At 37.5% G+C, this 72,089-nt stretch overlaps 3 protein-coding genes across 6 annotated transcripts in view; 1 reads left to right on the top strand and 2 right to left on the bottom strand.

Annotated features, from left to right (window-relative positions):
• LOC148062950 (intermediate conductance calcium-activated potassium channel protein 4-like) overlaps positions 1 to 7,612 on the bottom strand; it is a 17,133-nt gene extending 9,521 nt beyond the window's left edge. The window contains exons 1-2 of the mRNA XM_087812388.1: positions 7,270 to 7,612; positions 3,438 to 3,527 (exon numbers count right to left, since the gene is read on the bottom strand). Of these exons, the coding sequence (XP_087668514.1) occupies positions 3,438 to 3,527; positions 7,270 to 7,503 (324 nt within the window). The 5' untranslated portion in view covers positions 7,504 to 7,612. The remainder of the gene's footprint in view (positions 1 to 3,437; positions 3,528 to 7,269) is intronic.
• A 4,423-nt stretch (positions 7,613 to 12,035) lies between these two features.
• LOC148062949 (maternal B9.15 protein) lies at positions 12,036 to 25,920 on the bottom strand. Of its 3 annotated transcripts, none has more exons than XM_087813003.1 (5): positions 25,785 to 25,920; positions 19,805 to 19,982; positions 19,606 to 19,743; positions 14,047 to 14,329; positions 12,036 to 12,998 (listed from the first exon to the last, which is right to left on the bottom strand). In XM_087813003.1, exons 2-5 carry the CDS (start codon positions 19,975 to 19,977, stop codon positions 12,777 to 12,779), a joined length of 816 nt encoding a protein of 271 aa, XP_087669129.1. In that variant the 5' UTR covers positions 19,978 to 19,982; positions 25,785 to 25,920; the 3' UTR covers positions 12,036 to 12,776. The 3 variants fall into 3 exon arrangements, with proteins under 3 accessions (XP_087669129.1, XP_087669128.1, XP_087669130.1); XM_087813002.1 differs by lacking the exon at positions 25,785 to 25,920 and adding an exon at positions 23,726 to 23,816; XM_087813004.1 differs by lacking the exon at positions 25,785 to 25,920 and adding an exon at positions 23,114 to 23,284.
• A 38,181-nt stretch (positions 25,921 to 64,101) lies between these two features.
• Positions 64,102 to 71,815, top strand: spaca6 (sperm acrosome associated 6). 2 transcript variants are annotated; one of them, XM_087812993.1, is made up of 9 exons: positions 64,102 to 64,313; positions 65,595 to 65,663; positions 65,730 to 65,798; positions 68,184 to 68,204; positions 68,288 to 68,362; positions 68,714 to 68,817; positions 70,574 to 70,730; positions 70,818 to 70,998; positions 71,063 to 71,815. In XM_087812993.1, the coding sequence occupies exons 1-9, from the start codon at positions 64,103 to 64,105 to the stop codon at positions 71,316 to 71,318; spliced, it is 1,143 nt and encodes a 380-aa protein (XP_087669119.1). In that variant the 5' UTR covers position 64,102; the 3' UTR covers positions 71,319 to 71,815. The 2 variants fall into 2 exon arrangements, with proteins under 2 accessions (XP_087669119.1, XP_087669120.1); XM_087812994.1 differs by lacking the exon at positions 68,184 to 68,204.
• The last annotated feature ends 274 nt before the right edge of the window (positions 71,816 to 72,089 follow it).

Genomic DNA, 72,089 nt, shown 5'->3' with positions numbered 1-72,089 from the left:
TTTATTCATTCATTCATAATAAATGTTACAGTTTACACTTTTATTCATTCATTTATAATAAATGTTAAAGTTTACACTTTTATTCATTCATTCATAATAAATGTTACAGTTTACACTTTTATTCATTCATTTATAATAAATGTATAATAATTGTTCAATTCTATATTAAAAAAATGTTTTTGGTTTGGGTTTCTTTTGTATCATTTATTAGAAAAAAATGTTTTTTTATTTTAAATATTTTTTTGTACACGTAGAGTTTACTATAACAATTAAATCTTAATGAAAAATGTAATATTAGTACCAAAAATACATTGATTTTGAAAATGTTCCAGCTTTTTAATTCAATTGTTAAAAACACAATTTCTATGTTGAAAAGTTTAATTGTTTTTTAGATTTTCTTAATAATTTATTTTCAAAGTTTTTTAATTGATGTGTTTTTTTATACACATAGAGTTTACTTTACTTATTCCAGTTATTCAAAAATAACAATTATAATCTCAATATTTTTTAATGCATAGCCTTTAAATTTGATAAAAATCAAAATATCAAAAATATATTTTTTTCCACATAGAGATTGATAATATATATATATATATATATATATATATATATATATATATATATATATATATATATATATATATATATATATAATCCAATTATTTAAAAACAAATGTTATAAATCCACAATTTTTACATTTGCAGCTTTTGAATTCAATATCAAAATGTAACCTTAACCCTTTGTGTTATCTCAGGGTCAATGTGACCCAAAGACCCGAAAACAAACGTGTTTGTGGTATCCCTTGTGTTACCTCAGGGTCAATGTGACCCAAAGACCCGAAAACAAATGTGTTTGTGGTATCCCTTGTATTATCTCAGGGTCAATGTGACCCAAATACCCGAAAACAAATGTGTTTGTGGTATCCCTTGTATTATCTCAGGGTCAATGTGACCTAAATACCCGAAAACAAATGTGTTTGTGGTATCCCTTGCGTTATCGCAGAGTCAGTGTGACCCAAAGACCCGAAAAAAACGTGTTTGTGGTATCCCTTGTGTTACCTCAGGGTCAATTTGACCATAAGACCCGAAAACAAGTGTGTTTGTGGTATCCCTTGCGTTATCTCAGAGTCAGTGTGACCCAAAGACCCGAAAACAAACGTGTTTGTGGTATCCCTTGTGTTACCTCAGGGTCAATGTGACCATAAGACCCGAAAACAAGTGTGTTTGTGGTATCCCTTGCGTTATTTCAGAGTCAGTGTGACCCAAAGACCCGAAAACAAACGCGTTTGTGGTATCCCTTGTGTTACCTCAGGGTCAATGTGACCATAAGACCCGAAAACAAATGTGTTTGTGGTATCCCTTGTGTTATCTCAGGATCAATTTGAGTCAAAGACCCGATAACAAATGTGTTTGTTGTATCCCTTGTGTTATCTCAATGTGACTTTAAGACCCAAAAAAATGTGTTTGTGGTATCTCTTGTGTTATCTCAGGGTCAATGTGACCTCAAGACCCGAAAACAAATGTGTTTGAAATAGCCCTTGTATTATCTCAGGGTCAATGTGACCCAAAGACCCGAAAACAAATATGTTGACCTATTTATGGAAGCCAGGGAGGTCGTTGACCTTGACCCTGAGACAACACAAGGGATAAAAATATTGTTTTCATTCCTTGGACACAACTTTTGACAGAATTTTTTATTTTTTATTCATATAATGACGAAAAATATGTTTGACTTTAATAACTGAGCTACAGTGACATTAAGATAAATGATACTTTGAAAATATGGAAATATTTTTTAAAAACTGTTCTTAATAAAGTAAATGTTTCCGATTGAGTTTCATGACAAACAACGTGATGATATTTTTTTGTTCGATGAGTTGAAGTTTGTTTACGATGATGCGTCACAGAAATAAAAGACGGAAACTCTGAGATGTTTAACTCGATATTCAACGTTTACCGCGTTCGTCTGGAATGAAGCCTGGAAGGTATTTTTCATGCTTCAATCAATCGAATAAAAACACTAATATTAAAGAAAACAACCTCAAATGTTTGCTCTGAGCCAAGAAACGACTGTGTCTCTGCGGAACAATCACCGCGCCCTCGTCCGCTCGCTATCTCTTCGCTGCACTCGCACACTTCAGTGTCTGCAGTACGAACCCCTGACAACCGACTAGCTTGTGTAGTACACATGAGTGTCCACCAGGTTGAAATAAAAGCAGATATGAGCTCAAGGTCATCATCCCAGGAGATGATACTGGTTATTTTTTCATGTCAAAAGTCAGTTTGCAGCTGAAGACCAGACAGTGATGGAGATCCTTCACCATCAGACTTGTTTCTGTGTTAGAAAAAAGTTGATTTAACTTTGTATTTATTGTGGTTTTAACCCTAAATATGTTGTTGTGTTGTTTTTCAAGATTGTTTTCACAATTTCTTGCTTCTGAGAGTCATTTAATCTTTTTCTTAACGCCAAGGAGGTCGTTGACCTTGACTCCGAGACAACACAAGGGATACCACAAACACATTTGTTCTCGGGCTTTTGGGTCGCATTGACCCTGAGACAACACAGGGGATACCTCAAACACATTTGTTCTCGGACCTTCGGGTCACATTGACCCTGAAACAACACAAGGGATACCTCAAACACATTTGTTATCAGACCTTCAGGTCACCTTGACCCAGAGACAACACAAAGGATACCTCAAACACATTTTTTTCTCGGGCCTTCGGGTTGCACTGACCCTGAGAAAACAGAAGGGATACCTCAAACACATTTGTTCTCGGACCTTCAGGTCACATTGACCCTGAGACAACACAAGGGATACCTCAAACACATTTGTTATCAGACCTTCAGGTCACCTTGACCTCGAGACAACACAAAGGATACCTCAAACACATTTTTTCTCGGGCCTTCGGGTCGCACTGACCCTGAGACAACACAAGGGATACCTCAAACACATTTGTTCTCGGACCTTCGGGTCACATTGACCCTTAGACAACACAAGGGATACCACAAACACATTTGTTCTCGGACCTTCAGGTCACATTGACCCTGAGACAACACAAGGGATACCTCAAACACATTTGTTATCAGACCTTCAGGTCACCTTGACCCAGAGACAACACAAAGGATACCTCAAACACATTTGTTCTCGGACCTTCGGGTCACATTGACCCTTAGACAACACAAGGGATACCACAAACACATTTGTTCTCGAGCTTTTGGGTCGCATTGACCCTGAGACAACACAAGGGATACCTCAAACGCATTTGTTCTCGGGCTTTTGGGTCGCATTGACCCTGAGACAACGCCAGGATCATCGTCTTGACCAGATGATCCTGTAGAAGATCCTCACGGTTGACTTGTGAATTGGATGTCAGTTTGTGATGTTCATCTGAGCATGTGACCTTGAGAAGAGGTGACCTTGAGAAGAACTCACCCTGACGTCCTTGTAATGATAGGCAGTGACGAGCAGCAGCAAACAGCCGGTGGACAGACTGATGCAGCAGTTGATGACCACACTGGAGAGCTGTGGACGTGAGAACAAGGGATTAGAATCGAGCGTGAAGCTCCACCATCACCACACAGAAACGCTCCAGGAGTAGAAATATTAACATCTAATCATGAGAGAAGAAGAAAAACGTCTTCAGAAAAGTCTCCTGAAGGAAGTCTGAGGCTGAAGGTCGTGACCTCTGGAGATAATGAAAGTATGATCTTCTTGTTTCCTTCAGGCTCAAAACCTTCAAAGATCCAGAAGCACAGAGAGAGAAAATTCACTTCAAATGTGGGGGAAAAAAACTCCATAAATATTGTTTTTTAAATGCAACTGTATGACGAAAATCTTGATTTAAAATGTTTTACCAATTAAACCTAATTAACTTATACTGAGTTATTGAGTTATATATATACAGTATATACTGTATATATATATACTGTATATATATATATATATATATATACAGTATATACTGTATATATATATACTGTATATATATATACTGTATATATATATATAGGGTTGTGTATGAGCAAGAACATGAAAAAACAATATGTGTCACGATACCATAATATCACGATATATCAAAATATTGTACTTTTAAATACTATAAAAACAAAAATCAAATTATATATAGGGGTGTTGGGTGCCTTCGGGTCACATTGACCCTGAGACAACACAAGGGATACCTCAAACACATTTGTTCTCGTGCCAAAAGAAACATGTTAATTAAAACAAAAAATAAATGCTGTCATTGACATTTATGCCCCTAATATTTTTTTATTTTTTTAAAATGAAAGCATGATTTATTTTTTTAATATTCTAAGTTCAAGCTCATCCCACAGTTGAAAATGCCACCCCGTAACACTTGGCTATCACAAAGACACTGTTTCTTTAGATGACATCACAAACAGCACTAATATATTCATCAATATGGCTGGAGTGATGTGATTTAACATCTCTTTTTTTGGTCTGTTAAGATAAACCACCACACATGATAGACACAGTTTGGGAATGATCCCCCCGTAACACTCTCTGGCTATCACAAAGACACTGTTTCTTTAGATGACATCACAAACAGCACTAATATATTCATGAATATGGCTCTAGTAATGTGATTTAACATCTCTTTTTTTGGTCTGTTAAGATAAACCACCACACATGATAGACACAATAGGGAAATAACCACCCCATTACGCTTTCTGGCTATCACAAAGACACTGTTTCTTTAGGTGACATCACAAATAGCACTAATATATTCATCAATATGGCTGGAGTAATGTGATTTAACATCTCTTTTTTTGGTCTGTTAAGATAAACAACCATACACGATAGACACAGTAGGGAAATAACCACCCCGTTACACTTTCTGGCTATCACAAAGACACTGTTTCTTTAGATGACATCACAAACAGCACTAATATATACATCAATATGGCTGGAGTGATGGATGTGATTTAACATCTCTTTTTATGGCTGTTAAGATAAACCACCACACATGATGGATACAGTGGGGAAATAAACACCCCGTAACACTTTCTGGCTATCACAAAGACACTGTTTCTTTAGATGACATCACAAACAGCACTAATATATACATCAATATGGCTGGAGTGATGGATGTGATTCAACATCTCTTTTTATGGCTGTTAAGATAAACCACCACACATGATGGATACAGTGGGGAAATAACCACCCCGTTACACTTTCTGGCTATCACAAAGACACTGTTTCTTTAGGTGACATCAAAAACTGCACTAATTTATACATCAATATGGATGGAGTGATGTGATTTAACATCTATTTTTTTGGTCTGTTAAGATAAACCACCACACATGATAGACACAGTAGGTAAATGACCACCCCGTAACACATCCTGGGTCATCACAAAGACACTGTTTCTTATGATGACATCACAGCACTAATACATACATCAATATGTCTGGAGTTCTCAAGATGACTCATAAATAAATGTCATTTATCTTATCTTTTTGCTCTGTTAGGCTAAACCACCCCGCAACACATGAAGGATACAGTAGGGACAGACCACCCCGTAACACTTTGAATATTAAGGTATCATTTATAAACTCCTATTCATAGAGTTCCTCAGAAAATGTTTTCCTATATCAATAGTTTTCGGAGCATCGTCAGTTCCACAGTGGAGTTGCTAATCCCAGCGTTCCTTCCCTCGGGGTCTAATTTCGTGGGAATATCAGGTTCATTATTGACGGCAGTATTTCCATGGATTCTCCACGGATCGCAGTCGCTTACACATGCGAGTCTTTGCTGGCGCTGTAATCAATGGCGGCGTACGATAAAGGGGGTCGGATGCGTGCTCCGGAGCTTTTTTCCACGGGGGTCGGGGAGGGTTGTTGGGGGGGTTAATGATTGTGGGGCCCGGGGTTGTTATCGTGGAGGGATCTGTGCGTACGCACTCACTAATCAGGAGGTCGGGAAGGTTCAGGGCGCAGGTGTGGAGGCGACTCCCGATGCTGGAGGAAACTTTTCCGAGTCCGAATTCTCACGCCTCGGCAGCACCAGACAGACTCCAGAGCTTCCAGGGTTAACGAAGAAAACATCAAGTATTGGCAGCGCTTTGTGTCTGAAAAACTCACTCGTCAAGAAGGTTCAAGGACCAGGAGCAGGTTTTTCCAGGACCGGTTTCCCGATCTGGGAACGATCCCAGATCAAATTGACTTTATAATCGCACACAGAAGAAACTTTTGTCCAGGATTAATGGATGAAAAAAGTTGTGTGTTTTTAATGCTACACACTCCTACACAACCGTGATTAACGACTGAGACGTGTGAGCTTTGATTCTTACCTTTTATATCAGAAAGTTTCTTAAGCTTTTATGTTCTTTAGTTTAACGTCAGAATTATAATCAGAGACGGATAATCCATCCATCTATCATCCATCCATCCATCCATCCATCCATCCATATATCCATCCATCCATCCATCCATCCATCCATCCATCCATCCATCCATCCATCCATCCATATATCCATCCATCCATCCATCCATCCATCCATCCATCCATCCATCCATCCATCCATCCATCCATCCATCCATCCATCATCCATCCATCCATCCATCCATCCATCCATCCATCCATCCATCCATCTATCATCCATCCATCCATCCATCCATCCAACCATCAATCCATGTATCTATCCATCCATCCATCCATCCATCCATCCATCCATCCATCCAACCATCCATCCATGTATCTATCCATCCATCCATCCATCCATCCATCCATCCATCCATCCATCCATCCATCATCCATCCATCCATCCATCCATCCATCCATCCATCTTTCCAGCCATCCATCCATCCATCCATCCATCCATCCATCCATCCATCCATCCATCCATCCATCTTTCCAGCCATCCATCCATCCATCCATCCATCCATATGTTACCATGTCCAAGTGTACATTCACCTACTTTATGACCATCAATCAATCAATGTTTAACTGTGAGAATAAAATATAAAACCTTTATTTTCTCGATCACTTTAATTTCACTTAACTAGAGTTAACATGGAATATTTTTAGATAATTAATGTTTCAATAAACAAAGTATATCTGATCAAACACGAGCTGGTAACGATTGTTTTTATGTGTCTTACGAAATGTCTTTAAAATGCCTGTTTCTACATTTATTTTTAAATAAAAAAGTAGCAAATGAGTCACAGATGACTGTTGTTAACTGAACATCAGATTAAAAGATCAATCGTTTGTTCCTCGGAACACTGGAGCGCTAACGTACCGTGTGAACGTACGGACAGATCTCCGCGTGCACGACCATGAGCAGGATCCCCAGCAGCGCGGCGCCCAGAGCCAGCGCGCACAGACGCTTCTTGTCCTCCAGCAGAACCTTCCGGTCCCGCAGCCGGTACAAGTCTTCTCCCTCCATCGGAACCAGCCGCCTCCCGGGCAGCGACAGCGGCACCGACACCTGCGTGGAGTCTGCGCCGCGGATCTCACGGCTGACGCACTTCATCCTGCGCGTCCTCGCTGCGCCCCAGACCCGCTGGACTCACGGTCTGGACTCACGGTCTGGACTCATGGTCTGGACTCATGGTCCGACTCGGATCCCGTCCAGAGCTCGAGTCCCAGCAACCGCCTCTGCGCGTTTTTACGCACGCGGGATCCGTGAGCGCGAGCGCGTGCGCGTGCCTCACTTTTGCGCGTCTCATCGTTAGAATCTTGAACAAATAGAATCGGAACCGGTGGATTTTTTTGTGACGAACAAGTGAAAATGATCCACAAGATAATAGAATAAAACGATCACTGGAGCGTCTGGAAGGGAAGCGTCAGCTCAGCAGCGACACCTGCCGACCAAGAGAAACATTACAACCATAACAAAAGAACTTTTATTTATTGTCTATAAAGCGAGTTCTTTAGCACTTTGACACGTCCTTGGAAAATACTAATTATAACGAGACGTTATTTATCAATTAAATTATAACAATCATTTAAAATCAATATAAGAAATGTTATTGTTAAATATAGAAGATAAATGTATCTTTATCACCCAGTGTTGTTATAATACACGTTTATCATTCATTGAGATGTGTCAGCAGTTGAAAAAAAACATGATTAAACATACATTATATTACGACACATACAAATAACGAAAACAACTATAATAAAATGATAATTAAACCAAAATGATGAAGTTTAATTACCAAATTAATAAATAAAATAATGTTAAATATATCAACAACAATAAACATTAGTACAAGACATTTTGATGGGAATTAAATTGATCTAAATCTTTTATTTTATATAATTGATTGATCATAATTGAAGTATATTGTTTATATGGTAACAAGGATCATACCAAATTATGTGGGAACCTACATACTTGAAACCTTGGCTCCTGCAAGGACTTAAATGACCACGTCTGATGAGTGTGATGTCGCATAAAGAAACAGTGTCTTTGTAACTACAACATAATATGAGGTGATGGTTTGTAAAACTGCAGGACAAATCATAGTTTTTATAAAATAGATATTTATTTTAACATGAAACATCAAAGGCACAATTATATATTATGTTCTTCAATTAAGAAGATCTGTCGGAAAATGTTGACAATAATATTTGTGTAAATGCTGAAGACAAACTCTGATCAAATATTGCTCGTTCACAAAATGCAGCTGTTTCATTCATCTACTCACACCTAGAAACTTCATTCAACTTTAAAAACACTTTTGTCTACTTCTACCACTAATACTACTTGTTTTACTACTTATTATTATACTTTTACTACTAACTCCACTATTACTAATTCTACTACTAATCCTACTAATGATTTTACTAATTCTACTTCTACTGCTTCTTCTACAAGGTACGACTACTTCTACTATTTATTCTACTTCTACTTTTACTACTCATTCGACTACTAATCCTACTAATGCTTTTACCAATTATACTTCTACTAGGTACTTCTACTAGTACTTCTACTACTTCTTCTACTAGGTAAGACTACTTATACTACTTCTATTACTACTTCTACTGATTTTTCTACTGCTACTTATTCTAATTCTACTCCTAAATCTACTACTTCTACTCCCACTACTACTTCTACTACTTCTACGACTATTTATACTACTAATTATTCTACTTCTACTTCTTCTACTCCCACTACTAATTTTACTACTTATTCTACTTCTACTACTAATTCTACTTCTACTGCTTCTTCTACAAGGTACGACTACTTCTACTATTTATTCTACTTCTACTTTTACTACTCATTCTACTACTAATCCTACTAATGCTTTTACCAATTATACTTCTACTAGGTACTTCTACTAGTACTTCTACTACTTCTTCTACTAGGTAAGACTACTTATACTACTTATACTACTTCTACTACTACTTCTACTGATTTTTCTACTGCTACTTATTCTAATTCTACTCCTAAATCTACTACTTCTACTCCCACTACTACTTCTACTACTTCTACGACTATTTCTACTACTAATTATTCTACTTCTACTTCTTCTACTCCCACTACTAATTTTACTACTTATTCTACTTCTACTACTAATTCTACTTCTACTGCTTCTTCTACAAGGTACGACTACTTCTACTATTTATTCTACTTCTACTTTTACTACTCATTCTACTACTAATCCTACTAATGCTTTTACCAATTATACTTCTACTAGGTACTTCTACTAGTACTTCTACTACTTCTACTAGGTAAGACTACTTATACTACTTATACTACTTATACTACTCCCACTACTACTTCTACGACTATTTCTACTACTAATTATTCTACTTCTACTTCTTCTACTCCCACTACTAATTTTACTACTTATTCTACTTCTACTACTAATTCTACTACTACTGCTTCTTCTACAAGGTACGACTACTTCTACTATTTATTCTACTTCTACTTTTACTACTCATTCTACTACTAATCCTACTAATGCTTTTACCAATTATACTTCTACTAGGTACTTCTACTAGTACTTCTACTACTTCTTCTACTAGGTAAGACTACTTATACTACTTATACTACTTCTATTACTACTTCTACTGATTTTTCTACTGCTACTTATTCTAATTCTACTCCTAAATCTACTACTTCTACTCCCACTACTACTTCTACTACTTCTACGACTATTTCTACTACTAATTATTCTACTTCTACTTCCACTACTAATTTTACTACTTATTCTACTTCTACTACTAATTCTACTTCTACTGCTTCTTCTACAAGGTACGACTACTTCTACTATTTATTCTACTTCTACTTGTACTACTCATTCTACTACTAATCCTACTAATGCTTTTACCAATTATACTTCTACTAGGTACTTCTACTAGTACTTCTACTACTTCTTCTACTAGGTAAGACTACTTATACTACTTCTATTACTACTTCTACTGATTTTTCTACTGCTACTTATTCTAATTCTACTCCTAAATCTACTACTTCTACTCCCACTACTACTTCTACTACTTCTACGACTATTTCTACTACTAATTATTCTACTTCTACTCCCACTACTAATTTTACTACTTATTCTTCTACTACTACTTCTACTTCTACTGCTTCTTCTACAAGGTACGACTACTTCTACTATTTATTCTACTTCTACTTTTACTACTCATTCTACTACTAATCCTACTAATGCTTTTACCAATTATACTTCTACTAGGTACTTATACTAGTACTTCTACTACTTCTTCTACTAGGTAAGACTACTTATACTACTTATACTACTTCTATTACTACCTTTACTGATTTTTCTACTGCTACTTATTCTAATTCTACTCCTAAATCTACTACTTCTACTCCCACTACTACTTCTACGACTATTTCTACTACTAATTATTCTACTTATACTTCTTCTACTCCCACTACTAATTTTACTACTTATTCTACTTCTACTACTAATTCTACTTCTACTGCTTCTTCTACAAGGTACGACTACTTCTACTATTTATTCTACTTCTACTTTTACTACTCATTCTACTACTAATCCTACTAATGCTTTTACCAATTATACTTCTACTAGGTACTTATACTAGTACTTATACTACTTCTTCTACTAGGTAAGACTACTTATACTACTTATACTACTTCTATTACTACCTTTACTGATTTTTCTACTGCTACTTATTCTAATTCTACTCCTAAATCTACTACTTCTACTCCCGCTACTACTTCTACGACTATTTCTACTACTAATTATTCTACTTCTACTTCTTCTACTCCCACTACTAATTTTACTACTTATTCTACTTCTACTACTAATTCTACTTCTACTGCTTCTTCTATAAGGTACGACTACTTCTACTATTTATTCTACTTCTACTTTTACTACTCATACTACTACTAATCCTACTAATGCTTTTACCAATTATACTTCTACTAGGTACTTCTACTAGTACTTCTTCTACTTATTCTACTAGGTAAGACTACTTATACTACTTATACTACTTCTATTACTACCTTTACTGATTTTTCTACTGCTACTTATTCTAATTCTACTCCTAAATCTACTACTTCTACTCCCACTACTACTTCTACGACTATTTCTACTACTAATTATTCTACTTCTACTTCTACTCCCACTACTAATTTTACTACTTATTCTACTTCTACTACTAATTATACGACTACTTCTACTACTAATTATTATAATACTACTACTTCTACTACTAATTATTATACTACTACTACTTCGATTTTTTCTTCTTCTCAACCTTTTTCACTTAATTTAACATTTTCACCTCAAGTCTTGAATACTTGCAAGCATTTCAGTTTACAACTTTCTATTTTAATTTAATTTTGTTTAAATTTTGAAGCATTTTTAAAACATGTCTAAAGCTCATCAAATAGATCAAATGAACCAGATTCATACACATGTTGTTGTAAAAACCGAATCCAGGAAGATTATTTTCTCGACAGTCCTGGAGGAGGAAGATCAGCGGCCTTCAGCGACTGCACACAGCAGTTCCTTCTACTGTTGCAGAACAAAGTTGAGTCATAAGAAAACCCCCCAGAAAACACAAGGTTTGAGTTCATTTATTTCTTGAGAACTAATTATTAGTGCTTTAAAAGTGTGTAACAAATATACAGTTGCATAGACAATTAAAATAATAATTATCACAAAACAATAGTTTACCACGTTTGGTGATCAACACCGATTCTGAAAAAGACCAGAATTCAATAATAATAATAATAATAATAATAATAATAATAGAAGAAGAAGAAACGATGAAATACAGGCCTTGGTTAATAAACACACCCAGAGAATCGCACAGTTTATAAAAAATATATCAAGGATAGTTTTGCCATTTACAGCAGCGTCTGCTGTTTAAAAACACATTTTTCCTCCAGCAGTTATCGACGCAAACAAACAGAGCAAAGCTTTGATAAAGTCCTGACGTATTTACAGGCAGCTACAAATCATCGACTGGTTCAAACCCTGAATCACTATCTACTGGATCAAGTGTGGCGGAGAAAAAAAACATGCGAGATGCGACAAGAAATAATTGTGGTTCTTTTGATTGGTTCCTGAGTCGAGTGGAAGCACGTGGACAGGAAACTTGTTGTGTGCGAGAGGTTAGATTCGTCAGCTGGTGCGACTTGTGCTTGAATTCTGGGTGAAGGAACAAACAAAAAAGATGCAAATCTACGGCGAAGCGAGAGAAAACGGTGTCATGGACAAAACTGCCGCTTCAGTCACGGTGCTGAAATGATTGCTACATGAAGGGTCAAGTACTAGGTTTGACAGTCTCTGGACGCCCCTAACCCTTCACCGCCCCCCACACCTGCATGGGCATCTTGGGAATGAGGAAGTGCGGCGGCGGCGGCGGCGGCGGCTGCGAGGGCAGGAAGTAGTATCCGAACACGTGTTGAGGCGGCGGAGGAGGCGACGGCGCGCACCCCGGCGTGAGGAAAAGCGGAGCTTTCTTGTACCGAGGCCAGACGTGCGGAGGCTGGTAGAAGTACTGCAGGTTGGCCGGAGGCTGGAAGATACAAGAAGATACAAGAAGATACATTAAATCACCGGTTTGAAGACTTTAGAAACTGTTTGTTTTCAGTGTTTGAAACATAATAATTTCATCACAGTGTCAAACTCCAATCTAAGGAGATGAATGCTCCTTCCCATGATGCAACACTAATAGACTCAGGGACTCATTCAATCCTCGTGATATTAGATTGTTTAATTAACAGTTAAGATGATTCTATTCTATGTTAATCTTTGTATCCATGTTCTTTATTTTAATCCATGTTCTTTACACTTGTTCTTTGTTTTGCACTTTGTTCTTATGATGTCTGCTGCTAACTTGAAAACTCAATTTTCCGAAGGAGATCTCCAGAGGGATTAAAAGTCTATTTATCTATCCATCCATCCATCCAGCAGCTGCAGTAGTGAGTTCACTGAGAGGGAGTGAGACGAAGAGAGAGTCGCCGTTGAAAGCCAGTTGTTTAAGTTGGAAAGTGAGTCAGAAATTACTTAATTTTTAGTCATAAAGTTACTCAGTCCTAGCACACAAGCTAAACATTTTTATTAATTGACTTGTTCACTGGCAGAAAAAACTGAATAAACAAAGTCAAGAAGTTTGTTACTGTGACTAATGATCTAACTCTAGAGTTCCTATCATTCTATCAAGTTCTTTTTTTTAACCTGACTTTAACAGTCAATTTAACTTCAAAAGCTCAACAGTAATCGCTCATTATTGATAAACATTGAAAATATTGGAACTTCATCACCTAATGATATGTTTAAAATGTTGTTTTTACACTCTTTTTACATCTATTTTGTAAACAAGCTAGTTTTAATTTGAAATGTTGTAGAAAAAAACATTTTGTGGCGTATTTTTCTCTTGATTAAGCACTTTGTGACTATGGTCTGCGAAAGAAGATTCTATTTCTGCAACATGGAATTAAATGAGGTACAAATATTTTTGGCATATCCTGTTTAACACAAATAAAAGTTAAATAAAATGTCACACTAACTTGCATTAGACATTGAACGATGACGAGAGGATCGAAGAAATAAGTGCGACTCACCATATTTTGTGCGTATTTGACCTTGTTTGGTGTGACGTCGTAACGTTTGCGAATCCTGGGCATCATGGCGATGTTGGTCGTGTCGCTCGTCCGAGGATGACTCTCCGCCTCCTTCGCCTCCTCCTCGGTGTCGCTGGACGCCACGGAGCCGCAGTCGGACGAGGTGGCGGAGTGATGGTCGGACACGCCCGAGTCGGACTTGACTTCCTGCCTCTCCTTGGCGTCCTGTTGGCTGGTGTTGCTGAAGGAGGCGACTGTGAACGGTCGGCTGTTCTCCCCGGACCTGCAGCGACAGGTTTATCCGTTAGCTTCGACTGTTGAGTGGTTTCGTTTGTTTAATAACAAACAAACCTCGACGATCTTTGGCTCGTCGCCACCACACACACCTTTTTTTATTGAATTGTTGTCTTTTTTTAATTTAATTAAAATAATTGACACATAGAGTTTGATATTCTTATTACAATGTTTCAAAGTGAGTTTTCCAAATTCAATATTTTGTCATTCATAGCCTTTTAAATTCAGAATGAAACTATCTAATAGTACAAGGAATGAATGAGTCCCTGAGTCTATTAGTGTTGCATCATGGGAAGAAAAACTCGGGCTCCATCTGCTCACCGTTTTGATCAAGCTTGAGAACCAAAACTATGAAAGGCAGCGTCGTCGTACCAGACTAATCCAATCGAGCACTGAGCCACTCGCTCTAACTTTTAAATACACATAAAAGCTCTAAAACTACAATTAGTTACAAGTAAGTAAGTAAGTAAGTAAGTAAGTAATATTTATTTATATAGCGCTTTTCGAGACCAGGAAAAGCCTGCACAAATAAAAACGTCTTAAGATGTTTCTTAAAGGAGTCAGTAGACTCCATCAAGCGCAAAGAGAGAGAAGATCGTTCCAAAGCTTAGGAGCAACAGCCTGAAAAGATTTCTCTCCTCTGGTCCTGAGCCGTGTGCGTGGAACCATAAGTAGATTCTGATCCACAGACCTCAGAGCCCGAGCTGGGGTGTAAGGCTGGATCAGATCAGTGATGTAAGGAGGAGCCTGACCATGAATAGATCTGAAAGTAAGAACCAGAATTTTAAAGTTGATCCTGAAAGAAACTGGAAGCCAGTGAAGAGTTTTAAGGACCGGAGAAATGTGAGTTCTTCTACTAGAGCGGGTCAGAATTCTCGCTGCAGAGTTCTGAATCAACTGCAGGCGAGACACATCCTTCTTGTTAAGACATGAAAACAAACTGTTACAATAGTCCAGACGAGAAGAAACAAACGCATGGATTACAAGCTCCAGATCATGTTGTGACAACATTTTCCTCAGTTTAGAGATTTTTCTCAGTTGAAGGAAACAGTTTCTGGTAAGTTTTCTTCAGTGTCGAACAAGAGACATGTCTTTATCAAATACAACACCCAGGTTTCTCAGGCTCAGTTTGACAGACTGACCTAAGTCACCCAAGTACTGACTCAACCCTGGAATCGTATCATCAGGAGCAATCACCAGAGTTTCAGTTTTGTCCACATTAAGCTGTAAAGTGTTTTCACTCATTGTTTGATTTCTAGCAAACAATTGACTAAGCTGTTCAGCCTTTGGGGCTCAGTTGGGTCAAAAGAGCAGTAGAGCTGGATGTCATCAGCAAAAATGTGATAAGAAACATCTGGAAATCTCTGAATGATTTTACCCAGGGGAATCAAGTACAGCAAAAACAATAAAGGACCCAGAACAGAAATATTGTTGGTAAATTGACGCGCCAGTCATGTGATCGTGTGTGTGTCGCATGATTGGCTAGAAGTTTGATCTGTGCTCTTTTGGTAATGTCTGGTGGCATTATTATTATACCGAAATTCTTATATTGAATTTTAAAGACTACGAATTAAAAAATATTGAATTTAGAAAATCTTTTTTGTGATTATTGGAATTAGAATATTGAACTAGAAAAAAAATGGAATTAAATTTAAATTAAATCATTAAAAATTAACAAATTCTACTTTTCAATTTACAAATTGATTAAAATCAATTCAAGTATTATACAATATATATTAATTGACTCGCTCACTAGCAGAAGAAACGGAATAAACAAAGTCCGAAGGTTTGTTACTGTGAATATAAATCGAACTCTAGAGTTCATATCATTCAGTTCTTTTTTTTTAACTTGACTTTAGAGTCAATACAACGTCAAAAACTCAACAGTTATCGTTCATTATTGATAAACATTGAAAATACTGGAACTTCATCACCTAATGATACGTTTAAAATGTCATTTTTATTTCGTAAACAAGCGGCATTTTTCATTTGAAATTAATTCAAGTATTATAAAATATATATTAATTGACTTGCTCACTAGCAGAAAAAAACTGAATAAATAAAGTCCGGAAGTTTGTTACTGTGAATATTAATCTTACTCTAAAGATCTTATCATTCTATAAAGTCCTTTTTTTTTAACCTGACTTTAACAATCAATTCAACTTCAAAAGCTCAACAGTAATCGTTCATTATTGACAAACATTGAAAATACTGGAACTTCATCACCTAATGATATGTTTAAAATGTTGTTTTTTTTACACTCTTTTAATTGTATTTTTTATTAACAAGCAGTAGTTTTCATTTGAACAATTATGTTGAATAAAACATTTTCTAGCGTATGGTTCTTTTAACTTTGTGACTATGGTCTGCGAAAGAAGATTCTATTTCTGCAACATGGAATTAAATGAGGTACAAATATTTTTGACATATCCTGTTTAACACAAATAAAAGTAAAATAAAATTCAATTTCACACTAACTTGCATTAGACATTGAACGATGACGATAGGATTCAAGAAATAAGTGCGACTCCATATTTTGTGCGTATTTGACATTATTTGGTCAGAAATTTTTTTTCTTTTCATTTTTATTTCGTAAACAAGCAGCATTTTTCATTTGAAATCAATTAAAGTATTATACAATATATATTAATTGACTTGCTCACTAGCAGAAAAAAACTGAATAAATAAAGTCCAGAAGTTTGTTACTGTGAATATTAATCTCACTCTAGAGATCTTATCATTCTATAAAGTCCTTTTTTTTAACCTGACTTTAACAGTCAATTCAACTTCAAAAGCTCAACAGTAATCGTTCATTATTGATAAACATTGAAAATACTGGAACTTCATCACCTAATGATATGTTTAAAATGTTTGTTTTTTTTACACTCTTTTAATTGTATTTTTTTTATTAACAAGCAGTAGTTTTCATTTGAACAATTATGTTGAATAAAACATTTTCTAGCGTATGGTTCTTTTAACTTTGTGACTATGGTCTGCGAAAGAATCTTGACAAATATAGATTCTATTTCTGAATTAAATGAGGTACAAATATTTCTGGCATATCCTGTTTAACACAAATAAAAGTTAAATAAAATTCAATTTCACACTAACTTGCATTAGACATTGAACGATGACGATAGGATTCAAGAAATAAGTGCGACTCCATATTTTGTGCGTATTTTACATTATTTGGTCAGAAATCTTTTTTCTTTTCATTTTTATTTCGTAAACAAGCAGCATTTTTCATTTGAAATCAATTAAAGTATTATAAAATATATATTAACTGACTTGCTCACTAGCAGAAAAAAACTGAATAAATAAAGTCCAGAAGTTTGTTACTGTGAATATTAATCTCACTCTAGAGATCTTATCATTCTATAAAGTCCTTTTTTTTAACCTGACTTTAACAGTCAATTCAACTTCAAAAGCTCAACAGTAATCATTCATTATTGACAAACATTGAAAATACTGGAACTTCATCACCTAATGATATGTTTAAAATGTTGTTTTTTTTTTACACTCTTTTAATTGTATTTTTTTTATTAACAAGCAGCAGTTTTCATTTGAACAATTATGTTGAATAAAACATTTTCTAGCGTATGGTTCTTTTAACTTTGTGACTATGGTCTGCGAAAGAATCTTGACAAATATAGATTCTATTTCTGAATTAAATGAGGTACAAATATTTTTGGCATATCCTGTTTAACACAAATAAAAGTTAAATAAAATTCAATTTCACACTAACTTGCATTAGACATTGAACGATGACGATAGGATTCAAGAAATAAGTGCGACTCCATATTTCGTGCGTATTTGACATTATTTGGTCAGAATTTTTTTTTCTTTTCATTTTTATTTCGTAAACAAGCAGCATTTTTCATTTGAAATCAATTAAAGTATTATAAAATATATATTAATTGACTTGTTCACTAGCAGAAAAAAACTGAATAAATAAAGTCCAGAAGTTTGTTACTGTGAATATTAATCTCACTCTAGAGATCTTATCATTCTATAAAGTCCTTTTTTTTAACCTGACTTTAACAATCAATTCAACTTCAAAAGCTCAACAGTAATCGTTCATTATTGACAAACATTGAAAATACTGGAACTTCATCACCTAATGATATGTTTAAAATGTTGTTTTTTTTTACACTCTTTTAATTGTATTTTTTTTATTAACAAGCAGCAGTTTTCATTTGAACAATTATGTTGAATAAAACATTTTCTAGCGTATGGTTCTTTTAACTTTGTGACTATGGTCTGCGAAAGAATCTTGACAAATATAGATTCTATTTCTGAATTAAATGAGGTACAAATATTTTTGGCATATCCTGTTTAACACAAATAAAAGTTAAATAAAATTCAATTTCACACTAACTTGCATTAGACATTGAACGATGACGATAGGATTCAAGAAATAAGTGCGACTCCATATTTTGTGCGTATTTGACATTATTTGGTCAGAAATCTTTTTTCTTTTCATTTTTATTTCGTAAACAAGCAGCATTTTTCATTTGAAATCAATTCAAGTATTATAAAATATATATTAATTGACTTGTTCACTAGCAGAAAAAAACTGAATAAATAAAGTCCAGAAGTTTGTTACTGTGAATATTAATCTTACTCTAGAGATCTTATCATTCTATAAAGTCCTTTTTTTTAACCTGACTTTAACAATCAATTCAACTTCAAAAGCTCAACAGTAATCGTTCATTATTGACAAACATTGAAAATACTGGAACTTCATCACCTAATGATATGTTTAAAATGTTTTTTTTACACTCTTTTAATTGTATTTTCTTTATTAACAAGCAGCAGTTTTCATTTGAACAATTATGTTGAATAAAACATTTTCTAGCGTATGGTTCTTTTAACTTTGTGACTATGGTCTGCGAAAGAAGATTCTATTTCTGCAACATGGAATTAAATGAGGTACAAATATTTTTGACATATCCTGTTTAACACAAATAAAAGTAAAATAAAAGTAAAATAAAATTCAATTTCACACTAACTTGCATTAGACATTGAACGATGATAATAGGATTCAAGAAATAAGTGCGACTCCATATTTTGTGCGTATTTTACATTATTTGGTCAGAAATTTTTTTTCTTTTCATTTTTATTTCGTAAACAAGCAGCATTTTTCATTTGAAATCAATTCAAGTATTATAAAATATACAAATGCTTAATATTCAATATTCCAGTCACTCGTATACATCTCTACACGCCTCTCTTGCTTCGCCTCGACACAGGTGCTGGACTCACCTGGCGCACACATCCAGCGGGTCGATCCAGATGGTGACTTCACACGGCAGACTCAGCTGACTCGGCGTGAGCTCACTCTCCGCACACGCCTGCAGCAACACCTCGTCGCAGGGAACTCCATTATTCAACCTGATGCATCTGCCGGGAGGAGAGAAGGCGTTGAGCACGAGCTCCGGGATCAGAACCTCCTGCGACTCACCGATACGCCTGGCCTTTGCTGGGCTGCTCCGGGTACCAGTGCTCGTCGTACTTGGTGCACAGAAGCTTCTGCAGCTTCTCGGCGAACACTTCCGCTTTGGCTTTGTCCAGTTTCCCCTGAGCCAACGCCAGACATTTGAGGAAGTTCACCCCGGCCTCCACCTCTCGCTTCATTTCTCCTGCAGAGACGACACAGAGAAACACTCAGGGGGTTTTTTTGATGTTTCGTGTAGACTTTCGTGTAGTCTTTAAACGTTTCTTCTTTATTATTCGAGCCGCGTCAATCAAAACATATTCATCAGATAAAGAGCCAAAGGAAAATGTTTCTTCACTCAAAACAAATATTTTCAAAGTTGCTTCAATCATTAATAAGTATATTCTTATGAAGGAAAAGTTGCTTGAATACCAAAATGCTTTTCTTTTTCTTTTTTTTTTTTTAAAGTTGCTTCAATGACAGAAATGTTATAGATCTTAAAGAAAGTGTACACTATATACCAAATAAACATTTGTTCAATCCCCCCAAAAAGTTATTACAATATATTCTCAATGTTTAAGTGAACAAAAGGCTTTGTAAAAAAAAAAGTATAAAATGTTTTTTTTATTTAAGTTAAACAAGGTTTCAGAGTTTTTTCTTTTATTTAAGGGATTTACGGACTTTAATTAATAAAAAATACTGTTTAAACAAGTCTGTGGAATCAAAAAGATTTTAAATAATCCAAATAGAGAATAAAGGGAGACATTTTTGTTTCTATACCACGAGTGTGCGTTCCTTAAGTTTCCCTTTCGTTGCACTTTAAGCAGTTATGGAAATGAATGAAAGAGGCATCTCCGACCCAATACTCCCGGTGCCGGTCCGTGAGACATTTGTTGTTAAGAAAGAAAAAAATACATTCAATAATTTTTTGTATTAATTATTAGTGCCTGGAATGTGTTTTATTTTGAAAAAAACACCAGATTTTCTCTTAAATAACATTGGAAGGCGACTCTAAAGACAGTGAATGTATTTTGTTTTATTTTATCAAACATCTTGTCGTCTAGAGCTTCTGATGTAGTTGCGAAATGTTAGTGGATTTCATCATGCGTCTAAAACGAGGAGCAACATCCGGCCCCACAGAGTTATGTTGATAAAAGCTGTAAAAAGCTTCCAAAAGACTAACATTATAGCAGGAACGATAACGGACCGTTTTCTTCTCTCATTACCCGTTAAACCAGGTACGTTTTGACATGTGACGTATGATAATAACCAACTGAAGAAATGACGAACATGCCTGAACAAGCATCAGATGTTCTCACACGGAGCTGTTTATCTTCTGATAGCGGGCCCCGGGGTCGGCGTGACCACCGCGGGGCCAACGTTAGCTTATCGCAGGCCGAGGCAGCGCCAGCCTCGCAGCGAAGGTCAGGCGTCGACGGAGATGTGCGGCTCGTGTCATGTGTTGTGCAGGAAAATTACTATTTGTGTGGCGACCATCAGACACAGACGTGTCCAGAGATGAGACACGACTCAAAGGGAAAAAAATAAAAGTTTGCATCACATTTGTTTTTCCGACCACAACAAGCGTGTTGTTTCACTTTCTAGAACCGGCAGTGTATGCGGCTACGCTACGACGTGAGCGAGTTCGGGTAGAGAAGTCGCTGACTTTTGCTTTTCTGAACGTTCCTCTACTTTAGAACCAGACATCTACTCGACCGTGACACAACGACCTTGAGCGTCAACCAACAATGTTGTGACTAGAAAAACAAAAATACTTTTTTTTAAATCATTGATTTAGGAAAACAACAGTTTGAAAAATCTAACATTTTAAAGTTTTTGGGTTGAAAAACAGTGTTTTGAATCCATATGGACAAAGAAGGGAAGCGTTTCTTTGATACATTTGATATGAAATGAAGCAGGAACCGTTATTAGTTTAATATTTACGAGGTGTCTTTGAATGCAGCACGATCTAGATGTTATTTAATGAAGGTGGTGACAAGAGAGGAGATCACTGGACAAACTACTGTCCATCATGATGACGACATCATCCTCTCAACACTGTCATCAGTGAGCAGAGAAGCAGATGTAGCACGAATGCTCCTCCCATGATGCAACACTAATAGACTCAGGGACTCGTTCATTCCTCGTGTTATTAGATTGTTTAATTCCGAGTTTAGAGGCAGAAGTGAAGTGAAAGTATAAAGTATCATGACATTCTATTCGATTAATCTTAATCTTTGTATCCTTTGTCTTTGTTATTTTACATTGTCTATGTTCTTTATCTTAGACTTAGATTGCGTCATCTTGTACTTTCTTTCTATAAAAACTTTGTTCTTGTTTTAAACTGTAGCTCTCCGGCTTCTTTATTCATCTAATAAAGGCTATTTAATCGCGTTATACACGATATTATGTCTCTTTTTCTATTTAATGCATTTCACGAATCTAATTTTATTGCATTTATATTTATTAAATCATTTAGATTCTCTATTCTCATCACTTAAAAAAATTTTTTTTTTTAAAAACCTGTGTTGCGTTTTGAATACTGACAATAAACAACATAAACATGGCGACAATTATTTTGTATTTACCATGTAATGCCGGGGGCTCCGTAGTAATACAGCTGGATATCAAACTTTTGACAAAAATACTTTGGTAGTACTGAGTATCAGAACACACTCTGCCTTTTGCTTCATAGTTTTTGTTACTAAAGCTTGATCAAAACAGTGAGCAGAGAAGCAGATGGAGCACGAATGCTACTCCCATGATGCAACACTAATAGACTCAGGGACTCATTCATTCCTCGTGTTATTAGATTGTTTAATTCTGAGTTTGGGGGCAGAAGTGAAAAGATTATTCTATGTTAATCTTTGTATCCTTTGTCTTTGTCATTTCCTTTGATCTATGTTCTTAATACTTAGATCATGTCATCCCTTGCACTTTGTTCTTGGAAACATCAACTGGAAAACCCAAATCCCCCGAAGGGATCAATAAAGTTGATCTGTACATCCTGATATAGAAACACTGACAGAGTGTCAAAGACAGTGAACCTCATATTGAAAGATTGTAGATCGAGACCCAGCTTTTTCGTCTTAGCTTAGCTCACTTTTAAACCTTCAGAACACACAGCAAAGGAGTAAACATGTGACAATGTTAACACAACACACTGCTTAAAGAGTCGACAATTCATCCAATGAATACAATGTCAGACAAAGAGGAGTCATCACTGCTTTTTTTTTAAACAACAGCCCACTCGTCTTTCTACTGCAACTTCTAATGAAAATACTTGTTAGTACTCGATGTCTTCGAAGATTAAAGCACTTTTTTTTTTTGACTCACCATAAACTGACGCTCAGTTTTAAATGTCAAGAGCACAACTAGAATCCCAGCGTTTGTTGACTGAACAGTGATTTACTGCCTTTATCTCAGACTCTGCAAACAAAGTCTGGAATCCTTCATTCGAGGTCATTTTGACCCGAACTGTACAAGAAAAAAGGAGTCGCAGCAGATTAAAGACTAAAGTAGGTTAAAAACAAACCGGTAAACAGGCTTTGATGAAACACTTCCTCGAGACTTTTGTGCGTGTTTTTTTTTTTTCATCGTCAGACACGCGTCTCTACTCGAGTCACGACGTGGACGCGACGCGTTACTGGGGCGCGATCCACTTGTAATTGAAAAGGAAACTATGCCACGGTGGCTGGAAATAACTCTTGAAGAGACGGAAAGTCCCGAACTTCTACACAAACTCAGCGACCTTCAAAGCGAGTTTAAAAAAAATTAAAAAATCACTTTAAAATAAGTCTGTGAATTAAGAGTCTATTTAAAAAAAAAGGAACAACTTTTACTCGTTTAACCTGCAATTATTATAACAAAATATTACACAGAAAATCACCTTCAAATATTTTTCAAAAGAATAAATTCATTAAATAATAAGAAATAAAAATGACTAACCCATTTTAAAAGAATAATTCCGGAGTCGTGGTTCCTCTCGCGCTGCTGGACTTATTATGACCAGCACATGTTGCTTCCTTGTTCCCTTCTGCGTGCTTTGACACGATGACGTCACATTACGGTAACCGTGACTCACTTCCTCTATTCGGCGTGAGCACGAGGTGCCGAAGCCACGCCCCGTCACACCATATTTGGGCATGAATTGCAAAGGACGGCGCGGGAAGTTTCACTTTATTGCGCGTTTTTTTGTCGATGACGTAATCGTGCTGCAATAGATGCGCGACTTTTAACCTTCCCAAGGATGTATTGAAAGTAAATAAAAAACATTTAACCTTAAATATAATAAATATATAAATAAAAAAAATTTATTTTTATTTTTATTTAATTGAATTATTAGTTAGACATGTGAATTATTTATTTCTGTCTTTATATATTAAATGTTTGGTATGTATTTATTTGATTGTTTTTACATGTATTTATGAATATTTGCTTCTGTTATTGCTGCTGGACAAAATAATGTCTCCTCCAGGGGATCTATAAAGTATCGATCATCTATCATTGGTGTATGTAATAATAAGCACTTGGAACAATAATAAATAAAAATAATGCTTTTGTAAGCAAGTAAGTATGTAAGTAAGTAAGTAATTTTTATTTATATAGCGCTTTTCCAGACCAGGGTCACAAAGCGCTTAGACAATAAAAACAATACTCAATAAAGTATAAACTTTAAAGGGCAAGATAACTGATAATTTTGATAAATGTTGTCTTGTATTACTTCTTTTAATTAACAATTTAACGCAATGGGAAAAGGAGGATACTAATAATCACACTAATAATAAATAAAGGTTATATATTCATATATAAAAATGTAAGAATGAAAAATATTCTGCCATTTTTACAATAATTATCTTGATATTTACTTTATTCCGATGTTTACTCTTTATTGACGCGAAATAAACAGGGTAGAATACTACGTTGATATGCGTCAAATATATAACATAAGAAAGTATGTAGGTACGTAGAGTATGTGTTTGTTTACAACTTATTTTTTAGAATATTTTTAGTTGAGCGTAGGTTCTGCTATTTGTGTAAGTAAGTAAGTAATTTTATTTATATAGTGCTTTTCCAGACCAGGGTCACAAAGCGCTTACAATCAAAACAATATTCAATAAAGTATATACTTTAAAGATCAAGATAACACTGAGAACACAACAGGAGTTCCAGAAATGTAAAATAAATGTCTCGTTCAAATCACAGATGTATATATTTGATATTATTATATACTGAAATATAAATAATAGCAACGGTCTCGAGGTGTAATATTTTGAAGTCAAGACAAATACTTTGGTGTTTTATTTTTGCGGTTTTCAACTCGCGACCGCGATCACGACCTGTAGTGCGTCAAGTGCGCCACTAGGTGTCCCCACGTCAGGTTAACAATCAAAGATTCCCTTCATCATTTTTTTTTCTTCCTCCTGAACATCCGAACAAGATTGAAAAATTCAAGAAGGTCTTAGCAATGAACCTCCTCTGGTGAGTCAACAACTACGAGTGAGTTACAAGTCAGGTTTCATTGCTTCATTCAGTTGTCAGCTAACATAGAGACGTGTCAGTATATTGTTCTTTTAGCTAGCTTGTCTTGTTAGCATCATGGAGGAGGTCAAGTATCTGTGATAGTGGAGAAACTGAAGGAGGTCACGACCTTTAGTAAAGGTTCTCATAGAATCTACTATAAGTTGTCAGCAGGTTCATAGTTAAATATGAACGTGAACATTAGTTCTTGACACAAAACAGAAGGAATATGACAAGTTTTTTTCTACTCAGGTGTTAACAACAGGTAAAAAACTATAAATGAATCGAGTATTTTCCATCTGTTGGTACAAAAAAAGCCTCTAAATGTCTGTATTTGTGTGAAGTTTAACTCATAAAGTTTGGTCATGATGTTGTAGCATTATTATTTCAGCATAAATCAACATGTAAAATGAGAACATGAAGGTGAATGATGGGGATTTAGTGACAAGAAACATCTTCATCCAAATACCTGTCATGATGGACTCACCGTTTCTTCACTAGTTGTATCTTCTAAATATTCAACAAGCCGTTGTCCTCGCTCAGCATCGTCCTCAAGAGAGCTGAGCAGCCACACATTATCTAAAAAACACTTTATTTTCCACTGTGACTCGTGTGCCGGCCGTTGTTCTAGTTATAGTCACCGTCATGTCCACTTTCCTTTTGTGTCCAAAGGCGCCGTGATGTCACAGCCGTCGGGGGAAGTCCAAAGACTTTAAAGTCCAGACCCGAATGACGTGAAACCCTCGGGGTCAGGTCAGTTTAGGTAGAACTTTATTGATCCCTCAGGGTCGTCGTGACGATGCGCAGCCGCAGTGCAAACGTTGTTTTTTTTTTCAACACACGTATACGGTGTGTTGTCCCGATTTTAACGTCCGGTGATGTTTTGAACCCCGGTTCTGGAAGCCTGTCCAGGGTGTCCCTTCTCTCCCAAACTACTGGTAGAAACTTAGACGTTAGTTGATGGATCATCTTTGAAAGACCGTGTCCAGTTCATCCTCCTAAAGCATATTTAATAAATTACAATGACACATGTTTGAGATCAGATGGAACACGTTGTGAATCGCTTGAAATAAATGTAAAAGAATATCAAGATACGTTCGATTATATTAATAAAAAGAATAATGAAACTATTTTTCAATAAAATAGACAAATCCCTTAAAATAGATGTAAGTAAGTAAGTCATTTTTATTTGTATAGCGCTTTTCCAGACCAGGGTCACAAAGCGCTTGAACAATCAAAACAATATTCAATAAAATATATACTTTAAAGGTCAAGATAACTCTGAGAACAACACAGGAGTTCCAGAAAATCAAGGAAAATAAAAGCTTCATTATTCAAATAAATAACTATTATTTGAAATGTAATGGCGTGAGTGGGATGTTACTCCCGAACACTTGTTTAAAACGACTATATAGTCCAGACGACCCTTCACGGTGGAGCCCTACTATCCCCTCGGTGGTTCTCGAATCATCGGCAGACACACTTGACCTTTAACCTTTTAGTTAAAAACACCTCCAGCTTCACCAAAAGCCATCGAGTTGGCAGTTCAAGCTCCAACATGTCTTCAAGGCTTGCATTCCGGCGTCAGTATATTATGAGCAGAGAGTTTAAATTACAATTCTTAATTTTAACACTATTCATGATCAGTATTTTTTTTATTTTAGGGGCCCGGATGTCGTTTGGAGGATCTCCTGCTCCCAGAAATTGTGACGAAACCAGCATCAGATGGAGCCGTAACCTGGTAAATCCTTCTCTTTGTTGTTTGTTTTGTGAAGTCTGTGATTTGATCCTTTGTTCTGATGGCTCACCATTGACAGCTCCTCTTACACGCCACAAACATCTGATCGTTCTCGCGTTCGTAAATCCTCTTATCAAGTTCACAAGGTCTTTTGGGAGAGTTTCGTTTGTTCCCCATGTTTATTTTGGAGTCCCTCGAAGAAAACACCCCAATTAAATATGTGTCGCAAATTTAATCCCCAATTAGTCAACAATAAAGCACATCAAAGGAGTGTTTTTTTTTAGTCTTTGCATAGTAATATGAACGTGCATTTGTTATACTAACAACAAGGGATTCTTTTTGTTTGGCGTTTTTCTTTAAATTAATATAAACAAAGTAATAATGACATTTCTTTTGTAATGTCGCTTAATGTGGAGGAGCCTTTTTCCAACCACTAGAGGGCGGGCTTTCTTTTCACTCATCTTTTTCTCAGACGAATGCACTGCATGACCTCAGCTCTCGAGGAAAGTACATATTTAGAAAGTTGAACAATGTAATGCATTATTCTTGATTTATATTTAAAGTTGAGAAATATCAGGATAATATGTACAAAAATACTTTTTTATAATAAAGGGAGAAACATAAACACACTTGATGATTGAAGCATAATTATTTCATAAATAATGGCACATTGAACTATACTAAGTATTGTCTATTTATATATTTTCTAAAAATGTTCCAATTATATCTAGATGTCATTTTAAATCAGCCGCACAGTTTCTGTACCTTTGATGTCAAGTGTGTTGTGAATATACTCCTCCGTCTATCCTGGAGTCAAATCAATAGATGAGTGACAGGACCAACCGCCAGTCAAATGAATGAACTTGATGCTGAACTTAACCTCCTGGACCCGAAGGCTTTGGTTTTCACAAAGAAGATTAATGGTAATGTAGTGACCTATAGAGTTTTAAGATAAGGTGTTTGTTTGGGAAAGAATAACAACGATAATTAAGATAACATATTTATTCTTTTATTCGTTCTGCTGTAGAGAAATGTGTGTTCACTGCAGAAAGTTCACAGTAAGGGGAAGATTAAACTAAGAAGAGTCATACTTCCTGTTACGGAAAGCTCGGTAAATATAAATGTATGGCTATAATATTTGAGCGATACAAGATGGATGGAAGGATGGAATAGTTTCTTGTGTTGGATTGTTTTAAGGCAGTGACTGAGAGATGATGTTGTTGCTATTTGAGGTGCGTATTGTCAAGAATCAGGCGATACAATGTATCGTGATAGTGTAGAAACAAGTATATATGTGTAGTATTGTCCAGTACTTGACTCTGGTGTTGTGATAGTGTAGGAACAAGTATATATGTGTAGTATTGTCCAGTACTTGACTCTGGTGTTGTGATAGTGTAGGAACAAGTATATATGTGTAGTATTGTCCAGTACTTGACTCTGGTGTTGTGATAGTGTAGTAACAACGATATATTTGTACTATTATCGAGTTCTTGACTCTGGTGTTGTGATAGTGTAGTAACAAGTATATATGTGTAGTATTGTCCAGTACTTGACTCTGGTGTTGTGATAGTGTAGTAACAAGGATATATGTGTAGTATTGTCGAGTACCTGACTCTGGTGTTGTGATAGTGTAGTAGCAACGATATATTTGTACTATTATCGAGTTCTTGACTCTGGTGTTGTGATAGTGTAGTAACAAGTATATATGTGTAGTATTGTCCAGTACTTGACTCTGGTGTTGTGATAGTGTAGGAACAAGTATATATGTGTAGTATTCTTGAGTACTTGACTCTGGTGTTGTGATAGTGTAGTAACAACAATATATTTGTAATATTATCGAGTTCTTGACTCTGGTGTTGTGATAGTGCAGTAACAAGTATATATGTGTAGTATTGTCCAGTACTTGACTCTGGTGTTGTGATAGTGTAGTAACAAGGATATATGTGTAGTATTGTCCAGTACTTGACTCTGGTGTTGTGATAGTGTAGTAACAACGATATATTTGTACTTTTATCGAGTTCTTGACTCTGGTGTTGTGATAGTGTAGTAACAAGTATATATGTGTAGTATTGTCCAGTACTTGACTCTGGTGTTGTGTAAGTGTAGTAACAAGGATATGTGTGTAGTATTGTCCAGTACTTGACTCTGGTGTTGTGTAAGTGTAGTAACAAGTATATATGTGTAGTATTGTCCAGTACTTGACTCTGGTGTTGTGATAGTGTAGTAACAACAATATATTTGTACTATTATCGAGTTCTTGACTCTGGTGTTGTGATAGTGCAGTAACAAGTATATATGTGTAGTATTGTCCAGTACTTGACTCTGGTGTTGTGATAGTGTAGTAACAAGGATATATGTGTAGTATTGTACAGTACTTGACTCTGGTGTTGTGATAGTGTAGTAACAACGATATATTTGTACTATTATCGAGTTCTTGACTCTGGTGTTGTGATAGTGTAGTAACAAGTATATATGTGTAGTATTGTCCAGTACTTGACTCTGGTGTTGTGTAAGTGTAGTAACAAGGATATGTGTGTAGTAGTGTCCAGTACTTGACTCTGGTGTTGTGTAAGTGTAGTAACAAGTATATATGTGTAGTATTGTCCAGTACTTGACTCTGGTGTTGTGATAGTGTAGTAACAACAATATATTTGTACTATTATCGAGTTCTTGACTCTGGTGTTGTGATAGTGCAGTAACAAGTATATATGTGTAGTATTGTCCAGTACTTGACTCTGGTGTTGTGATAGTGTAGGAACAAGTATATATGTGTAGTATTCTTGAGTACTTGACTCTGGTGTTGTGATAGTGTAGTAACAACAATATATTTGTACTATTATCGAGTTCTTGACTCTGGTGTTGTGATAGTGTAGTAACAAGGATATATGTGTAGTATTGTCCAGTACTTGACTCTGGTGTTGTGATAGTGTAGTAACAACGATATATTTGTACTATTATCGAGTTCTTGACTCTGGTGTTGTGATAGTGTAGTAACAAGTATATATGTGTAGTATTGTCCAGTACTTGACTCTGGTGTTGTGTAAGTGTAGTAACAAGGATATATGTGTAGTATTGTCCAGTACTTGACTCTGGTGTTGTGTAAGTGTAGTAACAAGGATATATGTGTAGTATTGTCCAGTACTTGACTCTGGTGTTGTGATAGTGTAGTAACAAGTATATATGTGTAGTATTGTCCAGTACTTGACTCTGGTGTTGTGATAGTGTAGTAACAAGTATATATGTGTAGTATTGACCAGTACTTGACTCTGGTGTTGTGATAGTGTAGTAACAAGTATATATGTGTAGTGTTGTCCAGTACTTGACTCTGGTGTTGTGATAGTGTAGTAACAACGATATATTTGTACTTTTATCGAGTTCTTGACTCTGGTGTTGTGATAGTGTAGTAACAAGTATATATGTGTAGTATTGTCCAGTACTTGACTCTGGTGTTGTGTAAGTGTAGTAACAAGGATATGTGTGTAGTATTGTCCAGTACTTGACTCTGGTGTTGTGTAAGTGTAGTAACAAGTATATATGTGTAGTATTGTCCAGTACTTGACTCTGGTGTTGTGATAGTGTAGTAACAACAATATATTTGTACTATTATCGAGTTCTTGACTCTGGTGTTGTGATAGTGCAGTAACAAGTATATATGTGTAGTATTGTCCAGTACTTGACTCTGGTGTTGTGATAGTGTAGTAACAAGGATATATGTGTAGTATTGTACAGTACTTGACTCTGGTGTTGTGATAGTGTAGTAACAACGATATATTTGTACTATTATCGAGTTCTTGACTCTGGTGTTGTGATAGTGTAGTAACAAGTATATATGTGTAGTATTGTCCAGTACTTGACTCTGGTGTTGTGTAAGTTTAGTAACAAGGATATATGTGTAGTATTGTCCAGTACTTGACTCTGGTGTTGTGTAAGTGTAGTAACAAGTATATATGTGTAGTATTGTCCAGTACTTGACTCTGGTGTTGTGATAGTGTAGTAACAAGTATATATGTGTAGTATTGTCCAGTACTTGACTCTGGTGTTGTGATAGTGTAGTAACAAGTATATATGTGTAGTATTGACCAGTACTTGACTCTGGTGTTGTGATAGTGTAGTAACAAGTATATATGTGTAGTGTTGTCCAGTACTTGACTCTGGTGTTGTGATACTGTAGTAACAAGGATATGTGTAGTATTGGCTTAAAAATCTGCTGAGTCACTGTATCCTCTCATCCTCAGTCATCGCCGGGATCTCTTGGTAATTTAATGTAAATTGCAAATTTTAAAAATCAAATGATTGAAATCACTTTTTTGAAAACCATAAATGATAAAAAAAAAAAATAATAATTCTTTAAGAAAAAATAAAGTTGAATATCGTTACAGTATCATGATTATTAAATGTAGCATTATTTAAGTGTATCAGTAGGTTTTTCACTGCGTTCACGCAGGTTCACACGCTGAGCTGACTTGATTAAATATAACCCATGATTCATTTGCCTAATTTTAGTCGAAGCGAGCGAGTCGAGGAAGTTTGGAAGGAGAAGAGTTTCTCTGCTTCACTGCCCGTGAGAATGTTCTGGATTAGTTATGCAGGTATTCCAGGGCAGTGTGTCACTCTCGGAGTGAGCTACCTCGCCTTCCTCTGCCCCAGATGCCAAGTGAAGAGTGAATTATCGCTGTGAGGAGGAACAGTCTTTGGTCTTCACCGGCGCTGACCTCACGGTTTGATGAGGATAAAAAAATCTCTGGATCTTCTTCTCAACCACTCCGGGCCCAGCGTCTGTAATCAGGCAATTAATATCCTCAAAGAGTCACGGGTCGTCCTTTTTTTTTTCTTCTCCCTCTCTCTCTCTCATTTGTTTCCTCGGGCTTCTTCGCTATAAGTTTCTTCACGTGAGCAGCCGCATCGATCCTCTCGGTGTGTGTGTGTGTGTGTGTGTGTGTGTGTGTGTGTGTGTCGCGGCGCACAATAGGAAGCAAACATCAGTGTATACACATTAGCCACCATCGTTGCTGGTGTTGTAGATAAGTATTGGATCTGTGTCAAAGCTTCTTCTTTTTTCTTTTTTTTTTTTCCCCACCCCTGCCTTTCAAACCGGGCCGCCGTCTAAGCCCATCTGGTGGTATCGACGGAGCCCACACGCACACACCGCATGCAGTCGGCGTCTCCTTTAAAAAACATATTGATTCCCTTCGCAGGGAGCTTAATGCGATCGATCGGCCGCCTCGAGATCAGCGCCGGCGTAAGCGTCTCTTCCCCTCGCACACATGCTGCCACTTTCCCCCTCAGGTAATGACTGTCCTTGAGCTCGAGGGGGGCCGGGGGGTACGTGGTCGTCGGTTCCTCCTCGCTCTCGGGGTGTCGTACCCCATTTAAACAAGGGGTGTACATTTGCTTGTTTTACAAAAAGGAGTGAGCGAATGCAGCACACAGCACCCTTGACCTTTATCATTCCTCCCTTCTTCACTCCTCCACTCCCTGCTGGGTCGATACCTATTTGTCTTTGCAATGCATTAGATCAGTGGTTCTTCTATTGGAGTGAAAAAGTTCTTTTTTTTTTTAGCATGGAGCCTCACAAGACGAGAAGAAACGAGATGGAATAATAGTTTTTTACGTTTCCGAGATCTCTTGAAAAGGCGGTTTTTAAACATGTAGTTGAGTAGAGGTGCGAGAAAAATATCCATATACTGATGTATCGCAATATTTATTTTTATTATTTAAAAAAAAGGAACATTTTAGTTTTGTCATGGTTTGTTCTGTTAACATTTAAATAAATTGTGTTTAAAATAATATAATTGTATTTATTTATTAACAATTAACTTAATTAGTTTACATTTTCACAGTGTTTTTCTGTTTCAACTAAACCTCCGGCCTTAAGATGGCAGCGGTCATTACGTCCTCCTCAGATAATCTCGCGAAATCCCAGCAATGACTGAGGACGAGAGGATACAAGTGGACTCCAGCAGCTTTTAAAGCTGATGTTTGGACATATTTTGGTTTGAAAACGAATGAAAGCAGTTACGACTTCGTCAAGAGTCATGTGGTCTGTAAATACTACAACACCAGAGTCAAGTACTGGACAATACTACACATATATACTTGTTACTGCACTATCACAACACCAGAGTCAAGTACTGGACAATACTACACATATATACTTGTTACTACACTATCACAACACCAGAGTCAAGTACTGGACAATACTACACATATATACTTGTTACTACACTATCACAACACCAGAGTCAAGTATTGGACAATACTACACATATATACTTGTTACTACACTATCACAACACCAGAGTCAAGTATTGGACAATACTACACATATATACTTGTTACTGCACTAACACAACACCAGAGTCAAGTACTGGACAATACTACACATATATACTTGTTACTGCACTATCACAACACCAGAGTCAAGTACTGGACAATACTACACATATATACTTGTTACTACACTATCACAACACCAGAGTCAAGTACTGGACAATACTACACATATACACTTGTTACTACACTATCACAACACCAGAGTCAATTACTCGACAATACTACACATATATACTTGTTACTACACTATCACAACACCAGAGTCAAGTATTGGACAATACTACACATATATACTTGTTACTGCACTAACACAACACCAGAGTCAAGTACTGGACAATACTACACATATATACTTGTTACTGCACTATCACAACACCAGAGTCAAGTACTGGACAATACTACACATATATACTTGTTACTACACTATCACAACACCAGAGTCAAGTACTGGACAATACTACACATATATATACTTGTTACTACACTATCACAACACCAGATTCGAGTACTCGACATTACTACACATATATCCTTGTTATATCTATCTATATATCGTATTGTTGACTGTGTCGTGATACGTATGGTATAGCAAAGAGTCTGGGGGGTTTTAAACCTCAGAAAAAAAGTTTTCTCTGATTTCTAAGACCCTTACTCTCCCAAAAAGCCTTCGTCAGTGTCCCGGATCTGCCCCAGGGCCTCCTCCCAGTTGGAAATTAATGGAATACCTCATTAGAATCATTGTGACTGAGTGATTAACACTGAGCCTCTGTGAGAACGGAACAATGAATCACGGAATGTTGTGGCTTAAAATCAAAGTAGATTCATGTTTTATAATAATTTCCCATAAAGATGGCAGTTCATAAGTCAAGATTGAAGCGTCCGTATTATTATACAACACGTAAAGCTGCACTAAAATGGAATTTGACTTTGGCTTTAAAAGATTGAAACAAGTGTATAAAGTGTTGAGAATATAGGCAAAGTATAAAGTTTTAATATGATATGATCAAAAAGTATGAAGTGTCATTTTTGAACGATTAGATGAGAAAGAGAGATTTAAACTGATGTTGAAGGAAACTAATTTAGTGTTGAGTGTTTTGTGAAGGACAAACATTGAGGTGAGGGGGTTAGATTTAACATCCCAGAATGAAAAGACAATACCATAAACAAGACTTGTACTTCCTGTACAGACAGTATAGTAAATGAGTGTTTGACCCTTGACCTAGACTATTGAAACCTCTACTTTATGATTTAAAATAGTTTTCTCATTAGCATTTCATTTATTTTACCGACGATTCAATACATTTATAATAGTTTGAGTTGGAAGTTAAATTCTCAGACAACACAGAACAACAAAGAAGAAGTTGTAAAGAACATTTCCTGATAGTTTAGGGTCATTAGGATAACAGACGGACATTTCCAATGATCGTAAGACGTTCCATATTTGTCAGATTTAAATTAAAATCAACCTCAGATCATCAAGTTTAAACCTTAATAAAGTGGATCAGGTAAGATGAAGATTGTAGAAACTTTTATCAGCCTTTAAAAGGTGATTTTTCTGATCCAGTTCTGCAGTTTCCTAGGAGTGTTTTCCTCGATGAACCCATGAGAACTGACTGAATGAGTGAGGCATAAAAACACATCCAGATACATCTCGATACCCATTTTCACGTCATCATACTTTCATATTACGCTCACTAAACATTTGAAAATCCATTTATTTCCCCCCCATAAGTCACTCGCTTTTCCTAAATTGCGAATCAGTCCAAATGAAGAGAAACGCGTCCATCTCTCTCGGCCTTGAAAGACCCGCAAAAGTACGTGATGTTGACGTTTGTTTACGCGGCTAATGTAAAGCTGTTTTCTCAGCAGACGGGAACGCCTCGCGTCCGTCCTTATATCTTGTTTGTTTGAACCACATGTCGAGATAAAAGCGCACGAGAGCCATCCCTTCTTTCTCCCTGACTTCTTTATCGCCCATGCTTCGCTTCCTCCCGCTCCAGTCTAAACAAAGTGTACATGAGCCTCGAGGGGCGACTTAGAGTAAACGTACCAATAAAGGACGACGTGCTCTTCAAATAATTAATAAGTAATTGTGCGTTAAAGATCAGAGGAACGTCGTCGGCTCTCCCTGGTGTTTTGACTTCTTTGACGCCGTCTTTGATCTCGAAGCGTCTTCATATGTCAAGATGTGTTTTCAGAGGTTCGTTCCTGGACTGACCTCCTTTAACGGTGTCAGTTGAGTTTGTTCGATTGAACAACGGTAAGCAGGAAAATAAACACATATGTAAAGGAACCTGCAACATTGAATGATAAAATGTACTTCAAGCAAAATGTGTGTCAGTTAAGACTAGGGCTCGGTATCTTTGCCAGTTTCCGAAATCGTTTCGATCCAGGTTCTTAATTATTTCCCCTCGATTTTGTCTTGAACGATGAAATAACTTTACTGTGTTTCTATCTACGACTTTCTCATTTTAAACAAAAGTTCTACTTCATGCATGCTCTGCCCTCTACAGGCTGTCAATATGGGGTACTTGGGGTACTAAATGAAACTCATATCGACAGCCTGACAGCCAGAGCACACATTTGTAGAACCAGGGTTTACGACTGTAACTGGCGTGTTTTATTAAGTAGTAGTTCATTATATGAAATCGATTTAATCAATTTTCTGTTTTTTTTAACCCAGGCCTAGTTAAGACCATTTAATTGATACACTTTATTAATCCCTCTGGAGGTTTCCTTCGGGAAATTGGTTTTCAAGCACACAGCAACACACAGACGATAGATTTATAAAAACATATGTATGGATAGAACATATAATGGACTAGAAAAGTACTCTGAGAGTGCAGACCTCTGCCGTGCTGCTCATTTGCACCAAAAAATGAGATTTTAATTATTTTTATTATCTCTATATGTTCATGTACCTCTTCAGCATGATAAACCTCACCGTAGAACTCACCTGCACAGTACACACTGCAGGAGGATGGTTGTCGGAGCGATGCATCCCTCAAAAGATATGTGGATCCGAATGGAATAATCGCCTTTTTCTCTTTAAAAGTATGTTTAAAGATGATATGAGATCAATTTTGTGCAGAATTCATGTCAAGTTACTGATCATTATGTCGGGTTTCCTTTGATCGTTTCAAGCTCGTCAAAGGAGAATCTAAATAAGATAAAGTTGTTGGTTATTGTTGCTCAAATAATAGCAGGTTGTAATTATTAAGAACATAATATCAGATGATTGTACGGCATGTGTTTGAAAACAAAATGGGGGGAAATATTCGTTAGTTGATATTATATGAAAAATAAAGAAGCTTTTTAATGTAAATCATTGACCATAGGTACGAGTGTGTATGTGAATGGTTGTTTGTCTTGCCACAGACTGGCGTCCTGTCCAGGGTGTCCCTTGTCTTTCGCCCAATGACTTTAAGATAGACTCCAGTCTCCCCGCGACCCCCCCCATAAGGGATAAAGTGGTAGAAAATGAATGAATGAATGACAATATTCACATTTTTGTTGTTATAAACAAGAGTAAAACTAAGCTACGGTACGTCACTAAATGTGCGCCGTCTGACTTTGAACATGAGTTATTAAAACTGAAACTTTACATCATCAAAATCAAACGTTGAATTATATAAACAATCACATTCAACGTTGAAAAATTATGAATTTCTAAGAAATTCAATGTACAAAAATCACATTGATAGTGTGACGTCCTTCATTTACTTCCATACTACAGGTAAAGTTCTTCTGCTATTTAAGTGTGTATTAACAATTATTTATTTCTGTTCTGTTTTCAATGGTAGAACAATAATCATGACTCGTCCTCTGGTTCCTGTCTTCGGCCCCCCCCCCACGACGCTCCTGAACTGCTGTCTCAACGATCCGTCCAGTCAAGGTGAGCCAACAGTCGACTCCCCTCAACTTTTCTCCCGTGACTCGGTTGCATCGCGAACGATCGTGAACACAAACGCAAACACATCGGCGGCGTCGACTGTTGTTGCCATGGCGATCCCTTTCGCTGATACGTCTGATCCTAACCTTGCACTTCCTTCTCTTTCTTGACAAACACTTTAACTCTCCGAATCAATATTGCAACAGTTTCTCCTTCCTCTCGCCGGCGCGTTAATATTCATCCGTCCATCATAAGAATTGATACGAGGGACTTTTTATTTTTTGTCCAGAAATACCTTCACATTTCTCGAGAGGGGGGGGGGGGGGGGGTTCAGAGCTAGCCTTGAACAACCATTAACAATCCTCTCCCTTCCCCCATCTGCATTTCTTTCTCTGCCCCCTTTTGCCCCTCTGTCCTGCTCTCTCTCTCGCTCTATCTCCCTCGCTCTCTCGTCCTCCTGCGAGTGGTGTCTCTCTTTCCTGTGTGCTGGGGGGCCAGCGAGGGGAAGTACAGCCAGAAAAGAAAAGAGTTCAAGTGCACAAGAGGCTTAAAGACGCCGTCGGCTCCGACCGGGGGGAACGAAAACCACCACATCATCCACGAATCATTTCCCGCCGAGGTTTTTTTTTATTTTTTTATACTACTATCGAGGATCATTCTCCCAAATGTTGCTGCTAAATTAAATAAAAACTAAAGGGGAAATCGTCTCCACCCAATTGCGCTCACTCCACATACACTCCTCCTTTTTTCCCTCCCTCCCTTTTCTTTCAATCGTCGTCCCTCCCTCTCTTCTCCTTCATTCCTACTCTACATGCACACACACACACACACACACACACACAATGACTGACGCCTTCAACCTTCCCTCAGCTCACTGCACCACCGAGACCCGTGTTTGCCGTACAGTTGGAAACCGGTTCTTCTCGGCGGCGAGGTCCTTCCTTCCCCCGGACCACTTCATCCAGCTGTCGGCCGTACTTCCCTCCTTCCTACACCCCCCCCTCCCCACCACCACACACTCCTACGCTTTGTCCGTTAAATCACGTCGGGGGGGTGGAAAAGACTTTTTGAAACGGATGAGATGGCGAGGACGGCGACGCGCCGAAGGAACCGCGGTAAGTTGTTGAACTAGTTTGATTCGTGCTGCAGTAGCCTTAGGAAAAAAAAAAAAGTGTCGTCGTTCCATTTCTCTGCTGCGACTCTGGTTTCTGTCTAAAGTCATTTCCCTCCCACTGCTGCCGGAGACGCTACACGTTTTCTCTGTGCGTCTGCATGTCCGTTAAGAGGATTCTTGGATACATCTCCCCCCCCCTCCACCTCCACCACCACCCCCTCACGAAAAAACATGTCCTCGACTCCGATAACATTCGACCGTAGCCGGCGCTTGACCTCACCTCCACTTCCCCAAAACTGTTGGCCGTCTTTGTACTGGACGCTCTCTTGTCGTCCGAGTAGCACGACGACAACTGCTGCTGCGTTTCCGCTGGATTCGCTCGTCACCTGTGCTCCCATCACATCCATCTCCATGGAGACCAGATAGCAGTTCTCAGGCAGCACATACCAGCACAACTGCAGGGGGAATCTCAACGGGAGGTTTTCTGTGCTGGGAAGCATTTCTTTGATAGAAGACGCTCTTTTTTTTTTTTATGTATAAAACATAAACTCATCAACCAAAAAGTCAAAAAGTGACATAGATAGATAGACTTTATTTATCCCTCTGGAAATCTCCTTCAGACATCATAAGAACAAGAACAAAGTGAAAAACAAAGTGTAAAGAACATGGATCAAATTAAAGAACATAGATAAAAAGATAAACATAGAATAAAATAATCTTTTCACTTCTGCCCCCAAACTCAGAATAAAAAACAGTCTTATAGCACGAGGAATGAATGAGTCCCTGAGTCTATTAGTGTTGCATCATGGGAAGGAGCATTCGTGTTCCATCTGCTTCTCTGTTCACCGATGACGGTGTGTGTCGGCAAGAACCTGTTAAAAAGAATCACGATACTGCATCGACGATATATATATATATATATATATATATATATATAGTAATATTTAGTGTGATATTTGGCCCTTGTGAGTGAATCTATAAGATCATTTTATTTTTTTACCTATTTAACTTCTTCAATACTATTTGAAAATATTTAAAAAATGGATTTTATACTATAATTACAACTAAACTAACTAAATTAAATAGAGCCAAAAAACAGCTTTATTTTACAGTACATTTTTTTAAAGGGTTTGTTGAGGCTGTTTTTCTTCTTCTCTTCTTCTCTTTTCTCTTTCTTTCTTTCGCCTCAATGGTCTCTTCAACACATGTCACTGAAAAGAAATCCAGTTTGCCTTTGAGGAAAATTGAATTGTCCTGACCTGGAGTTGAAGAATATATTCAGTAAAGCGACCGAAGTGAGATTTCTTAAGGCAGGTGGAACAAGTACAAGATAATTGATACCTAACCCTGACTTTTGAAAAATCCAAGAAAAAAGACACTCTTTAATCTTTTGTTTTACACCAAAAAACGTGTAGAAAAGGAGAGTTTGTTTCTAGCGGCGCCGTCGGATAAATGGCAGCGACGGATAAAAAACCTCCGACTGTGTTAATGAAACAATCAAGTTGTCAAGGCGTCTGAAGGCCCGACATTATCGCAGCGGTGGCCGCGGCTGAGCCGCACCTGAAGAGAGTCGCTTTCCACTCACGTTTTTCAGCTTCGCTCCGAACATACTTTTCTACTCTGTTTGAATCGATAGAAAGAATGTCCCGGTTAATAAAGTTAATCAGTGTCTTTCTTGAAACTGTGACTCAGAAGAAAAAAGAAGCTTTTAAAAAACAGGAGAATATCTTTTGAAAGGAGGAAATGGAAAATAAATGATTCGACCACTTAAACTGATGCTTCATGACTGTGGTGTGATGAGAGCGCCCGGTGCATCATGTGACCCCTGTGGGTGGATAATGAACTCTACCCCCCTCAAAAGTTCCACTTTTCCAGGACGTTTCTCGTCCATTTAGGCCGTTTTTTTTAAAAAACATTTTGTTGCAGTTATCGTGACGTCAACACACCTGGACTTGAATTGAACGTCCGGTTGTGGGGTTGGGGTTTGGGGGGACACTCTGGAAAGATGTCCAATCCATGCTTACATGAATAACTACAACCTTTTGAATTCAGGTGAATTTAAACGTTGTTAGCATCAAACTCGTCAAACAAATCCATTATTCCTTTGTATTTAATTATGGTCTGATTTGTGTCCTTTTTGTCGTATTTTAAATAGATTTTATGTTCATTTTTTAAAGCTTCAATTGAAGCTCGAGTGATAAATGCAGCTCCAGGAATTCCGGGGGAAAATTCCGAGTCAATACAATAAATGAAAACTATTCCTTTTGATGAACAGTTTAATGACTCAAGAACCATGTTGTTGATTAGCATCATGCTAACAGTTGCAAAAAAGCTAGTTTAGGGCGAAGTCGAGTTCGCAACACGTTCTATTCCAGATCTTTTCTGTCCCAAGTTTTCCCATCGGTCCGGCTCAGTGGGACCAGGTGGTTGCCGTGTGCAGTCGGTTGGCTGGAGGTGGGGTTGGTGGTGTTGGGGGGTGGTATCTGCAGGCCGGTGGGATTGTTTGCAGTCAGAATTCCAGGGCGCTGCATTAGCAGGACACGCCGATGCCTCTGGAACCCGCCAGACGTCTTCTCTCCCTGGACTCTAGGCTTTGATCTACGGCACGTTCTCGTCTCTTCTCTCTCCGTCTGGCTTTTTGATGTTCGCCGTCCTCGCTCTCGTCTTCCTCCTCAGATGTTACGGACGTCGTGAGCGTCGCTTAGAGGAGAGCGTTCGCTAAATATGAGGTTGAAACAGCAGAAGAATGAGATCATGAGGATGAGATACAGAGGAATTCAAAGTCAAACTTCGAAGGCAGTTGATTCAATTAAACACTTTTTAATATACTTGAACTTGTATAACCATTTAAATGAAATTAAAACTGTAAAAATAGTCAAATTTATTTTAACCGGATTTCTTCCATAGCTTTGTTTGATCACAGTTCATAGTTGAGTGATTTTAGTTGAAAATTGTTTGATTATAGTTGAAAATTGTTTGATTATAGTTGAAAATTGTTTAATTATAGTTGAAAATTGTTTGATTATAGTTGAAAATTGTTTGATTATAGTTGAAAATTGTTTGATTTTTGGTGAAAATTGTTTGATTATAGTTGAAAATTGTTTAGTTATAGTTGAAAATTGTTTGATTATAGTTGAAAATTGTTTAGTTATAGTTGAAAATTGTTTAGTTATAGTTGAAAATTGTTTGATTATAGTTGAAAATTGTTTAGTTATAGTTGAAAATTGTTTGATTATAGTTGAAAATTGTTTAGTTATAGTTGAAAATTGTTTAGTTATAGTTGAAAATTGTTTGATTATAGTTGAAAATTGTTTAGTTATAGTTGAAAATTGTTTAGTTATAGTTGAAAATTGTTTGATTATAGTTGACAATTGTTTAGTTATAGTTGTAAATTGTTTAGTTATAGTTGTAAATTGTTTGATTATAGTTGAAAATTGTTTAGTTATAGTTGAAAATTGTTTAGTTATAGTTGAAAGTTGTTTGATTATAGTTGAAAATTGTTTAGTTATAGTTGAAAATTGTTTAGTTATAGTTGAAAATTGTTTAGTTATAGTTGACAATTGTTTAGTTATAGTTGAAAATTGTTTAGTTATAGTTGAAAATTGTTTGATTATAGTTGAAAATTGTTTAGTTATAGTTGAAAATTGTTTAGTTATAGTTGAAAATTGTTTGATTATAGTTGAAAATTGTTTAGTTATAGTTGAAAATTGTTTAGTTATAGTTGCAAATTGTTTAGTTATAGTTGAAAATTGTTTGATTAAAGTTGTAAACAGTTTGAACATTTTTTATTAATAGATGCATATTTTGAATACAGTTGAGAATTGTTTGATTATTTCAATTATTTGATTATATTATTTCCGCTGAAAAACCTTTGATCACAGTTGAAAATTCTTTGACTTCAATTCAAAATTGTACAACATTGTATACATATATTTACAAATAACTACAAACCGATGTGACGGAAAAGACGAGATGGAACTAATATCAAGTCAAATATTATTTGCACAGAAGTGTCGTTTGTTTCAGTTTAGATTAAATTGCTTGTAATTTATGAACAATTGTGTCAAGTTTAGTCGTTTTTTTTTTGATGATGTTGATGATGACGAAAAAGATGATGATGAAGATGATGTTGATGGTGATGATGATGATGAAGATGATGTTGATGGTGATGGTGATGATGATGATTATGAAGATGATGATGATGGTGATGACGATGATTATGATGATGACGATGATGATGATGGTGATGATGATGATGAAGATGATGTTGATGGTGATGGTGATGATGATGATTATGATGATGATGGTGATGATGGTGATGATGGTGACGATGATGATTATGATGATGATGATGATGATGGTGACGATGATGATTATGAAGATGATGATGATGATGATGGTGATGAAGATGATGATTATGAAGATGATGGTGATGATGATGATGGTGACGATGATGATTATGAAGATGATGATGATGGTGATGACGATGATTATGATGATGATGGTGATGATGGTGACGATGATGATTATGATGATGATGATGATGATGGTGACGATGATGATTATGAAGATGATGATGATGATGATGGTGATGAAGATGATGATTATGAAGATGATGATGATGATGATGGTGATGAAGATGATGATTATGAAGATGATGGTGATGATGATGATGGTGACGATGATGATTATGAAGATGATGATGATGGTGACGATGATGATTATGAAGATGATGGTGATGATGATGATGGTGACGATGATGATTATGAAGATGATGATGATGATGATGGTGATGAAGATGATGATTATGAAGATGATGGTGATGATGAAGATGATGATGACGATGATGGTGATGATGATGATGGTGATAATGAAGATGATGTGATGATGATGATGGTGATAATGAAGATGAAGATGATGATGATGGTGATAATGAAGATGAAGATGATGATGGTGATGGTGATGGTGATGGTGATGATGATGATGATGAAGATGACGATGATGATGAAGATGATGATTATGAAGATGATGGTGATGGTGATGATGATGATGATGAAGATGACGATGATGATTATGAAGATGATGATGATGAAGATGACGATGATGATGATGATGAAGATGATGATGATGGTGATGATGGTGACGATGATGATGATGATGAAGATGAAGATGATGATGGTGATGAAGATGACGATGATGATTATGAAGATGATGATGATGAAGATGACGATGATGATGATGATGAAGATGATGATGATGGTGATGATGGTGACGATGATGATGATGATGAAGATGAAGATGATGATGGTGATGACGATGATGATGATGACGATGATGATGATGATGATGAAGATGATGATGGAGATGACAATGACGATGATTATGAAAATGATGATGCTTAACTATGCAGTCAGAGTGGTCTGTGATGCGCCTCCTTCTCCCGCGGCAACATATTGATGGACTCCTCTGGTGATGATGCTAAAGATGCTAAAGATGCTAAAGATGCTAAAGATGCTAAAGATGCTAAAGATGCTAAAGATGCTAAAGATGCTCGATCATAAGTGTCTCACGTCACTGCAACACCAGCCTCGTGCAGCTCTGGTGCCAGACGGAGGAGGAGGAGGTGCAGGGAAGATGAAAGCGTCTCCCAAGAACATGAAAAGAAACGAGGGAGCAGGAAGACGAGGAGGAGTCCAGACGCTCACGATGTTTGTTTAGGTGATGTCAGTGGAGGTGGTCCTGCTGGTCGCGGCCCCTCCAACAGTCACACCTGGTTCCACCACGGCGAACAAACGACGGTTCCTCACTCCTGCCGGCTGCTCTCCGCGGTCACCGGGGGTCGGCGGGGTCACATCTGTAAGATGAAAGCGGTGGGCCGCGCTCGGTCGCGTCCACACAAGGACGCAGAGGTCAGGAAGTGGCCCCCAGCACAAACACCAGACTCATTGTTCAAGTTCAAGGTAACTCTGAATGGTTCTCTTTCACCCGGGCTCGCCCGCGGTTTCACCCCCGACAAGTTTCTCCTGCCATTACAGCTAAGAGCTCGTGGTGATGTCATGCTTTTCATCAGCCAGGCTGGATCGTGAGGTGGAAGCTGGGGTGTGTATGCGCTCGCCCAGGTGTGTGTGTCTGCGCTCGCTCAGGTGTGTGTCGCTCCCTCGCCAGACAATGAACAAGGTCAGCGTCGGAGGGTCCGGTGTCAGACCCGTGTTCCCCTCCTCCACCTCTCACGGCAGCGCTCCCTCCCTCGCTGTTGTGTCTGTTCACTTGTCAGCTCCTCATTAACTCCACACAGGGGATTTCCTGTTCGCCGCCCTCACTTGTTCCTGTGCACTTTGACAGAGTCGCCTTTGAGGAAATGTATTCAAATGATGGATCAACACGACCGTTGACCTCTTGAGTGCAGTAAACAATTATTATGAATATAGTTTCAATTGTTTGATTACAGTTGAAAATTATTATATAGTTGAAAATAGTTTAATTATAATTGAAAATTGTTTGATTATAGTTGAAAGTTGTTTGATTATAGTTGAAAATGTTTTGATTATAGTTGAAAATTGTTTGATTATAGTTGAAAATTGTTTGATTACAGTTGAAAATTGTATGATTATAGTTGAAAATAGATTGATTATAGTTGAAAATTGTTTGATTATAGTTGAAAATTGTTTGATTACAGTTGAAAATTGTTTGATTATAGTTGAAAATTATTATATAGTTGAAAATAGTTTAATTATAATTGAAAATTGTTTGATTATAGTTGAAAATTGTTTGATTACAGTTGAAAATGGTTTGATTATAGTTGAAAATTATTATATAGTTGAAAATAGTTTAATTATAATTGAAAATTGTTTGATTATAGTTGAAAATTGTTTGGTTATAGTTGAAAATTGATTGGTTATAGTTGAAAATTGTTTGATTATAGTTGAAAATTGTTTGATTATAGTTGAAAATTGTTTGATTACAGTTGAAAATGGTTTGATTATAGTTGAAAATTATTATATAGTTGAAAATAGTTTAATTATAATTGAAAATTGTTTGATTATAGTTAAAAATTGTTTGATTATACTTAAAAATTGTTTGGTTACAGTTGAAAATTGTTTGATTATAGTTGAAAATTATTATATAGTTGAAAATAGTTTAATTATAATTGAAAATTGTTTGATTATAGTTGAAAATGGTTTGATTATAGATGAAAATTGTTTGATTATAGTGGAAAATTGTTTGATTATAGTTGAAAATTGTTTGATTATAGATGAAAATTGTTTGATTATAGTTGAAAATTGTTTGATTATAGATGAAAATTGTTTGATTATAGTTGAAAATTGTTTGGTTATAGTTGAAAATTGATTGGTTATAGTTGAAAATTGTTTGATTATAGTTGAAAATTGTTTGATTATAGTTGAAAATTGTTTGATTATAGTTGAAAATTGTTTGATTATAGTTGAAAATTGTTTGATTATAGTTGAAAATTGTTTGGTTATAGTTGAAAATTGTTTGATTATAGTTGAAAATTATTATATAGTTGAAAATAGTTTAATTATAATTGAAAATTGTTTGATTATAGTTGAAAATTATTATATAGTTGAAAATAGTTTAATTATAATTGAAAATTGTTTGATTATAGTTGAAAATGGTTTGATTATAGTTGAAAATTATTATATAGTTGAAAATAGTTTAATTATAATTGAAAATTGTTTGATTATAGTTGAAAATTGTTTGATTACAGTTGAAAATTGTTTGATTATAGTTGAAAATTATTATATAGTTGAAAATAGTTTAATTATAATTGAAAATTGTTTGATTATAGTTAAAAATTGTTTGATTATAGTTGAAAATTGTTTGATTATAGTTGAAAATTGATTGGTTATAGTTGAAAATTGTTTGATTATAGTTGAAAATTGTTTGATTATACTTAAAAATTGTTTGGTTACAGTTGAAAATTGTTTGATTATAGTTGAAAATTATTATATAGTTGAAAATAGTTTAATTATAATTGAAAATTGTTTGATTATAGTTGAAAATGGTTTGATTATAGATGAAAATTGTTTGATTATAGTGGAAAATTGTTTGATTATAGTTGAAAATTGTTTGATTATAGATGAAAATTGTTTGATTATAGTTGAAAATTGTTTGATTATAGATGAAAATTGTTTGATTATAGTTGAAAATGTTTTGATTATAGTTGAAAATTGTTTGATTATAGTTGAAAATTGTTTGATTATAATTGAAAATTGTTTGATTATAGTTGAAAATGTTTTAATTATAGATGAAAATTGTTTGATTATAGTTGAAAATTGTTTGATTATAGATGAAAATTGTTTGATTATAGTTAAAAATGTTTTGATTATAGATGAAAATTGTTTGATTATAGTGGAAAATTGTTTGATTATAGTTGAAAATTGTTTAATTATAGTTGAAAATAGTTTGATTACAGTTGAAAATAGTTTGATTATAGTTGAAAATTGTTTGATTACAGTTGAAAATTGTTTGATTATAGTTGAAAATAGTTTGATTATAGTTGAAAATTGTTTGATTATAGTTGAAAATTGTTTGATTATAGTTGAAAATTGTTTGATTATAGTTGAAAATTGTTTGATTATAGTTGAAAATAGTTTAATTATAGTTGAAAATAGTTTGATTATAGTTGAAAATAGTTTGATTATAGTTGAAAATAGTTTGATTATAGTTGAAAATAGTTTGATTATAGTTGAAAATAGTTTGATTAAAGTTGAAAATTGTTTGATTATAGTTGAAAATTGTTTGATTACAGTTGAAAATTGTTTGATTATAGTTGAAAATAGTTTGATTATAGTTGAAAATTGTTTGATTATAGTTGAAAATTGTTTGATTATAGTTGAAAATTGTTTGATTATAGTTGAAAATTGTTTGATTATAGTTGAAAATAGTTTAATTATAGTTGAAAATAGTTTGATTATAGTTGAAAATAGTTTGATTATAGTTGAAAATAGTTTGATTATAGTTGAAAATAGTTTGATTATAGTTGAAAATGTTTGATTATAGTTGAAAATAGTTTAATTATAGTTGAAAATAGTTTGATTATAGTTGAAAATAGTTTGATTATAGTTGAAAATAGTTTGATTAAAGTTGAAAATTGTTTGATTATAGTTGAAAATTGTTTGAAATAGTGAGTCGTTGAGTCTGTGTTAAATGTAGAAAAAGTTGTCGCCGACCCGTGAGAACCGAGCAACACACACGACACGTCTGCAAACACACACAGACACACACACACACACACGCACACACATAACTCAGGCTCTGAGTCACCGGCTCTAACAGAAAGTCGATCACGATACAGGAATGATTAATCAGTCGTCCCTGCAACGCTCGCCACCTCCCTCTCTCAGCCGACCCTCTCTCCGCTACACTATTGATCTGAATGCATTTGCCTCCCATTTATCCGTCACACACACACACACACACATGCACATCGAGTGTGCACGTGACACCAGTGCGTCTGCAGTGAGAAGCTCTCGGAGCTGCAGGTGCATCCAAGACTTCACTGAACACATGCTCTCAAAGGCTTGAACTGACGGCTGCTTAACCCCCTCGGCGCTCGCTCCTGCCACTCGGGTTGGTGGTACCCAGGTTACCATGACGCCAGACTGTTTAGTCTGCCCTTTGACCCCTTCAAGGGGTGCTGTGGTCAATCAGGCATTACATGTGAGGGCCAAATAGAATCAAGAGGGAGGGGACGGAGGGGGGGGGGGGGGTTTCCTCTTTAAAATGAGGTCCAAAAGGTTCCTCTATACATCCGCTCTGTACAGCGCTGAAGGTGGGGAGCCTCCAAGAGGCTCATGGGAGAACAAAGACACATGTGCACGTACAGACATGGCGGTGCTCTGGAAGGGTAAGTGAACTGGGCCGCGGCCTCCAGGGGGTCCAGAGTTATTATGCTCATTGTGCGGGGCGGGCCGAGCCGGAGCCGTTTGAAGTTATATTTATCAAACCAGAGCATGAGGCTTAGCCGCTCGCTGCCCGAGCGCTTTGTCTGCACGTGTGCAGGACACAATTAGATGCCGGCCGACGGTAGGAATGACGTTCACGCCGCCATTCATCGCCTGAAGGACTTTGACACTCTTGATTTCCTCTCAACTGTTATTTGTGACGGCATTAGAACGAGAGTCTGGAAACGATGGGGAGAGCGAAGTCTATTGAGTTAATATATGTGTAACTTTGGACAAAATGTGACTTTAAATGTATTTATAGGGAACAGGAAGTCGCTCTAGGTCAGAGGTCGACGATTACATTATACAGTGGTCCCCTTGTTTATTGTTCTGAAATGTTGTTTTTCACTTTTTAAAAACAAAAATGATTTATATTTGTTAACTAAACTTGATATTTAAGGTGCCATCTCAACAAGCCTCTCACTTACCTGCCGTTGTGCTTTGCCGCCCAGCCAACCTTTACCTGGTGTTGATCACTTTTCTTAGTCTTAACGCGGCGTTATAGCGACCAAACGGTGTTAATTTACTCTTGTTAGGCAAAAAAACGAGACGAAGAAAGAGCCTTTATATGATGGAGAGACTTGGGGAAATTATATGAGAGGAAAGGTTAAAATATATATCACTAAATGTATTTTATCGTATGATCTACTACAGTATGTATTCTATTTAACAAGAAATCATGGACAAAAATGCTTTTATTTATATTTACTTGCATTTTATTTTATTTTGAAAAGCAAGATAAGTCCTGAATAAAAGAACTTGTAAGTAAAAATTCAACTGTAATTCAACTGTAATTTCTAAATGATCAGGTTTTACTCTGACCTCATTAGCGGCCACATATATACAGTCAAAGGGCCCCCATGTGGCCCCATACAATTTAATGTGCATACATATAAAATGTGGAATTTAGTTTGACAAGCATTTATCTATCCATTCATTTTCTTCCACTTCATTGAGCAGATTGAAGGGGGGGGGGGGGCGGTCGCCTGGGGAGCGTCAAGAAAGAAAAGCTTTAGATTGAGGGTCACCAGTTAACCGCTGTATGTCTTCTTTTAAACGCGGGGTCAAGAGCGTCTACATCTATACTATGAAACTCTGATAGTATCACGTGTTGTTTCGTCTTCAAAACTAACAAAAAACTCTGTGTTTTGTGCATCAGATATACTTCAGTAAATATCTGTTTAATTAAAAGATAACTTTTTCTATATAAATTTCTTGTTCGTTAACCAGTTGTTGCTTAAATAAAAGTGCCTTTAAGTTAAGTCACTGAGTAAAGTTTGTCAACGTCACTCTAAATTTAGTTATTTCCTGTTTCAGATCATTTTTCTTCTTCTTCTGCTTTAATCTGTTCCATTATTTCAAGATAACGGCCCTTTTGGTATTGTTTCAAAAACGTTGAAAAAGAATGTTGTTATTTCAGTCAAAGTGTTTTATAGGGTTAGTGGTTTTCCTTCCTCTTATCCTGTGACACTTCAGCTGTTACAGAACTTGAACCCGTGACCTCTCAGTTAAGCGGCTCGTCCATTCAAGAGGCCTCCCAGTAACCTCTGTGTGTGTGTGTGTGTGTGTGTGTGTGTGTGTGTGTGTGTGTGTTTCAGCGGCATTCTCGTCGTGTCTTCGCAAAAGATCCAGCCCACTCGACAAGACGCTGACCCGACGGTAACCTTTTATTCTTTATTCTTCAACAAACGCTGGTCATCAATATTCATCAGCGATCATGGTGAGTGGGATCAATATGTTTGTAGAAGGTCCAGAGAAAAAACATGCTGCCGGGTTCAAGTTCGTTCCGTCTGGCTCCGCGTACAAAAGCGGAAGCTCTCGCTCTCGTCTTGAATGCATGTCTGCAACGGACCTGATCAGAATTCTCAGCTGGTACCATTGTTTTTTCTGCCCACTTTGGCAGTTTCAGCGAGACTTGAGTCCAGATGTAATGTCAGAGTTCACCACAGGAGGCTTTTTTTTTTTATAATAATTTTAATAGATGATGATTTTAAAGTAAATATTTGTTCGGCAAACATTAAATATATTCAAATACAGCAACAAATAAATATTTAATTAAGTTTGATTTAATCTATTAGAACATCTTTTTGGATGTGTAGCTTCTCACATGTATATTAGATTTATCTTGAATCTTAAAATCTAATATCAAATGAATAATTCATTAAACCTAAATTGTATTATGAAAAAAGCGAAACTTTAAAATGAATAAATCTATATATAAAATCAGTTCTTTTAAATAATTTAAAGACATTTTTAAAGTAAGTATTTGTTTAATAAACCTTGAATATATTTAAATGCAGTGACAAATCAACAGAAAATTAATTTATTTTTAAGATATCAGAACATCTTTTTACATAAGTTGTGTAGCTTCTCAAATAAACAGTAATTATCTTTCCTTTGTATCTTAAAATACCAAATAAATAATTTATTCATCAAACCTAAAATTGTATTAAGAAAAAATAAACTTTAAAATGAATACATCTATTTATGCAATCACTGTTTTTTTTTAAATTTAAAGACAGTTTTAAAGTAAGTATTTGTTTAATAAACCTTAAATATATTTAAATAGAGCAACAAATCAACAGAAAATTCAAGTTATATTTGAGATCAATCAATCAATGACTTTTCATTAAACCTACATTGTATTCAGAAATAATGACATTTTAAAATTAATAAATCTATCCAATCACCTTATTGTTTAAATAATTATTTCAGCCGCCTTTTGTCCAATAACCATCAATTAGATACAGAATACAACGTGAAAAAATGATATATACTATCTTGGGAGTTATATTTCCACATGTACGTTAGATTTCTCTTCTTGAAATATTATAAAATAAAGAAGTGACTAATTAAGTTTTCGTAAACAGATTTTTCTGCTGTAGTTGACTTTGGTATATTTGGTCGTTCTTCTTCTAAATCCAACATTTTAAGGACCTGAATAGAATAGTATTCCCGACTCCTTTATTCGCCGACCAGTCGATCCTTCCCACTCCATCACTGGTGGTTTCCACCTGGATACATGGACGATGGCTCGCGTGATTGGGAAGTTGCGGAGGGCGGCGCTAAGACGGGCCACACACACACACACACACACACACACACACACACACACACACACACACACACACACACACACACACACAGAACCGGCCCGGCGTCCGCGGATCCACAGATGTGCCATAGCAACACTTTGGCTAGTTGCCAGGCTGTTGGAGTTGCCAGGCAAAGGGTTCCCATGGCAACGTTAATTTTTGCCACCCCGGTGTTGGAGGCTGGTGTCATCCGGGGCGGATGGATTGTGGTTCAGAGCTTCACGACCTGCCTGGAAAGAAACGCTTTAGAAAAGAGTCGACGTGTTTTTTACGAGCCACGTTTGAGTTGCTGCTGAGTTGCATCATCTTTGTTCCACAACCTGTACTTCAGAGACGGTCAGTAAACTAGCAGGTACACGAGTACTAGAGAGATGCTCAGTAAACTAGCCAGGTACACTAGTACTTGAGAGACTGTCAGTAAACTAGCCAGGTACACTAGTACTTGAGAGACGGTCAGTAAACTAGCCAGGTACACTAGTACTTGAGAGATGCTCAGTAAACTAGCCAGGTACATGAGTACTTCAGAGACGGTTAGTAAACTAGCAGGTACATGAGTACTTCAGAGACGGTTAGTAAACTAGCAGGTACATGAGTACTAGAGAGACGGTCAGTAAACTAGCAGGTACATGAGTACTAGAGAGACGGTCAGTAAATTAGCAGGTACATGAGTACTAGAGAGACGGTCAGTAAACTAGCAGGTACATGAGTACTAGAGAGATGGTCAGTAAACTAGCAGGTACATGAGTACTAGAGAGACGGTCAGTAAACTAGCAGGTACATGAGTACTAGAGAGATGGTCAGTGAACTAGCAGGTACACTAGTACTTGAGAGATGCTCAGTGAACTAGCAGGTACATGAGTACTAGAGAGACGGTCAGTAAACTAGCAGGTACATGAGTACTTGAGAGACGGTCAGTGAACTAGCAGGTACACTAGTACTTGAGAGATGCTCAGTGAACTAGCAGGTACATGAGTACTCGAGAGACGGTCAGTAAACTAGCATGTACATGAGTACTTGAGAGACGGTCAGTGAACTAGCAGGTACATGAGTACTAGAGAGACGGTCAGTAAACTAGCAGGTACATGAGTACTTGAGAGACGGTCAGTGAACTAGCAGGTACATGAGTACTAGAGAGACGGTCAGTAAACTAGCAGGTACATGAGTACTTGAGAGACGGTCAGTGAACTAGCAGGTACATGAGTACTCGAGAGACGGTCAGTAAACTAGCATGTACATGAGTACTTGAGAGACGGTCAGTGAACTAGCAGGTACATGAGTACTTGAGAGACGGTCAGTAAACTAGCAGGTACATGAGTACTTGAGAGACGGTCAGTGAACTAGCAGGTACATGAGTACTAGAGAGACGGTCAGTAAACTAGCAGGTACATGAGTACTTGAGAGACGGTCAGTAAACTAGCAGGTACATGAGTACTAGAGAGACGGTCAGTAAACTAGCAGGTACATGAGTACTTGAGAGACGGTCAGTAAACTAGCAGGTACATGAGTACTAGAGAGACGGTCAGTAAACTAGCAGGTACATGAGTACTTGAGAGACGGTCAGTGAACTAGCAGGTACATGAGTACTAGAGAGACGGTCAGTGAACTAGCAGGTACATGAGTACTAGAGAGACGGTCAGTAAACTAGCAGGTACATGAGTACTTGAGAGACGGTCAGTGAACTAGCAGGTACATGAGTACTAGAGAGACGGTCAGTAAACTAGCAGGTACATGAGTACTTGAGAGACGGTCAGTGAACTAGCAGGTACATGAGTACTCGAGAGACGGTCAGTAAACTAGCATGTACATGAGTACTTGAGAGACGGTCAGTGAACTAGCAGGTACATGAGTACTTGAGAGACGGTCAGTAAACTAGCAGGTACATGAGTACTTGAGAGACGGTCAGTGAACTAGCAGGTACATGAGTACTAGAGAGACGGTCAGTAAACTAGCAGGTACATGAGTACTTGAGAGACGGTCAGTGAACTAGCAGGTACATGAGTACTTGAGAGACGGTCAGTAAACTAGCAGGTACATGAGTACTAGAGAGACGGTCAGTAAACTAGCAGGTACATGAGTACTTGAGAGACGGTCAGTGAACTAGCAGGTACACTAGTACTTGAGAGATGCTCAGTAAACCAGCCAATTTGTCCACCTCATCACCTCTGATGGACACTGGACGTGGCTTTGTCCTGGACCTCCCGAAGTCCAAGACCAGCTCCTTGGTCTTGGGTGGTGTTCAGCTGCTGTTGTCCCTGATGCATCCAACAATGGCAGTGTCGTCAACAACTTCTGGACGAGACTCAGCTCTGAGTTGTAGTAGAAGTCTGAAGTGTAGATGGTGAAGAGGATAGGGGCCAGTACTGTCCCCTGAGGTGCTCCTGTACTGCACACCACAGTGTCAGACGTGGGATAGATGGATGGATGGATGTATGGATGGATGGCTGGATAGATAGATAGATAAACTTTATTGATCCCTCTGGAGGTCTCCTTCGGGAAATTGTTTTTCCAGTTCACAGCAAAACAGACTATAGATTCATAAAAACAAGAACAAAGTGCAATGTAAAGAAAGTTCAAGATGACAATCTGAGTCTAAGTATTATAAGACAAAATAACAAAGAATACAAAGACTAACATAGAATAGAATCATCTTTTCACTCCTGCCCCCAAACTCAGAATGATAAAGTCTCATAGCACGAGGAACGAATGAGTCCCTGAGTCTATTAGTGTTGCATCATGGGAAGACGCATTCGTGCTCCATCTGCTTCTTAAAAGTGAATAAATCTGAAGTTACTCTGACGTCTCAAGTGGACGTCTGTCAGCGTAACTTCGACCGAGCAGAAGTTTTTCGTATCGACTCGCTGTGAAAGTCCGACAGACGGGTCCGTGAGGCCGAGAGTCTTTCTAAGGAAGCAGGTGTGGACGGAATAAGAAGCGGGTGCTGGGAGACTCTGGGAGACTCTGGGAGGTTAAAGGGTAAAAGCAGCGGCAGTCGGGCCTCATGCGGAGCGAGCCGGGGTTGAAAGGGAGCGAGAGAGTGACTGGGATTAAGACGGTTGCAGAATGAAAGTGGCTACGATGAGACACGATCCACCTGGAAACATGTCTGCGTCTCTATCAGGGGCTCAGATATGTATTGGTCCAGCTGTTCGTCACTCACGACTCCCTCCGAGGTCCGATCGTGGCCCCGGCGAACATGTCGGACTCTGGCGCCGATCTCCGGTGTAACGTGACGCTTCTTTGTTCGGAGATTCCTTTAATCCCACGAGCTCTGGCAGCGTTTTCGTGGAGAGTCTGTGCAGCTCCCACTCGCTGCGCCCCTTTTTTTTTTTCCTGCCGGCGCCGCGGACAAGCCCGTCTTTATGCTCCGACATGAAGGGAAGTCTAAGTTGTGTGCAGGAGAATGAGACGGATAATGTGTCAAGTTGTTTGTCACCTGAAGCCGCCGCTCAATGGACGTGTTTGTCGGAGCTGCATTGCAGCAGAGGCGGCTTTATTGCTGCCTTCCTGAGGCGTAAAGATGCTGGAATTATAAAACCTAACAGGTTATAGAATCAGTGCCTACACTGATGAATGATTCAAATGTTGAGACTTTTATTTTCTTTATTGAAATGTTGTTGTCTTTTCAAGTGAAATCAATAATTACTACATTGATTTTTTTTTAATAAATTGAATATTTTCAAAATGAAATCATTTTTAAATAAAAAATAAAAGTGAATTAAGTTGAATTATTATTGTTATATATTATTCCAAAAGTATATATATTGAAGCGCCAAAACTATTTATTTTCTAAACAGTTCTGGATAGAAAAATAAAGTAAATAAGTTAAAAATCCAATAATTGAAATTATACTTTTTTTAAATTGAATGTTTTGTTTTAAATTTAATGTTAAAATTTCGGTATTATATTGTATCACCAGATCAGTCACATGATCGTCTACGCGTGGCATGATTGGCTGAGAGTTCGATCGAGTCTCTCTGTGACTCTTTTAATATTGTCGGGTGTTACAATTTAAAAAATATATATATTAATAAGAATTGTAATTTTTTAAATATTAATATAGTAAGTAAAGTAATGGTTATTTGTAAAGATCTTTTTAGACCAGGTTCAAAAAGAACTTTAACAATCAAAAACAATACTAAGACAAACAAAGGAGTCTCAGAAAACAAGGAAAAGGACCATTAAAAGTGTCTTGAGATGTTTCTTGAAGGAATCAGTAGATCATCAAACACAGATGTTTCTTGAAGGAGTCAGTAGATCATCAAACACAGATGTTTCTTGAAGGAGTCAGTAGATCATCAAACACAGATGTTTCTTGAAGGAGTCAGTAGATCATCAAACACAGATGTTTCTTGAAGGAGTCAGTAGATCATCAAACACAGATGTTTCTTGAAGGAGTCAGTAGATCATCAAACACAGATGTTTCTTGAAGGAGTCAGTAGATCATCAAACACACATGTTTCTTGAAGGAGTCAGTAGATCATCAAACACAGATGTTTCTTGAAGGAGTCAGTAGATCATCAAACACAGATGTTTCTTGAAGGAGTCAGTAGATCATCAAACACAGATGTTTCTTGAAGGAGTCAGTAGATCATCAAACACAGAGATGGTTCCAAAGCTTAGGAGCAACAGTCTGGAAGGATTTCTCTCCTCTGGTCCGGAAGTTCAGGAACCATCAGTAGATTCTGATCCACAGACCTCAGAGCCCGAGCTGGGGTGTAAGTCTGGATCAGATCACTGATGGAAGGTCTGACCATGAATAGATCTGAAAGTAAGAACCAGAATTTTAAAATTGATCCTGAAAGAAACTGGAAGCCAGTGAAGAGTTTGAAGGATCGGAGAAATGTAAGTTCTTCTACTAGATCGGCTCAGAATTCTGGCTGCAGAGTTTTGTATGAACTGCAGGCGAGACACATCCTTCTTGTTAAGACACAAAAATAAACGAAAAGACACAAACACATTCATTACAAGCTTCAGATCGTGTTCATCATTTTCCTGAGTTTAGAGATTTTTCTCAATTGAAGGAAACAGTTTCTGCTCAGTTTTCTGCAGCGTTGAACTACAAATAATAGATATACAAGTTATGAATGATATTTTCTCTTATTCAATTAAAAAGGCTACAAACCAAAAAGATATGAAATTTGGAAAATACATTTTTGAATTATCGGAATAAGGATATTAAACTCTATGTGTAAAATGTATATATATTATTTTGAGAACTTGTCCATAGCTATGAGTGTGTGTGTGAATGGTTGTCTGTCTTAGTGTGCCCTGCGACAGACTGGCGTCCTGTCCAGGGTGTCCCCTGACTCTCGCCCAATGAAACTGGGATAGACTCCAGTCTCCCCGCGACCCTCATAAGAGATAGAAGTGGCAGAAAATAAATGAAAAATGAATGAATTTTGAAAATGTGTAATTGTTTTGGATTAATCCTTGAAAAAATAGTAATCAAACGCTTTAAAAAAATCAGTATAACGTTCCCGACAACTTCCTGTCACTTCTTTAAGTTAATATCCTCCAGCTGCAGACCGGGTGTGGCACCGACCCCGGCTTCGCTCCCAGAACCCTTTGCGTGTCACGAGGCCATTCGAAGAGAAAATGGTATCCAGGGCCAAACCCCGGACCTTCGGAGACGGACGGGAAGTCGATAAATAAGCCTCCTTCGTGCCAAGACGCTGTCAGGCGCTCGCACGTCTGATGTACCGTCGCCTTCGCTGCTCACGTATCTCCTTCCAGACTCTTTCTAGAGGTGGAGATGTCACAGGAGCCGGAGCTAATAGGGTTAGCCTTCGTTGCCATCTCTACTTAAATCATCCAGGACAAGCCTTTTTTTTATCTGTATACATCTGTTATCCTGCCAGCATCTGTATTCATACTGTCTGCTACACGGGTGTCACTTCATTGTGGAGCACATTCATCTTCACCACCTTATAAAAGACAGAATTTAAACAATTAATTCAAAATATTTATGTTTTCCTCTCATTAAAAGGTCCTGGATTTGATGTTGGAAACGATAGCTTTGTTATTTCACTTGATGTTCATAGAATCCTGATAATACACTAAAATTAAATGTGTTATCGGGTGATACGCGTCACGTCAGCTATCACCGTTATTCATTTTTTTTAACCTGAGATTAGAGGTTTCGAATTTATTATATTAATTATATATATATATTGGTAAGAAAAACTGTTTAGATTGAAAGGATTTTAACAAACAGTTTTCGTCTGATATACATTTTTCGCTGTGTATACTGTTTAAAAATGAGATAAACAGATTTGAACTAAACGTTTTTTATCTTCAAACGTATATATTTTAATGTATTTGGTAAAGAATTATAAAATATTTTTCTTTTTACTTTAAATCTTACATCATGTTTTTCTGTTTTATTTACATATAAACTTATTATAATATTGGTAGGAATTTTGAAAGACGATCATTTAATAAACTCAAATAACAGTATATATATATATATATATATATATATATATATATATATATATATATATATACTTTATACTTTATACTTTATTTTATTGTCATTGCACAGAAGAACACAGCAGAAACTGGCAATGAAATTCCGTTGCTTGGCAACCGTTAAACACAGAATAGCGAATGTATATAAAAGAGTTTAAATATAAATATTTATAAGTTAAATGGTGCAATATAGTATAAACTGAATTAATAAATAATCACATATATAAAGATTGTGGATTTTAACATCATATATTTTCTTACATATATTTTATAGTTTCAGTTTCACGTTACCAAAGACATTTTTTTATTTGAATAGATAGATATTAATAGAATGAAAAGAAATCGCTCACTTTTCATATTATTTGTTTAAAGGACGCTTGGGTGTCATGCCACATAGTCACCACTAGAGGGCAACAACTCCTTTTTAAAAAAAAACTGGTGCAAAAGCATGAATGAACTGAACAAGTGAGAATACGTTGGACAATTCTATGCAGTTTCCGTTTTTATTCAGTGTACATTGATGTCCCTTGAATCATATGTTTTGACATAAGTGTGAGCAGAAGATTCGCGGTTTCAAGGCGGGCGAGCGAGAAACTTTGTGTCTTCCAGGCCGATGGGGAAGATGGAGGGAGGGATGCGGTAATTGGTTGGCGGGGAGACGGGGAGTCAGACAGGTACAGACGCACACACATCCTGCCGGCGAACATCTTGTCTGGAAGAGCCGACTGTCTGTGCTCTGCAGCGTGAGGTAGTTGGTTGTATGGTTTCGCATAATAAACAGCACGGAGATAACTGTACAACCTTCTAGCTTTCCCTGCGGAGTCACTCCCTGCCTCGACTCGTGCCCACAGAGGTGAGTATTCTGCTCCGGGATCCAGCGTCTGTTCAAACCCTCAAGGTCTTGTTACTTAGATTCCCTCATATTAAGTGCGTGGAACTTCAGCGGCCCGTTTGTCATTATTGACCCGCCGTGTTTGCAGCACTGCGGCAGAGACACCTTCAGGACCGGAGCTGGAACTGTGACTCCGGTTCACTCCGACGCCGCCATGTTGTATCCATAACATCACTGTAGCCTTTAATGATCAATTATCTTGGTCAGATTTTAGGTTTGTTGAATTCAACTTCCAGCCTCTAGATGGCAGCAGTTATTACATCTAACTCTAATGCTAGAACCGTGTGATGACTGAGGACAAGAGGATACAGTGACTCCAGCTGCTTTTAAAGCTGATGTTTGAACATATTTTGAACAAATGAAAGCAGTTACAACTTCGTCAAGAGTCATGTGGTCTGTAAATACTACAACACCAGAGTCAAATACTGGACAATACTACACATATATACTTGTTCCTACAGTATCACAACACCAGAGTCAAGTACTGGACAATACTACACACATATACTTGTTACTACACTATCACAACACCAGAGTCAAGTACTGGACAATACTACACATATATACTTGTTCCTACAGTATCACAACACCAGAGTCAAGTACTGGACAATACGACACATATATACTTGTTACTACACTATCACAACACCAGAGTCAAGTACTGGACAATACTACACACATATACTTGTTACTACACTATCACAACACCAGAGTCAAGTACTGGACAATACTACACCTATATACTTGTTACTACACTATCACAACACCAGAGTCAAGTACTGGACAATACTACACACATATACTTGTTACTACACTATCACAACACCAGAGTCAAGTACTGGACAATACTACACCTATATACTTGTTACTACACTATCACAACACCAGAGTCAAGTACTGGACAATACTACACATATATCCTTGTTACTACACTATCACAACACCAGAGTCAAGTACTCCACAATACTCCACACATATCATTGTTACTACACTATCACTATATCTCACCAGAGTCAAGTACTGGACAATACTACAAGTATATACTTGATACTACAGTATCACTATATATCATATCGTTGACCCTGTATCGTGATACATATTGTATCACTAGATTCCTGCCAATAAACATCCTAGTATCGATACAATAACAAATTAACTGTGATCCTGGTGATAACTGAGGACAAGAGGATACAGTGAGTCCAGCAGCTTTTAAAGCTGATGTTTGGACATATTTTGGTTTGAAAACAAATGAAAGCAGTTACGACTTCGTCAAGAGTCATGTGGTCTGTAAATACTGCGACACCAGAGTCAAGTACTGGACAATACTACAAGTATATCCTACAGTATCACAGTATATTGTATAGTTGACCCTGTATCGTGATGCGTATCAAATTATTCTTGCCTATACACACCTGTAGTCGGCTTCCTTGCGATATATATCGTTTTGTTGTCGTATCGTGATACGTATCAACAGATCCTCAAACTCTACCTGTGAACAAGTGTTGGAATATCGGAGATTCAAGATTCAAAACCTCAGGTAGACGAGTGTCGTCGTGTCGACGCATCCGACTCATTCGGTCGACAACACCCAGACTTGAGTTCCCCAGGTTTCTTGAACCCGACAACCCCGTCTCCGCCGTTCATTTCCTCCATTTATCAGCCCCCGTCGGCTCCTACAGCAGCCATCTGCAGTGCGTTATATAGCGAACCCTCCTCCCCTCCTGGCCGGGGGGGCGGGGGGGGGGGTCATATATATAAGGTATTTTTGCTGATTCGGCAGTGTCAGTCGTCTTTATCGTCGCTGCCAGAACGCACAGATGGATGTATGGATGTATGGTGCAGGTGTATGCCTGATTTAACCCCCTCAACCCCCCCTCGTCCGTCGCACAATTTTTACACTTCCTTACGACAACATTTTCAAGTACTTTTGTGTCCGACGCGATCCATAGATAGACGAGGCAGACGCTACCCCCAGACTGATGATGTCATCCCTGTGGAGCACTCCTGGTGCTTTGTCTCTCAGCACTGCAGAGTGCAGCCGCAGGCACACACACACACACACTCCTGAACACACACACTCAGACACACACCTGTCCAGGACATCAGTATTGACACTCAAGTTATGAAAACGCCCGCGTTTGATTGTCTAGTCCGAGACAAAATGGAAGATAACCTCGCCGTGACACACTGGAGTGGACACACACACACAAACACACACACACACACACGCCGCCTGATAACGCATCCATAATGTGTGTTTCATATGTTCTGTGTTTGTGAATGCAAGATCACATGGAGGTGAGACGCTGCAGGAAGAGGGGGAGAAAGAAAAATCTCATCAGATTTGTGTGTCAGGGAAGAAGGAGACGCACAAAAGAAGGAGCAGAGACGGAATACTGAGCGGAAACGATTGTGTTTTTTAATCCCGATGGTTGCACAAAAAGGTGAGGGTTCACTCCATGCGTTCGTAAGGCCTCTCGTCGCTCCTCTCCGTCCGAGCGACACCTCGACGGCGTCTCCTCTCGTCCGTCCGCCGGCCGATCGCCGGTTTCTAGATTAGATTCTCGTGTCATTTTTGTGTGGATTTCCCCGGAGGGGGGGGGGGGGGTTCAGCCGGTGATTCTGTTAGCGAGGCGAGAGCAACTGTTACTCTCTGGTCCTCGCACATATTAAAATTGTGTCCTGACAATCGAGGTGACACCATTTCTCTGGTGTTTTCGGTTAGCGACCGTGAGAGTGAAACCCCTTGCCCATCGATCCGATGATGGCGGTACGAGTCGAAAAAGGAAGGCGGTTTGTTGTGGGCTCTCGGGTTCACGAGGCTCCTGGGCTTCGTATTTTCTCCCCCGTTCTCGTCCTATTAGAGCGAGCCGACCCTCCCCCTTCCGTCTCACACACTCTCCCTCGTACACACAAACATGCGCCGCTCGCACTCTCTGACACGTTCGCACGTATAGCTTACAGACGGGAGTGTCGGGAGGGGATGCTGGGGGGGGGAGAGAGAGAGAGAGAGAGAGAGGGAGACGGAGGGTGGGATGAGACGTGGTCGGTAGTGGAGGATGCGAGCAGACACTTGTAAGAAGCGCTTCTTTCTCTTCTTCTTTTCAGCTCCGTCACATGAGGACGCCCCGGGAAGAAGAAGAAAAAAAAATGATGCTATCAATACTTTTTTTTCTCTCTCCCTCAGCGACGGGGGGAGATGTCTGGCCACTGCACGGACCATTGAGGACAGAAGGGGGAGAGAGAGAGAGAGAAGGAGGGAGAGAGAGAGAGAGGGAGGGAGAAGGTGAGACGGCGAGAGCTGCTTTACTACTGAGGACTGATTGAGAGAGGAGAGGGCGGCATGTAAGGTGATCCCACGATTTCATACGTTTTACTAGAAGTTGTTTTCACGCCTCGTAGAAGCTTCTTCTTCGTCGCCGCCGCACGTGTCGTACGTTTAACGACGACCTTTAGAAGAAAAAAAATGGACAGATTCAACAATTTGCATTTTTCCACAATTATCCGACAGGTAATTTGATTTGAACGTTGTTTATTCGAAGTGACAGTTTCTTCCGCCGACGTTGTTTTTTTGTTTGTTTTTTCACGTGTGCTGCGGTAGATTCAACAGATTTGTTTAGTTTGATTGGCATGATTAAGTATTTTTAAAACAATTCTGTGAATCGGAATCTTTTTATGCTTAAGAGAATGCGGGTGTTGTGACGCAGGACCGCACAAAAACGCAAACTTGTGTTTTTTAAAAAGTCATTAAATCAAATTAAATGGCATTTTTTATGTATTGAAAAAATAAATGTACGCAATAAGAAGCATTATTTCTAGTTTCTGCGTGCAGTTCTCTCTGTCTGCCAATAGGGGGCGCGTTCGTCTACAGACTCAATCGATATTTTACTATGAAATTACAATTGTGTGTTTATTGTAACGATTTTTTTGTGTGTGTTTCTTTTTGCAGGTCCTTCTTCAAATAAACTGAGTATGTCCAGCGTGAAGACATGATCTTGTGTTTGACTTGGATATAGTTGAAGATTAAAGGTAAAGAAAGAAGATCAAGTTTATTCTGTCATTTTGGAAAAAAAAAAGTGTTGAGGTTTGTCTCGCTGTAACTAAACTATTGTGTTGATTGTAAAAACCAGAGTTGAACATTTTCCGTGTCTCTCTCCGGTGAGTCTACGCGAAGGTTTCAGTGATCTCTCCGTTGATCCTCCTGAGCCGCAGCAGAACCCGGACTCTGGTCGCTGCTGCAGAATCCAAATGTCAGATGAGGTCAGTGCGACAACGATGCGGAGTTTTTTTTTCCTCCACGTATTAATTTGAATTCCTCTCACCTTCCCCGTGCGAGGTTTTATTTCAATTCCCCAGTATGCCCCTCTGTCCCTGAGACCCTTAACCTGTGAGGTCAAAGCAGGTCACAGGTGAGGTCCTCGGGAACAGGGCTGCATTCAGTTTCAACACCGGGAATGACACAACGTTTCCTTTTTTTTTTTTAGCTTTTGCAGGACAGTAGAAACATGGGGGCCGACCCTTTTCGGCTGACTTTGTGACCCCCCCCACCCCCCCGAGAGGGGGGGGGGTCTACGGGAAGACAGCCGAGGGTTGTGACCCCGACTTTTTAATCGTCGGAGAACGACAACGAAAAAAAAGATGAATAAAAAGAGGTTTTCTTGGCGTAAAATAACACCCGAAGAAGGTGAATTAAAGATGTTTTTATTAGCCGCTAATTTTGAGCACCTTCTGGTATTGATCCTGGTGTCTGTCTGCAGACGGATGAATGCATTAGTACCCCGCTCACCCTGCCACGGGAAATATATTAAGTTCATGTATTAGGCACCCTGTCTGGTTGCCATGGAGACGCTAGTGAGGGACCAGAGAGGAGAGAAAAGGGGGTTGGTGGTGGTGGTGGTGATGGGGGGAGTGAAGGGGGGAGAGATCTAGGAGGTGATTCACTATTGTGTTCTTCTTCCTCCTCTGGAGCACCTGTAGGTCGAGTAACTATCATGTTTGCATCATGTTTACGCACCTCCTTGAGAGTGTCACCCCCTCTTCTCTCCCCCATTAGGACCACCTCCCTCCTCTCTGCGGTAAAAGTGCTGCAGAGAGACAAAGAGAGGGTGAGAGAAGAAGAAGAAGAAGAAGAAGAGGGTCTCCTGTTCGTCCCCCTCGACTTGTGAAGAAAAAAAATCTCTCTAAATAAATAAATAAAACAACAAAAAAAAACAAAAAAAAAACCTGCTGGTGGATTTTTACAAACGTCGCCTAGGAAACGGCCGGCGCACACGTGACGTCAGCAGCGGCGCGGCTAGCTGGAGACATGTCGATGTTGCGCGTGTTTTGTGTGTGCGCGCTCGTGCACGCCGCGACCGCGTGTTTCTCTTGTTTGATCGACTTCATGGATGTGGTCGTTGCGTGTGAACGGTACCGCGACCGCGTGGAGAACCGAACCGGACTTTTGCAAGTTTGTTACCGGGATTTCAAACGTGTCTTCGCCGACAACGTTAACGTGACCGAAGCTGGAGAAGTGGGTGAGTTTACGTTAATAAGACTTTATTAAATGAAATCATATTAAATTCATTATAAGAAAGAGTCCGCGTTTATTTAAGATACTTTTATGTAGTTTGTTATTCCCGCACTCGGGCGCGGAGAAGTGACGTCACAGTGACTAAGACGTTTCTGGATTTGATGATTAATTGAAGGAAGTTTTTAAAAACCGGTGTTTTTCCTTTAAATAATGGTCCAGTTTCATCATTTTTTATTAAAGTTTTTGTGCCATTTCCCCCGACGATGACTCGTCATATTCCTTAGAAAAAAAAGGATAAAATTTGAAGTTAATACTATACAATATTCTCAAGTATACTAAGGTATTTGTAACTAAAAATGACTAATTTATTTTACTTCGGATTACAGTACTATATATATTTAACTTAAAATGAAGTACTTTTATTGACTGGCTATTTATTTTATTTAACTCTTAACTGCAATTGTTTTTTTACTTCCTTTTAACAATTTCTCAAAACATAACTTATCTTTCATCATATTGTGCTGTTTTTGTTTTTAAATGTTGCCATTTTTAAATTAATTATATTCGTTTATTTTAATGTGAAGCACCTTGTGACAGTGAATGTTTAAAGAAAATGTTTTATAAATAAATTGATCATTGTTTTTATTGTGTAAATACTACACTTGAAGTCCATAGTTTTAGTTTAGTCAAAAGTACACTACTTTCAATAAAACCAACGTACTAGGCGTATACTTGTAGCACGTATTTTATTAAGATGCAATACATTTACTCACGTGAGACTCAAACCATCAACCTTAAGTTTCCCATACGCAGCATCAGAGACAACAACACAGTCATGTTTCTGGTTCCTATTGTCAAACCCTTATGAACGACATCATGGTATTTGACATATTATGGTTTTATTACCTCAAAACAAAGTTTTGTGTGACTAAGAATGACACCAGAAGTCTGTTTTTGCCGCCCATCACTCACTCCTATAATCCTTTGCCCATTAACCTCTGGATCACCACGATAATACAGTAGCCCAAAGAAAGAAATGGTACTTTTTATACATTATACTTGAGTATAAGTATACAACATTGTACTATTAAAAAGTATAGTGTGTCAAAAGTAATCTTCTAGTATACTTTCCTTTTATTACAACATGTCCACTTACACATAGTACACTTAAAGACACTGCTAATGGGTATATAAAATGTAAAGACCATCATTTTGCTCTGACATTGGTATGTCGTTGTCAAATGAACATTTAGTGAATTAACTTGAATGAACGTCTCCGTCGCAGATGCTGATCATAAGAACGAGTTGAAGGAAATCATTCTGTCCAAACTAAAGACTATGGAACACTTGAAAGGTCGTTTCAGACACAAAAGAAAAACGCGCTGTCGTTGTGATTAACTGTGACTTTGTACCGATGCAGTCGTATATTACAGCGACGTGGAGGAACTGGCTGAACATTTTATCAGAGAAGCCTCTAAAGTGCCCAGAGGTGAGTCTGGTTCTTCCTTCAGACACGACTGAGACTTGACTTGGTCTCTAGATTCTACCAGGATTTGATTTAATTAATGCAGTAACATGCTTTTTTAAAAGCTATAAATCTGTCTGTTGACTTGTGATATGAGAGGTAGAAACACGGAGAAACATCCCGTCAGGAACATAATGTGAAGAAAACCTTTTAACAAGGCATTCACTGATCCTAACCTGTACTGTCAAGAATCTGGTGATACCATAAGTATCACGGTACAGGGTTGGTTGGTTAGTTGGTCAATCAAATAAATACATGTAAATACAATCAAATAAATACATGTAAATACAATCAAATAAATACATGTAAATACAATTAAATAAATACCTGAATACAATCAAATAAATACATGTAAATACAATCAAATAAATATATGTAAATACAATCAAATAAATACATGTAAATACAATTAAATAAATACCTGAATACAATCAAATAAATACATGAATACAATCAAATAAATACATGAATACAATCAAATACATACATGTAAATAAAATCAAATAAATACATGAATACAATCAAATACATCCATGTAAATGCAATCAAATACATACATGTAAATAAAATCAAATACATACATGTGAATACATTCAAATAAATACATGAATACAATCAAATAATTACATGAATACAATCAAATACATACACTTAAATACAATCAAATAAATACATGAATACAATCAAATAAATACATGTAAATACAATCAAATACATGCATGTAAATACAATTAAATAAATACCTGAATACAATCAAATAAATACATGTGAATACAATCAAATAAATACATGAATTACATGAATACAATCAAATACATACATGTAAATAAAATCAAATAAATACATGAATACAATCAAATACATACATGTAAATAAAATCAAATACATACATGTGAATACAATCAAATAAATACATGAATACAATCAAATACATACACTTAAATACAATCAAATAAATACATGTAAATACAATCAAATACATGCATGTAAATACAATCAAATACATACATGTAAATACAATCAAATAAATACATGAATACAATCAAATAAATGCATGTAAATACAATCAAATACATACATGTAATTACAATCAAATGAATACAATCAAATAAAATACATGTAAATACAATCAAATACATACATGTAATTACAATCAAATAAATACATGAATACAATCAAATACATACATGTAATTACAATCAAATAAATAAATGAATACAATCAAATACATACATGTAAATACAATCAAATAAATACATGAATACAATCAAATAAATACATGAATATAATCAAATAAATACATGTGAATACAATCAAATAAATACATGTAATTACAATCAAATACATACATGTAATTACAATCAAATAAATACATGAATACAATCAAATACATACATGTAAATACAATCAAATACATAAATACAATCAAATAAATACATGAATACAATCAAATACATACATGTAATTACAATCAAATAAATACATGAATACAATCAAATGCATACATGTAAATACAATCAAATACATAAATACAATCAAATAAATACATGAATACAATCAAATAAATATATGAATACAATCAAATAAATACATGTGAATATAATCAAATAAATACATGAATACAATCAAATACATACATGTAAATACAATCAAATAAATACATGAATACAATCAAATAAATACATGAATACAATCAAATAAATACATGTGAATACAATCAAATAAATACATGTAATTACAATCAAATACATACATGTAATTACAATCAAATAAATACATGAATACAATCAAATACATACATGTAAATACAATCAAATACATAAATACAATCAAATAAATACATCTAAATACAATCAAATAAATACCTGCAAACGTATAAAAATACATAAATGATTCAAAAGTTCCCACCAAAAAGTAAAAATACATGTCAAGCATGATTCTATTGAAGCAGGTTATGGCAGAAGGAAAAAAAAAGCTTAAAAACGTTCTGCAGTGCATGGAGAGGAGCCTGTTGCCGCGGTTACTCTTCTGAGACGCCACAGTGTCCTGCAGAGGGTGTCGAGGGTGTCGAGGGTCTCTCCGGACGCTCTGCATGAGAACCTTCATTCTTTCCTCCAGCACTGCTTCCACAGAGTCCACACTTTTACCCATCACAGCCTGTCGTGTTTTCTTTTTTCTTTTCATCAAAAGCACTTTCATGTGACAGTGGGTCAAGAATGTGAATATTGTAAGTGAACAAAGGTATTATATCAGGAGCATTAAAGTTGGATCGTCCCTCCTTCCACCTGTTAAAGCTCTTCATATAAACGAGCGAAGAAACATTAACCTCATTCAATGCTTGCGTTTCAGCCAAATGTCTCGGCGAGTGCGGTAATTATTTTTATTTTACTCATCTTTCAAACGTTACAACGAGCGTCTTCCACCCGCGTGACGAGGCTTGTCGTCTCGATCAGGTTTCCAGCCTAACCGCGTGTTCAGCTGCATCACCTGCCAAAACGAAACCTGTGGTTTACCGCTCGACTGTCCAGGTACGTATCGTCAACCATGACTCCGTTAATCCAGACGCTTTCTTGCATAACCATGTTTTCACCTCCTAATCTCCCTCCTTTGATGCGTGACTTTTCCGCTCATCTCCCTGGAGATGCTGTGGATTTGAAAAGAAGGTTTAATTCCCATGTATTATATGTGTAGCACCGAGGACGCCTTTAAGTCCTCGGCTGCCTTTATGCGCGGTGACAGTCGACCCCCGCACATCCTGGTTTTCCCATCATGCCTCGGGCCGCCGTCCTCCGAGACCGGCTCTAAGAACCCACCATCAGGAGGCGGCTGGAGGAACCCTGTGGTGAGAAGGTGTTTACGCATCTTTGTGTGCGCTTCAGTTCAAGAAGTCAACCGGACTGAGTACAAGAGGATCCAGATGTGGTGTAAGGTGCCGTTCCCGATCCCGGAAGAGTCGCTGATGACCTGGAGATATGCCGACAATGTAAGCGGATGAAAAAATAGATTCGTTTTTTAGCTTCAAAATACATGTTGTTAGCGGTGAGTTGTCACTTTCCTGGACGCCAGCGGCAGCAGCGATTCGAGGCCATACAAGCTCTCTATCGGGATCTCCGTCTCCCTTTCCTACACCCTGTCCTGTATCTTCTAACTAGTGGTGTTACACTGATAACGAATCATAACCATTTAATAAAATCAATAACCGTTTACACGTTTCTTTCTCACTTTCATTTCTCACCCGTGTTTAGATGCTGCTGTCGACCAATGAGGCGTGTGTGTTTAGGTCATGTGATGAAGGACTCAGGATAGTGTTCAATAAAGTTTTGAGATTTTGACAGTGACGTTTTTATAAAAGATGCAAAAAGTATAACAATTGTATTCATACATAAGTATTTATTGTACTTATACAGGGTTTAAGATATTCCTAAATTACTAAATAAATATAGTACAGCTTTTTGGTATTCCTCCGTGAGGCGTTATACTACAGAGCTTCGCGGAGTAATACTGCAGACACTCGCGGAGTAATATTAAGAAGCCTCGCCAAGTAATACTGCAAGATACTCATGGCGTAATACTACACAGCCTGCAGTAATAATGCAGTCACTAGCGGGGTAAAACTACAGCGCCTAGCAGAGTAATACTACAGAGCCTGCAGTAATACTGCAGTCACTAGCGGGGTAAAACTACAGCACCTAGCAGAGTAATACTACAGAGCCTGCAGTAATACTGCAGTCACTCCCAGAGTAATACTTAAGCGTACTTAATACATAAGCCTCGCCATGTAATACTACATGTGACTTGGGGTGTAATACTACAGAGCCTCACGGATTAATACTGCATTAACTAGCAATTAATATTACAGAGCGTCGCAGAGTAATAGTGCAGTCATTGGCGGTGTAATACTACAGTGCCTCACCAAGTAATACTGCAGTGACTTGCAGAGTAATACTGCAGTCACTCGCGGTGTAATACTACAGAGCCTCACGGATTAATACTGCAGTAACTAGCAATTAATATTACAGAGCGTCGCAGAGTAATAGTGCAGTCATTGGCGGTGTAATACTACAGAGCCTTACTAAGTTATACTGCAGTCATTCGCGGAGTAATACTACAGTGCCTCACCAAGTAATACTGCAGTGACTTGCAGAGTAATACTGCAGTCACTCGTGGAGTGATACTACAGAGCCTTGCAGAGTAATACTGCAGTTACTCGTGGAGTGATACTACAGAGCCTTACGGAGCAATACTGCAGTTACTCGTGGAGTGATACTACAGAGCCTTGCGGAGTAATACTGCAGTTACTCGTGGAGTGATACTACAGAGCCTTGCGGAGCAATACTGCAGTTACTCGTGGAGTGATACTACAGAGCCTTGCGGAGTAATACTGCAGTTACTCGTGGAGTGATACTACAGAGCCTTGCGGAGCAATACTGCAGTTACTCGTGGAGTGATACTACAGAGCCTTGCGGAGTAATACTGCAGTTACTTGCAATTAATACACCTGACCTTGTCCTGGGTCCTCTCCATGTATCCTCTCTTCTTTTTACTTTCCTTCTCCCTCCCATAAGGTCACAGCAGAAGGTCGTCCACGCCGAGTCTGGTTCTGCTCCAGGTTTCTGCCTTTTTCCCCCTTCCTACCGTCACAAAACGGTCACTCCTTGACAATTTCAGTGAAATAGAATTGACACAAGTAAATGATCATGGTCTCTGTGAAGCCCCTGAAGCTGATCCTCTGCTGCCAGGTGAAGACCCGGATCTCCTCTCAGTTCAAAGTCGTGACCTCGGGACAAGACCCTCTCTTCGCCATCCCGCTGGTCCGCGACGAACACCAGGGAACCTACCAGTGCAAGATAACGTACCGAAATATGACTCTCGCCAAGGTTTACTACTTCCTTCGAGGTACTATTCCTGCGATCCAAGGATGTTAAGCTGCACTGTTGACTACATCAATGTCAAGATGAAGAAGAAAATATCTTGTTCCTTCAGTCATTCCACACATTCTCAAGGGACACAAGAGGCTCCAGGAAATATTCGACCTCGCTTTACTTCCCAGTGGAAAGCTGGTGATCCCTGAGCCCGTCGGCTGCAGCGCGCACGTCTATCTGAGCAACATAACCCACATGGTCCTCCTGGGGTCGACCTTCTGCCTAGTGTTCACGCTCCTATGGTAGAGACGGTGTTTTCCTTCTCAAATGTTCGGCTGTCGGTGAAATGTTTGCCTTTTCCTGCAGGCTCATGGTCAGCAGCAGCTGCTACAACTACGACCGTTTGGTCGAGGCAGCGGAAGATGTAGATGTGCCTGCATCTGGAACGGCATCCACATCTGGAACTGCATCCACTTCTGGAACTGCAGTTGTATCCGCATCTGGAGCCGCAGTCGCATCCACGACTGCAGTCACATCCACATCTGGAACTTCAGTTAGAATGAGAGCATTTAGAAGGGCAGCACGTTCGAGTGATTCAAGCGAAGATGAAACCAGCTTTTAGCAGCTCCAGGGAAGCGTTGAGATGAGGCCACCGGTCTTGTTTGAAGGTATGGCTGCATGTAGCATGTGTCGCCAGCAGAGGGCGGCACACACACACTAATCACCTTCTAGTTCGCCACAAGTGGGTTCATGTTCTCAAATGTTTATCTGTTATTGTTCCTCTTAACAGTTGCTTATTATATAGTATTAGACAAATCTCAGACGTGCTTTACCTTTTCAGGGTAATTATTTGATTGTATTAATACATGTTTGGTATATTTGTTAATCGGCTGTGTTTTTTATCATCTTTGAGAAGTTGGTTTCTCCAGGGCGAGTAAATCTTGCTGGTTTTGTTCGTAGTTTTCAGTCAAAGTCTTGGCAGGTGGATGAGAAAAAGTTGTTAGTTATTTAAGTTTAATTGAGGCTCGAAGAAAAAAGGCCAGTTTCCAGTTATTGACTTGATGCTGTGTTCGGCCAAATACATGTTTATCGTTGTAAATAAACGTTTTAAAATGACAATCGCGATCGCAGTTTACTTTTGTTAACATTTTAGTCATTGTGTTTCGTGTGTATATGGTACAATTTGTGTATCATTTCAAAGTGTGTGTATATATATATATATATTTATGCATATATATATGTATAAAGCGGTTGAGTATCTTAAGTGTCTTTAGCTTGTTTGGTTGAATCTAAATTGTTCAGTTATGATCAAATTAAATACTAAACAAGGGTAATTACATTTGAACGAGTCAATAATACCATTTAATATCAACTTATGTGTTTGTTTTCGGCA

The sequence above is a fragment of the Callionymus lyra genome, chromosome 17, assembly GCF_982586985.1.
Source record: "Callionymus lyra chromosome 17, fCalLyr1.hap1.1, whole genome shotgun sequence".
Taxonomy (NCBI): Eukaryota; Metazoa; Chordata; class Actinopteri; order Syngnathiformes; family Callionymidae; genus Callionymus; species Callionymus lyra.
This window is presented reverse-complemented; position numbering and strand designations above follow the sequence as displayed.

Bases quoted from the DNA above. Each gene is read 5' to 3' on its own strand.
- LOC148062949 (XM_087813002.1), bottom strand. The intron at 19,744-19,804 runs GTGAGTCGCAGG...TCCTCCCGGCAG, and splicing joins AGCAAAGGCCAGGCGTATCG to ATGCATCAGGTTGAATAATG. The intron at 14,330-19,605 runs GTGAGTCCAGCA...CTGTCGCTGCAG, and splicing joins CCGCTGGATGTGTGCGCCAG to GTCCGGGGAGAACAGCCGAC.
- spaca6 (XM_087812993.1), top strand. From the start codon at position 64,103: ATGTCGATGTTGCGCGTGTTTTGTGTGTGCGCGCTCGTGCACGCCGCG. The intron at 65,799-68,183 runs GTGAGTCTGGTT...CTTGCGTTTCAG, and splicing joins AGCCTCTAAAGTGCCCAGAG to CCAAATGTCTCGGCGAGTGC. The intron at 70,999-71,062 runs GTAGAGACGGTG...CTTTTCCTGCAG, and splicing joins CTAGTGTTCACGCTCCTATG to GCTCATGGTCAGCAGCAGCT.